Raw genomic sequence first — 71,247 nt, 5'->3', positions numbered from 1 at the left:
ATTTAAGCAATTAAACTAAATTAAGTTGTATTAAAACTGAACCAATCAAGCATGAAATATTTTTTGAAAAAGGGTATGGCTATTTACTTTGCTTTGGGTAATTGGGTCTCAAGACTTGCATCCTTACAAGTTCAATGATCAACTTGAACTAAGTTTACTAACAAAATATTATTTTCCAATTATTTTACCATCATTATATATACATTTAAACTTCATTGCATTTGGGGAGGCAATGGTGGTATCAGGTGGTCTTTGGAAACCGGTGGTACCTTCACCTCCGAGTCTGATGGCTTATTCGGTACATTTTGACTTGAAGCGATCACGAGATAATAAAAAAGACTCAAACCCAAATTCACAAGAGCCACCAATGCAGCTCCTGAAAAATAACCCGGTTTTATGACGTAACAACCGTATTCACCGTTTGTGAATTCCAAATTCTTTTTTGTAGTATTCTTTGCACCCAAAATGAACCCTCCAACGGCTGCAAATGACATGAGCCTATATAATAGCAAATCATTTTAAACATTAAGTGTTCAATATGATACATGGCCAATAAGTCCAATATAAGATTGAAACAAGTACGTACCATGCTAGGAAAATGCAAAGTTTAATCAGTTTGGGTAAATTAGGGCGGGTGCGACAACATGCATAGCCACGCCCCGTGGCTACTCTAACCACGACACGAAGAAGGATCAAAGCCACGGCTGCGGTTATAGCGAGCCCCATGACCGGATTACTTGGGTGCACGCATTTGCCATCCACTATTCGCATCTGAGAACCCTGGTATATGTATGAAAATAGCATAAATAAATAAATGCATTTGCAAGTAGTCTATAAGACACTAAATAGTAATCCTTTATTATATTTTAAGTTGCACACAATTTTAAAAATATATTAATGAAATTTAGTGATTGATCTCAGAACTAGAAATTTAACAATTAATTAATACTTTTAAAATGATTCGGTTCGTTACGATACTGTCATTCGCTATAGTAAACGATATGTGTAAAATGTCTGGTTTAGCATTCAAGAATAATATAACTAAAATTTTGCATTTTAAGATTAAAATTAGTTAAATAGTAAAATAACTGAATAAGTTAAGTTTGCTCACAATAATAACCTATTGCATAAAGAAACGACAATAACTTAAAAAAATTTATATCTAAATTTGGATAACCATATTCTCGGAACGCCCTCTTTTATTAAAACTAAGTATTATTTTTATTAAATTTAACAGTGACTGAAATTGACAAATTAACAAACCTTACAAAAACAAATTTTCGTCTTCCCAATCTTCAGCACAAGGCTTGACTATCAGTATGCAAAATTCAAAATTGCACTTTTAATATATATTACAATATTTGAATTTGAATTAAAAAAAACATTTATTTTACTCCCGTAGGAAAGATTTTCAAACTCGTTGAGTGACATGAGTCATTATATACTTTGATAGTTTGATTCGGGTACAAAAACATGCCAAGAGATGACACTAAAAGAACACCGATGTACATAAAATAATTAACTACCTTAACTCTGGTGGCCTCGGCAGCAAACCCAGCCCCGACAGATATTAATCCTAGTACCAGCACAACACCGGCTATGATCATCGACGTTCTAGCCATCTAGCTTTACTAGTGCAGGAGATTAGCAAGATCATTATTGTGTGTTTATAGCAAACTGGAATCATAAAACACAACGAAATTCCAGGAAGTTTCCTGTGGTAGCTACGCCTATAATTTTAATAGTGCTTTTTTGTATTTTTTTTGTTGTTCATTTTCGTAAAAAATGTTCTTTGTAAAACTGTTGATGGCATTGGATGATGTCTTAATTAGTCATGACAGGTGTTTGGAGTTTATAATATTATAAAAACATTCATTTTTTTAAAAACTAAACGTTGTGGTCATTGTATAATAGCTAGTTGGAGTATTTATAATCACATTCAAATTTTTTAAATTTTGTACGCTAGTACTTGACGTTTTTATAAAACGGAACTGCTGTGGTTAGTGTATAATATATAGCTGGAGCTGTACACTTGTACCGCACGAAGCTACTAGAATTTTATACCAAATTATACTTCATTTTAATTAATACAAATTGTTAATGTCGACGCTTTCCTACATAGATTACCTATGAATGGGGTTGTTGCTCGCTAAAAGGCTGGTCAATGGTTATTGTTACATCACTAGTAGGTGGTTTCGGCTTTTACTCTTTGGAGGGAGCATGCTGTTGAAATTGAAAATATGAAAAACTTGTATATTGATTTTTTTGAGGTTTCTATTTCAGTGTAACATGGAACTAGATGGAACAAAATAAATAGAAGACTTTTTATCTCAAACATAGAAATAATAATCAAATAAAGTTGATTGCTTGATTGTTGCAAAGTAATTGTTGGAAGTTTCCTATCATTGTTAATGTAATCTTCCGAGAATGGAAATTATGCTTCATTTTGCTCCTTGAATATCTTTTATTTGATATTATTTTCTAACACTCCCCCTCAAGTTGAGTAATTGGGTCTCCGATGCTCAACTTGCTAAGACAATCGCTGAATATTCTCCCATTGACAGCCTTTGTTAAAATATCTGCTAATTGGTATTCAGATCGGACGAACGGTAACTTTATAATTTCGGCTTCAAGTTTTTCTTTGATGATGTTTCGATCAACCTCTATGTGTTTTGTGCGATCATGTTGGACATGATTTTTTGAAATTTGTATTGCGGCTTTGTTATCGCACATAATCTTGCTTGCTTCAGTTGGAGGGAACCCGATCTCAGTCAAAAGTTTGTGGATCCATATGACTTCTGCTAGGCCACGTGCAATCCCTCTGAATTCAGTTTCGGCGCTTGATAAAGCAACAACCTTTTGTTTTTTGCTTTTCCACATCACCAAGTTTCCACCAACTAGAGTGAAGTATCCTGATGTAGATCTTCGGTCGTCTTTATCACCTGCCCAGTCTGCATCAGTATATAGCTGGATCTTCATATGCTTGTTTTGCTTAAAGAGAACTCCATGACCAGCTGTCCCCTTGAGGTATTTGATGATCCCCATTACTGCCTCCATGTGGGTAACTTGAGGTTGGTGCATAAACTTGCTAACCACTCCCACTGCATATGCAATATCAGGACGAGTATGTGATAAGTAGATTAGTTTACCTACCAGGCGTTGATATCTTTCTTTGTATGTTAACTCAGCTTCTTCTTCCATATGAAGTTTATGGTTCACCTTCATTGGTGTGTCTGCAGGCTTGCAGTCAATCATTCCCGTCTCAGCAAGAAGGTCAAGTATGTATTTCTTCTGGCATATAAAGATTCCTTGTTTGGACCTTAGTACCTATATTCCAAGACAATACTTAAGTCTTCCCAAGTCTTTCATTTCAAATTCTGTGAATAGGCTTGCCTTCAACTTTCTCATTTCTTTTTCATCATTTCCTGTAATTATCATATCATCAACATATATAATTAAACAAGTCACAAGTTTACCTCTCCGTTTAAGGAACAATGTATGATCGGAGTTGTTTTGTTGGTATCCATATTTCTTCGTTGCTATAGTGAATCTGCCAAACCAGGCTTGAGGGGATTGTTTGAGACCGTAAAGAAATTTTCTTAGTTGACATACTTCTTTTGCTTTGAAATTATTTGCGAACCCGGGTGGAGCTTCCATATAAACTTCTTCTTCTAATTCTCCATGTAGGAATGCATTCTTAACATCAAATTGATGAAGGGGCCAACCTTCATTAGCAGTGATCAAGAAAAGAACTCTAATTCTGTTAAATTTGGCTACTAGGGAGAATGTTTCAGAATAATCCACCTCGTATTTCTGCGTATAGCCTTTAGCTACTAGTCTTGCTTTATATCTTTCAATAGTTCCATCGGGTTTATGCTTGATTGTGAAGACCCAACGACATCCCACTGGTTTCTTCCATAAAGGGAGGTTACATTTTTCCCATGTGTTTGTAACACCGTGAAAATACCCCATCTAATTTTGGGCTAAAGATGCCAATTCTGAAAGATAAAGGACTGAAAAAGAAAAATTTGGGTTTTTAGACCCATCGCGCTACGCGATGGTCTCTTGACTAACTCCATCGCGCTACGCGACAGAGAATCACACAATTCAAGAAAAAGGTAGGCGTCGTGCTACGCGACGAAGAAACTCACTGGTCTCATCGCGCTACGCGATGACCAGGTTAAGTAACCCAGGACACGTGGCCAACCACGTGTCAACACGTGGCAGCTTCTGATTAATTGCGGCGTCGCACTACGCGACGGCCTTGGGGAAAAGGCCATTTCGCTACGCGATGGTCTGCAAAACTCACCTATAAAAGGGCAGCTACGGGTTCAAGCCATTTCATCCCATTTTCACCTTAGTTTTCACATAGTTAACCTTGGTAAGCGTGCAAGGGAGTTCCGAGGTGTCGAGGGCTGTTTTTGCGAAGAGACGAGGAGTCGTTACACTGTTTAACGAGCTGTTGATCGTATAAATGAAGAACAAGCCGAACCGCTGCTGATTTCTTAGCTCTTAAGTTCCATCGAGCCGATTAAGGAAGGATTAAGGTTAAGTTACTTTACCAGTTACTTAAAATACATAAGATATAGCTTAGTTAAGGGTATAGTCATTAAACTGTAATTATTTTCCAAGTAATGTTTTATAAAGCAAAGACGTTGCTTCCACGTGAAGTAACGTTATCAAAACTATTATTTTGACGGACATGTAGTAACTGGAAGGGGGTATCATTAGTAGACTCTTCTTGCCTAAGGAAAGCAATTCGTATAAATCCCAATCAACCGCGGGACCTGTTTGCTTACATGGAGAAGTTTGCCAACGTGATATCCTTTATTAGGCCAAAGCGTGCTATTCCAAACGTCATATGTAAATCCAAAGTATATTTGTTTTAAAACGACTATAATTATACTAAGGTTAGGTAAGACTTAAGAGTCTGCTGATCAGACCTCGAGTCTGCTAAACTGAATCAGACTTCAAGTCTGCTGATCAGACCTCGAGTCTGCTGAACTGAATCAGACTTCAAGTCTGCTGATCAGACCTCGAGTCTACTGAAACTGAAACAGACTTAAAGTCTGCTGAATAATACCAACTAGGTACTTATGCATACCTATTATGCATATAGGTTAATAGCATACTGAAGCCAAGGAGGTTGATATTTCCTACTGATAATATAAGGTGAACACGTTAACCTTTTACTGTCTGAACTGATTTTACTCTTGTAATAGACAGGTTGTTTATTACAAAGAGTCTGATAAATGTTTGCATGAGATATAATTCTAAAATCGTTATAATACAAAATATATAATAAAAAGCAACTCAGACCGAATACACAGGTGTCTGGATCCACGCATAACTGATAATTGGCATACAAAACCAAGTAAGTCATTACCGGTTCTCCAACAGGGTTACATAGTCTAGGAGAAGGTTGTCTCCGAACAGGGGCTATGTACTCGGGGAACCTTTGAATTGTGTGTGTAGGGCAGTGGTACAAATCCCAGGAATGGACAGGCATTCCTGCTGAGATTGTGAACAGAAAACTATTTTTGTATTTAACGACTGTTATAAATGTTTTATCGAGTCAACGTTTCACCAGCATATAGCTGACGTGTTTTTCCCACCCTTGCAGGTAATTAGATGATATACAAGGATTGGAGTCATAGAAGATCGTTCGAGATGGCTCGTTTTTATTTAAATATTATAAATCCTTGTATTATTAATATCACGATATTGTAAACTTGAAACTCGGGTGTTAAATTCCCGAGTAGTTTTGATAATGAAAATTAATATTTTAATATGTAAAGACTTCCGCTAAAATAAACCCGCTACTCTGATATATTTACAAAACAGGTACCAACTGTTGGTCACACTCCTAGGCCCTGGATCGGGGTGTGACAGGTTGGTATCAGAGCCAGGTTTCAGCGAATTAGGTATTAAAATTAGTACCTAGGCTTTAACCATTTAAGTAGGGATAAGTTATGATTGGTAGTCTGCCTATCCCTAAGTTATTATATATACAGATGTCTTACACTAACTACTACGGACAAAAACGTCGGTTCGCAAGGCGATCTAATCCTGCCCCCGATGCTGAGCCGTCTGACCGAGTTAGCACAAATTTTGGTCCTAAGTGGCCAACTGTTTCGGTAAATCCGACTGAACCGGTGCACGTGAACCCGGCTGATCTGAATCCGATGAATCCAAACCAGTTACGCCCTGTTGATCAAATCGATCCTTATTTGGCTACGGAAGCCAACCAATTTATGCTCCGGGAAGTCCAGAAATGCCAATCGAAATATCCAGTGATACTTCTGAAAGTGTTCCAATGACCGGTACTCTGAATTTTTATCCATATGATCTGGAAGTTCAAAGTAGAGTCAAACAAGAAACCAATACTGAATCCTCGAGTTGGATGAACTGTCATTCCAACCAGAGTTTATGGCATTTTGGATCACCCCCACCAGGTACTCAAACTTTAGCCAAACCAAGTCGAAGATCGGTTTATTATTCTGATAATCCTAATTTTCCACCGTATCACGGGCCTGTACCAACCATAGCTGAACAAGCAAACGAAATACGGGGAAGAAGCCCGCTTGATTGAAGAATTTTATACAACCAACCTTCCTGATGAGGAAATGCAAACTTATATAGCTAATCCTCACATGTATCCGAGAGAAAATGCCTATCTTTTTTCCTTCGGCATCCGCACCGGTAGGGTATCCCAATCCACCCAACTCGGTGATGGATGAATTAAGAAACGAAAGGATTAATAAGAAAAAGATGGGTGATAAGATCATAAAAAAAATGTGATAAGATGAAGAAGATGGTTAAGAAATGGACCAAAGATTAGGATTATATAACTACTAATCTTGTATTTCTATCTTTTTGTAATACTATGAATAAAAGTTTGCGTATTGAGTTTTAAATTCATATGATTTACAGAATGTCTGAACAACGAGAAACCCGAGTTAGTCAAGGGAGTCAAGCTGATAAAGCAAAGACCCCTGAAAATAACAATTCCATTCCTGAAGAATATATTGGAGGAATACGTGATATAATAAAAGAAACGGTTTCCCCACTAATCAAGGAAGCTGTAACTCCTCTAATAAAGATGGTACAAGATCACACGGTTAATTCTAAAAGTTTAGCCAAGTCAAAATCAGTTAAACAAACACAACCAAGCCATAGCATATCAGTGCATTCAAAAAGAAAAGAAACTGAAAAGACAAAAGATGAGAAAGAAAAGAAACAAGAAGGTTGTGAAAGTTCCACTGCTGAACACGTTCCGAGTAAAACAAAAAGAGCAAGAGTTAGCACGGGATGTACCTTCAAAGATTTCAAGTGTATAAACCAAAAGAGTTCTATGGGGATAAGGGGCAATAACAACGCTCCGTTGGATTGAGGAAATGGAATCCATTGTGATTATAAGCAAATGCACCGAGGAGGAAAGCATCCAGTACTCTTCTCAAATGTTTAAAGGAGAGGCACTAGAATGGTGGAACACGTTGATTGAAATCAAGGGAAGAAGTAATATGTACAATCTGGAATGGAAGATTTTCAAAGAATTGGTCAAACAAAGGTTCTGCCCGATACATGAAGTTGATCAAATTCAAACCAAGCTTTGGAACCACATGGTCATTGGCACTAATCTCAAGGAATACAACACGAAGTTCCTTGAATACTGTAGACTTGTACCGCATCTGGTTACACCAGAGTACAAATAAGTAACCAGATACATTTATGGGTTGCCAAAGGAAATTCGTGATCATGTAAGATCACATATGCCTGCTAGCATTGAGTCTGCAATTGAATTAGCAGGATATCTGATGGAAAGTATGATTCGAAATAAGGATGAAGAGAAAAAGATGGTGGTAGAAAGAAAGAGAGAGAATGATGGTAGACAGAAGTTTGGAAAAGGTAGAGAAGGGTCAAGTGTGTTTAATCGACCGTTGTGTAAGAATTGTGGTAAAAAGCATGACGGTAGATGTTTGAAACCCACACCCAAAGTTGATGTTTGCAAGTTTGATCCGTATTCAACTTGCAACTTTTGTAAACGACCGGGACACAAGGAGGAGGATTGTAGGAAGAAATTGATCGTCTATTTGGGCACTTTAGTGCGGACTGCACTAAGAAGAAACCGGCAGTTGGAGGCGCCAGTGGTAGTGGTGCCAGAAATGAAGTCAAGAGGGGAAATGCCCGTGCATTCATGCTTAACACTCAGAAGGCGGGAGAATTACCAGACGTGATTACTGGTACGTTTCCTATTAATAATGTTTATGCTAGGGTTTTATTTGACTCAGGAGCCAATCAAAGTTTCATAGATTATAAGTTTTGTAGTCTATTGAATGAACCTCTAGTTAAACTAAAAAATCAATATGAAGTAGAAACGGCTAATGGAAACTTAATCCGAATATCTGAGGTATTAAATAGTTATATTATCTTAGCCGGATATGAAATACCAGTGCAATTGTTACCAATGGAGTTAGCGGGATTTGATGTTATTTTAGGGATGCACTGGTTAGCCGCCAACCAAACCCGAATACTATGTAACGAAAAAGCTATTGAAATTTTAACTCCAAATAAGAAAATGATGCAAATAGCTGGCGATAAAGTTCTGGTAAGATAGGAATCATTTCAAAAATAAAAGCTAGTCATTGTTTGGGAAAAGGTTGCTTAGCATTTATGGCTTATGTAACCAAGGAGCCCGAGTCTAAGAAACTAGAAGAGGTCCCAATCGTCGCTGAATTCAAGGATGTATTTCCTGATGAATTGCCTGGAATTCCGCCCGATCGAGAAGTTGAGTTTAGAATTGATTTAGTTCTGGGAACAGCTCCAATTGCTAAATCTCCTTATAGATTAGCACCAACTGAGATGAAGGAACCGAAAAAGCAGTTGGATGAGTTATTGGAAAAAGGATTCATACGACCGAGTTCTTCACCCTGGGGAGCTCCAATTTTGTTTGTTAAGAAGAAAGACGGATCAATGAGGATGTGTATTGATTATCGAGAATTGAATAAAGTCACAATCAATAATCGATATCTGTTGCCAAGGATTGATGATCTTTTCAATCAATTACAAGGTGCAAGTTGTTTTTCCAAAATTGATCTAAGATCCGGGTATCATCAATGAAAGTTCAAGAAGAAGACATAGCCAAGACAGCATTCAGGACCCGATATGGACATTATGAGTTCACTGTTATGCCTTTTGGACTCACTAATGCTCCGGCAGCTTTTATGGATATGATGAATCGAATCTGCAAACCTTACTTGGATAAGTTTGTTATTGTTTTTATTGATGACATTCTTATCTATTCCAAGACGAAAGAAGAACACCAAGCTCATTTGAAAACCATACTCGAAACGTTAAGGAAAGAGAAGCTTTATGCCAAATTCTCGAAATGTGAATTCTGGTTATCCGAAGTACAGTTTCTTGGACATATTGTTAATGAGAAAGGTATTCAAGTAGATCCGGCAAAGATTGAAGCTATTACCAAATGGGAGAAACCCAAGACTCCGACTCAAGTAAGAAGTTTTCTGGGGTTAGTAGGTTATTATAGAAGGTTTATCCAGAATTTCTCAAAGATAGCAGTTCCATTGACATTATTGACCCGCAAGTCTGTGAAATTTGAATGGGGACCGAAGCAAGAAGAGGCATTTGAAACTCTTAAACAGAAACTAACAAATGCACCTGTCTTAGCCTTGCCTGAAGGACAAGATAACTTCATTGTATATTGTGATGCTTTACATACAGGAATGGGATGTGTTCTGATGCAAGAAAAGAAAGTAATTGCTTATGCTTCATGACAATTAATGGTTCACGAGAAAAATTACACCACCCATGATCTGGAGTTGGGAGCTATAATTTTTGCATTAAAGTTATGGCGACACTATTTATATGGTGTAAAGTTTATTGTTTATACTGATCACAAAAGTCTGAAGCACATATTTGATCAGAAAGAATTGAATATGAGACAGAGACGATGGATGGAGACGTTGAACGATTATGATTATGAAATAGTTTACCATGAAGGTAAAGCTAATGTGGTAGCTGATGCTTTAAGTAAGAAAGAGCACGAAAAGCCAAAAAGAGTACGAGCTTTGAGGTTAGAACTCAAAATTGATCTATTAACTAAAATTAAGGAGGCTCAGAAGATGGCACTAGAAGAAAATAACATAAAGGCTGAAAAAGAAAATGGAACAATAGATCAATTAGTTAAGGGTGACGATGATATACTCAGAATAGGGAATAGAATCTGGGTGCCAATGGTTGGAAATCTACGAGAGAAAATATTAGAAGAAGCTCACAAATTCAAGTATATGATGCATCCGGGTAGCGATAAGATGTATCATAATCTCAGGGATGAGTATTGATGGATCGGAATGAAGAAAGAGATTGCCTTGTATGTGGCTAAGTGTCTAACCTGTTCAAAAGTTAAAGCTGAGCATCAAAAGCCGTTGGGTTTGTTAACACAACCTGAGATTCCGATTTGGAAATGGGATATGATTACTATGGATTTTATTATGAAATTACCCAAGACGTCCCGACAAAATGATGTTGTTTGGGTCATTGTTGATAGACTAACCAAATCAGCCCATTTCATTCCAATTCAAGAAACATATAGCATGGATAAATTGGCGCAACTGTTTGTAGAAAATATTGTATCATTGCATGGTGTGCCGTTGTCAATCATATCCGATAGAGATAGTCGTTTCACTTCTAACTTCTGGAGAAGTTTTCAAAAAGCGATGGGTACGCGTTTAAATTTAAGTACTGCTTATCATCCACAGACAGATGGACAGAGTGAGAGAACAATTCAAACATTGGAAGATATGCTTCGTGCTTGTGTTATAGATCTAGGTGGAAGTTGGGATACTCACTTAGCGTTGATGGAATTTTCGTATAACAATAGCTATCACACAAGCATACAAATGGCTCCATATGAAGCACTATACGGACGGAAATGTAGAACACCTGTATGTTGGTCTGAAATTGGTGATAATCAGTTATCTGGTCCCGAGATTGTTCAAAGAACAACTGACCAAGTAATACAAATTCGAGAAAGATTGAAAGCAGCACGTGACAGACAGAAAAGTTATGCTGATGTAAAACGAAAACCGTTAGAATTCAAAGAAGGAGACAAAGTGTTGCTCAAAGTATCACCTTGGAAATGTGTGGTTCATTTTGGAAAGAAAGGGAAGTTAAGTCCGCGTTTTGTTGGACCATTTAAAATTATTGAAAGAATAGGTCCTGTAGCCTGTCGACTTGAGTTACCCGAAGAAATGAAAGGAATCCATGATGTATTTCATGTATCGAATCTAAGGAAATGTTTAGCTGATGAAACACTTACTATGCCTATAAGAGATGTACAAGTAAATGAGAAACTCAAGTTTGTAAAGGAGCCTATACAAATTGAAGATAGTCAAATCAAGTTTTTAAAGCGCAAAAGATTGAAATTGGTAAAAATAAGATGGAATTCACAACGTGGTCCAGAATTCACTTGGGAACTTGAGTCCGAGATGAAACGAAAATATCCACATCTCTTTGCATAAAATCTCGAGGATGAGATTTTTCTAAAGGTGGGGAGGATGTAACACCGTGAAAATACACCCCATCTAATTTTGGGCTAAAGATGCCAATTCTGAAAGATAAAGGAATGAAAATGAAAATTTTGGGTTTTTAGACCCATCACGCTACGCGATGGTCTCTTGACTAACTCCATCGCGCTACGCGACAGAGAATCACACAATTCAAGAAAAAGGTAGGCGTCGCGTTACGCGACGAGGAAACTCACTGGTCTCATCGCGCTACGCGATGACCAGGTTAAGTAACCCAGGACACGTGGCCAACCACGTGTTAACACGTGGCAGCTTCTGATTAATTGCGGCGTTGCGCTACGCGACGGCCTTGGGGAAAAGGCCATCGCGCTACGCGATGGTCTGCAAAACTCACCTATAAAAGGGCAGCTACGGGTTCAAGCCATTTCATCCCATTTTCACCTTAGTTTTCACATAGTTAACCTTGGTAAGCATGCAAGGGAGTTCCGAGGTGTCGAGGGCTGTTTTTGCGAAGAGACGAGGAGTCGTTACACTGTTTAACGAGCTGTTGATCGTATAAACGAAGAACAAGCCGAACCGCTGCTGAGTTCTTAGCTCTTAAGTTCCGTCGAGCCGATTAAGGTAGGATTAAGGTTAAATTACTTTACCAGTTACTTAAAATACATAAGATATAGCTTAGTTAAGGGTATAGTCGTTAAACTGTAATTATTTTCCAAGTAATGTTTTATAAAGCAAAGACGTTGCTTCCACGTGAAGTAACGTTATCAAAACTATTATTTTGACGGGCATGTAGTAACTGGAAGGGGGGGTATCATTAGTAGACTCTTCTTGCCTAAGGAAAGCAATTCGTACAAATCTCAATCAACCGCGGGACCCGTTTGCTTACCTGGAGAAGTTTGCCAACGTGATATCCCTTATTAGGCCAAAGCGTGCTATTCCAAACGTCATATGTAAATCCAAAGTATATTTTTTTTAAAACGACTATAACTATACTAAGGTTAGGTCAGACTTAAGAGTCTGCTGATCAGACCTCGAGTCTGCTAAACTGAATCAGACTTCAAGTCTGCTGATCAGACCTCGAGTCTGCTGAAACTGAAACAGACTTAAAGTCTGCTGAATATTACCAACTAGGTACTTATGCATACCTATTATGCATATAGGTTAATATCATACTGAAGCCAAGGAGGTTGATATTTCCTACTGATAATATAAGGTGAACACGTTAACCTTTTACTATCTGAACTGATTTTACTCTTGTAATAGACAGGTTGTTTATTACAAAGAGTCTGATAAATGTTTGCATGAGATATAATTCTAAAATCGTTATAATACAAAATATATAATAAAAAGCAACTCAGACCGAATACACAGGTGTCTGGATCCAAGCATAATTGATAATTGGCATACAAAACCAAGTAAGTCATTACCGGTTCTCCAACAGGGTTACATAGTCTAGGAGAAGGTTGTCTCCGAACAGGGGCTATGTACTCGGGGAACCTTTGAATTGTGTGTGTAGGGCAGTGGTACAAATCCCAGGAATGGACAGGCATTCCTGCTGAGATTGTGAACAGAAAACTATTTTTGTATTTAACGACTGTTATAAATGTTTTATCGAGTCAACGTTTCACCAGCATATAGCTGACGTGTTTTTCCCACCCTTGCAGGTAATTAGATGATATACAAGGATTGGAGTCATAGAAGATCGTTCGAGATGGCTCGTTTTTTTTAAATATTATAAATCCTTGTATTATTAATATCACGATATTGTAAACTTGAAACTCGGGTGTTAAATTCCCGAGTAGTTTTGATAATGAAAATTAATATTTTAATATGTAAAGACTTCCGCTAAAATAAACCCGCTACTCTGATATATTTACAAAACAGGTACCAACTGTTGGTCACACTCCTAGGCCCTGGATCGGAGTGTGACAGTGTTATTTTTCATTAGCGCATTCATTTCGGTATCCATTGCATTCTTCCAATTCCTTGATTCTAGGGCTTTTTCCATAGATGTTGGGATTTGTTCAGCATATAGAGAAGCGATAAAAACCTTGGCTTCTTTGGAAAAGTTTCCCTTGGCTAGTTGGCCATAGGATACCTAGAAGATTTAGATTGTTTTTCTGGAGAATATCTTTTTGCTGGGATGCCTCTGTTGACCCTTGGTGGAAGAACATATATCTCGGTCGTTCTTTCTTGCATTGTATCTTGTTGTATTGGTTCTTCCTGCACCACTTCTTCTTGTGGTGTTTCTTCTTCTTGCACTATTAGTTCAATTTCTATCTCATGATTACCAGATCTGTCATTAGTTTGATTTCCATGAGATCTTTTATCTGTTATGTTTTCTAATGTTTGAGAGTCACTTACCTTTAATGGTAGAATGGTAGGTCAGGAGAATTTTGGTCTAGGGCACTGAATTTTGGTCCACCGGATTGTTGTGGAGTGTGTGACTCATTTTGGTTACTGTGATCTTCTGATGATGGTGGCGGTGGGACAGTGTGATTGGCTTCTTCTTCTGATGGATCCCATTTTGGAACCCAATTTAGCCAACTCAGTGTGTCATTCTCCTCTTTCTCCCCCTGACCACTGTGTTGGGAGGTATAGAAAAATTCGGTTTCAAGGAAGTCGCAACTCATGGTAGTGTACATATGACGTCTTTTTGGACTATAGCACCGATATCCTTTTTGGTTAACACCATAGCCCACAAAAACACATTTTTCAGCACAAGGATCGAGTTTGGTTCGATTTATTTTGGGTATGTGAACAAACACGGAGCATCCAAATATTCGTGGTTGTAGTGTAAGTGCGGGTGGGAGTTTGGTATATTCAGAAAGAGTTTGGAGAGGGGTTTTTATGTCAAGTGCTTTGGTTGGAAGTCGATTGAGAAGATAAGTGGCAGTTGCGAGAGCATCAGGCCAAAAAGATTTAGGGGTTTTAGATTCAATTAGGAGGGCCCGAGTTATCTCTAAGAGAATGCGGTTTTTTCGTTCAACCGTCCCATTTTGTTCAGGGGTGTTAGAACAAGATGTTTGGTGAATTATTCCTTTTGCTTGACAAAATTGTGTCATTGCGGTGTTAACAAATTCCCCCCCCCCCCCCCATTATCAGATCGAAGAATTTGGATATTGGTTTTAAACTGTGTTTGTATCATAGCATAAAGATTAGTAAATTTGTCAAAAACTTCAGATTTATGTTTTAAAAAATATATCCACGTCATACGAGTGCAATCATCAACGAAAAGAACAAAAAGACGAAAATTTTGCCCTCCAATAACTTCTGCCGGTCCCCATACATCCGAATGGATAAGAGAAAAAGGTAAATTAACTTTTGTGTTATTCGGTTTAAAAGTATGTTTAACTTTTAGCCAAAACACAAGCTTCATAGTTTATTGGTTCATTTAAAGGAAATAATTTTGGAAATAAAAGATGTAAATAACCAATAGATGGATGTCCCAGTCGTCTATGCCATAACCAAGCTTCTCGATCCGTAGTTCCATGAGCTAGCATCACAGTACCATTTTGAGTCACTTCATCCACATAATATAATCCTTGGCGTTCAGTGCCACGCCCAATGATCACTCCTGTCCTAATGTCTTGTAAAATGCAAAAAGTGGGGTGCATTAATACAGAGCAATTTAATTCCTTCGTTACGTGGCTGACAGATAACAATTTATGTGACAGAGACGGGACATAAAGACAATTTGAAAGTCTTAAAGTCGGGGAAATTTCTATAGTCCCCCCTCCGCTGACAGGAGCTATACCCCCATTTGCGGTTTTAATGTGGTTAATCTTGGGTTTAGATTTTGAAATTATGTTCGATAATTCAAAAGTCATGGTGTCGGTAGCCCCACAATTAAATATCCATGATTTTTCTAAACTTTCACAGTTTTTAGCCATGTTTACTTGCCCAACGGGTTCAGATATACCCTTTTCGGTTATAGACCCCTCCATAATTTTATTTTAATTTTTGTAGGAAACAGATTCTTGAGGGGCTTTATTTGATGAAACTAAATTATGTTTTGTGTTTTCAACTATGAATTGACTAGTATCATAATTAACAGATTCGTTAGGGGGTTTATTTGACATTTCCAAAATTATAGGGTTTAAAAAGGTAGCATTAAAAAATAATGAATCATACAATAACGAAGTGTTTGAGAATGAGATTGGTTTCTCAAACCCATTACCTCCATCCTTGCACACGGCGCCTCCATCTCCAACGGAAGTTAGACCACCACAACCGCCACGATCCATGCCTAAAGCATTCAACTGTTTCTTTTTTGAACTTGATAGTCTCCCATCGTTGTTCAGAGTACTACCACTGTCGGCTATGGCGCTTCCACCATCAATCGCAGAATCAATGTTAAATCCACCGGCGCTAAACCCGCCATGAGGTAACGATTCGTCGTTGTACTGTTCAGAATAGTCAAACACGAAACATTGTTGTAACGATTGGTGGCTTATTGTGTTGTTTTTACTTGTCGTAATAATGGAGTTTGAGTTTCCCTCGGCGGTCGTCATGCTATCCGAGAGGCTCTGTTTTTTGGTGTGATTTTGATTTGTGAGGGTGGGTTTTATGCGACTGGTGATTTGTAAAGCAAGCTCATGATTGTTGGTTTTGTCGGTCATTTTCTTTCTTGTGAGACTTGAAAGAATCAGATCGATGTTGAATAGTATTGAGCAGGTCTGATCCAATGATCTTAAACACTGCTCTGATACCATGTTGAAATTGAAAATATGAAAAACTTGTATATTGATTTTTTTGAGGTTTCTATTACAGTGTAATATGGAACTAGATGGAACAAAATAAATAGAAGACTTTTTATCTCAAACATAGAAATAATAATCAAATAAAGTTGATTGCTTGATTGTTTCCAAGTAATGGTTGGAAGTTTCCTATCATTGTTAATGTAATCTTTCGAGAATGGAAATTATGCTTCATTTTGCTCCTTGAATATCTTTTATTTGATATTATTTTCTAACACATGCTAGTGTTACTCTTAGACATGGACGACTTTGATGGCCTAAAGCTAATTTTAAAATTGAGGTGTTTCCGTGAAAAATAATTAATAATTTTGTCAAAATACTAGTAAGTCGAAATATAGATCAATATTGGATAAGAATTGCATTGTGAGAAATAGAATATAGAAGGTCAAATCCATAATATCTGGACTTTTTTATTTTCATTGAAAAGCATTAAGTTTGTTAAAATATGTAAGAATATAATTGATTGAATATTTTAGGATAATCTTTAAAGACCTTTTGTAAAAATATGTAAGAAAATATGTAAGCATTGATTGAATACTTGATCAATCATTTCCTCTATCATAAAACCGTAAACAAATATGTAAAAGAACCCATTATAAAACTATAAATAATATAATGATGTTTATGTTTAAAGCATATAATTTTGTTAAAGATTTAAATTTTAGTAAACAATATCATGTATATAAAGACCTTACAATGCATATAACTATCTCACTTGAATGCTAACCATAGTGCTTAAACGTTTAGAGAGAGAGAGAGAGAGAGAAGGGTAAAAAATTAGGACCCTCAAGCTAGGGCTTTGGTTGATAAAGCATAAGGGGCGACCCTACTCTTAGAGTGGACTTGGATGGTAGCCACCAATGTGAGAGAGAGAGAGAGCACCGAGTAAGCGGGAAAACCACCACTGATGGGAGCGAGTTTCGAAGGGTAGTTGCTGAATTGCAGATGTGGCACTCGGGTTGTGGTGTTGACACGGATTACGCCCTGTCCATCCTTAAGAAGTGATTGAATCAGTTGTGATCTAAATTGGTAGGATAAATAGTAACTTAGGGATGACAATGGGTCGGTTATGGGTAGGGTTTAGCCATACCCAAACCCATACCCGATTATGAAAGCTTGTCCCACCCGTCGGGTTTTAATCGGGTAATTACCCGTCGGGTTTCGGGTTTTTCCATCAGGTTTCGGATTTTCAATCGGGTTTTGTCAAAATACTATTGGGTATACCCGGCCCAAAACCCATCGGGTTTCAATCTAATTTTGACAAAATATAACTAATTGATTACAAATAATGATTAACATAAAATAAAATGTCTCAAATAATTGCTATAACAAGTTTCAACATATAATATATTTAAAATATTTAAAGTATACTATATATAAAGTATATAAAAAGTTATGTCGGGTACATCGGGTATATAATTGGGTAAACGGGTTAATGTTATCGGGTAATCAGGTATATTACAAATCCCAAACCCACGAAAAATTTCAAAACTAATCCCAAACCCTAATGGGTCGGGTATTACCCGTCCCATTTATGTCGGGTTTCGGGTTTTCCCACGGGTTCGGGTTTCATTGTCATCCCTATAGTAACTGGATAAGTATAATTAGGCATAAATGATAGTTGAGTTTATTTTAATTTTGATTTATCATCTTAATTAAAATGAACTCATTATTTTAAACTTTGGCTTCTCGTTATTAACTTTAGTGAGTTAAACACTTTAAGAAGTACTTCGCATTTAGGTATAATTAAAGTGGGGGAGACGCTTACCCGATCTCAAATCCAAGGTCCATCGTGCTTGAATGTTATGTCACCTAAAGTGGAAAAGAATATGTTACCCTGCTTTACAACTTTATTTGCCTTTTTAGTTTGAAGCTAAATTGTAGATTCAAAGTATCAATTTAGTTCCAACTTAGACTTTATATATTTGGATAAGGTTACTATTGCTTTTACTCTTTAAATTTCATCAAATTTTTAAGTTACATGGGTGATGCATGATTCAATTTTTGCACTACTAACATACTTTACATTCATATATATTATATTAGCATATGTGTAATTATAAGGAATATTGGTTTTAAATAATCCCAACTATACCTTATTGGTAAATAACAGTCACAACTTCAAACTTGCCCGATGACTGTTACAACTAAAGGGTATTTGTTTTTAACAGACCGTGACTAATGAATGTTAACTCCGTTAGTCTGATGCTTATGTAGCACGCTTAGTTGTCAAAAACTAGATTACGTGACATGCTTTGTTGTCAAATTATTACTCATATTGTAGCTTACATGGCTAATTACAATATCAGATCATCAAACCAAAACCAAAAACCCAAATCTTCAACCAACCCACCTACCTTTCAACTTCATTCAACATAATTGAACCCACCGGCCACCACCTCCGCTACCCTGCTCACTAAATGACTACCGTTCAAAACCTCTCAAAACCCTAAATACAAGTAATCATAATATCAAGTGTAGGCGTTTCAGGCAAGGACAACAAGGTTTAGAGCGGATCTGGGTTTTGTGAACAAATTCTAACATAGATCAGAATAACGATTTGGGGGGTTTGTGAGTTGTAGGTTGCCGGAGTAGGGGATTGAGGTTTCGAAGAGCTCATAAGTGGGGAATGATGTTCCGTTGAGAATTTGCGAAAGCAACAACTCAACAAAAAAAATAATTGTAGGTGGTGGCTGGAAAAGATGGCGTTCGTAGGGGTGGTCGGAGAAGATGGCCAGAAGCTGCAAGTGGTGGCCAGATAAGATGGCCGAAAGTTGCAGGTATAGAGGTCGACCGACAATTTCTGTATGGATCTCCACCGCCAGTTATAATGGTGGGGGTTGTGGGTTCCGGTGGTGGTTGTAGGGGATGGACATGGTGGTGGTCGTGGGTTCCGGCAATGGTTGTAGGTTTACCGGTGGTCTGGTGGTGGCCGTGGGTTGCAAATAGTGGAGTTGTTTTTTGTTAGGTTTTGTTGCAAATGGTAGGTTATGATGAAGATGATTTGTTTAGTGGTGGGTCCAACAAAGTTGCCTACTCAGCATTAGATGTCAAGTAAGCTGCCACGTAAGCAAATTTTTTACAACTAAGCGTGCCACATAAGCACCAGACTAACGGAGTTAACATCCGTTAGTCGCGGTCTGTTAAAAACAAGTACCACTTTAGTGGGAACCGTCACCAGACAAGTTTAAAGTTGGAACTGTTATTTACCAATATGGTATAGTTGGGATTATTTAAAACCAATATTCCTTATTATAAATATGATTAAGTAAACTAAATAATATATATTATGTATCAATAGAATTTATAATTATCGTATATCTCATTCTCTATACAAAAATAATGTAGGTCGAATGTAAGTGGAGTATGTATACCTTATGAGTCAAATATACCGACTTTGAACTTCTATTAAATTAAAAGAATCAAACTAAATTTGATCGTGCCCCAAAAGAGGGTGTCTTAGTGATTGTAAAGTAGTAATAAAACTGATGATGGTTCAAGTTTTGAAAGCGTCGTTCAAAATCTTTTTAATAGTTTTGAGTATATTGACCTGATTTATTTATATTTTTTAATAAAACTTTTATATAACAAAACCGATTTACTTCAGAACACTTTAAATGAAACTTTTATGTAAAAGAATCACACTTTATGATAAATGAAACTTTTATATAAAAGAATCACACTTTATGATAACATGGGGTATATTTTATAATAATAGTCTATAAATAACTACCTTTCAATTTGTATACTTTGAAATTCGTACACCATATGAAAGTAATCCAAACCAGAGACAAGTAGAAGATGGCGATGGATAAGAACTTTATCCAATTTATGAGATACTCATTTTCCTAGTTTATTTTATTTGCACTTGTCCTTATGGCTACTAGCCTACTATTATATTAAATAACTAAAATATAAAATAATAGTTATAGAATGTTTGTTATTGTTATCATTCTTGGTTTTAATGGGTTTAATTAAGCTGTAAAACATCTGTCGGTGTATCTTAAGGCTAAGGGGTGTGGGGGGCTCTAATGGGGGCTCCAGTGGGGGCTCCAGCCAATAATATTATGACGTGTGGCAGAGAGAGAAACTGGATAAGGGGGGTGTTGGAGCCCCCGTTGGAGCCCCTGGCCCTGGTGTGAAGGGGCTCCAGCAGATTTTTTTTTATTTTTTTATAAATGTATTAAAAAAAACGTATTATTAAAAAAACTCATAAATTATTTAAAAAACACACATTTTTTTTAAAATTCAAATTACAAAAAAAAAAACATACTAAAAATTAAACAAACAATAATACTTAATAATAACACTAATCTAATACAAGATCATCGGGTCACCTCGCCCACAAATGTTCAACCAACTCATGTCGAAGATCCCCGTGTATCTCACGGCTCTTGATATTTGCTATGTTATGAAGTTTTTGTTGATCACTGATTGTGGACGGTTGTGGCGGAATGTCACCTTGGTAGTTTTGGCAGATAGCTTTGCCCTCGTCTTCTAACGTCATGTTGTGTAGGATCAGACACGTGTAGACGACGTCCGTTATCCTCTCCCGAGTCCAATAACGTATCGGGTTCGCCAGAACATAATATTGTTTTTTTATAGCTCCAAAAGCTCTTTCAATATCTTTTCTAGCAGACTCTTGCTTCTTCGTAAAATACTTCCGTTTGTCGGCGATTGGATCTGTAAAAGCTTGAACTAACAAAGCCCATTCGTTGTAAATACCATCGACCAGATAGTACCCGTACTTGAAGAGTTCTCCATTTGCAACAAAAGATTGAAGTGGTTCAACCCCGTCGATAAGGTCGTTGATCAAATGTGACTGATTGATAACATTAAGGTCGTTATTTGACCCAGCAACACCAAAAAAAGCATGCCAAAACCAAAGATCCTGTGACACCGCCGCCTCAAGTATAAGGGTCGGCCCTTCATGATCACCACGGTGGAACTGACCTCGCCAGGCCGTTGGACACATAACCCATCCAACATGCGTACAATCGATGCTACCTAGCATCCCAGGAAAACCATGTTTTTCTGCGTGCACCTCATATATGCGTTGGATGTCATACATTGTAGGTTTACGCAGATATCTCCGAGCGTAAGTTGATATGACTCCTACGTATAATATATATTACAAAATGTAATAAATATTTAATAAAAAGTAAAATTAATGTTTTTTACCTTGGCAGAAAAAATGAAGGGATTCACGTGCAACCCTTTTCGACATCTATAAATACTCATCCAAAGCGTCCGACGAGATGCCGTACGCTAATTGACGGATAGCAGCCATGCATTTTTGAAGAGGGGTAAAACCGGGGAGACCCCTAGCATCCTCCCTTTGTTGAAAAAAGGGATACCGTGCCTCTAAATCACTTGCTATACGCATAAACAATTGTCTGCTCATTCGGAAACGAGTTCGAAAATCCGACTCCTCGTATACCGGTTGAGGGCTAAAATAATGCCTAATCAAAGTATCGTTAGCACCCGATCGATCACGATCACGAGGTGGTGCTCTAACCCTCGGGAGTCGAGGTTGATGGGCTTGATTTTGCAAGAGATCGACCACGGTTGCGGTCAAAACTCCCCCTAAATGAAGAAGCAAATCATCCTCTTCGGAGGAGTCGAAATCCGACAGGTACGACGACATTATTTTTAAAAAAAAAATTGGGAAGATGGGTTGATTTTGGGTTTTATTTTGAAGTTGTGGTGATTGATATGGGTGAAATGGGGTATTTTATAGATGAAATGGGGTATTATTTAGGTAAAAAATATTTTTTTTTTAATTTAAAATGTTCCCAACGGCTATTTTCTCACTTCCCAACGGCTATTTCTCTCTCTTCTCCCGCGACCAGGCTCACGCCCCGGTGGTGTGGGGTTAGCGCCCCGAGGCGCGAGCGGAGGGGCTCTCGCTCCCAGGTTAGCGCCCCCACACCCCTCAGCCTAAAGACACCAAAATGTTCGTTTGCATGTTTCTCCAACAATGATCATGTAGCACAAGAAAGTAGGGATCAGAACCCTACAGGTGGCACACAAGTCGTGAGGATACACTTATCCATCATCTACAATTCTACATACGTGGATTTCTCTTCATCACTCATCAGCTGCTTGACTTGTTTGAAACAAGCTAAGCTAGTATCCTAAAGAAAGTTAATAAGCTAATCATCAAATCAATAGCACGTGATTAAATTCTTCATTTACATCTTATATTATTTAGTTAAAAGTCATCTTGATATTTAAATTTAGGGAAAATTCTTAAAATATCCTATTTTTATTTTTAAGGGGTTTAAAATATGTCCTTTCAAAATTCAAATCCTTTCTTTGTCTCTTTACTGACTCATCTTCGTCTCTATGTTAGAAAATCGAGACGACATGTTTCTTAACCCGCCGCCTCCCGCCATATTAGCTCATAACACGTCGCCTCCCCGCCTTGTTAGCTCAAAACTCATCGTCTCCTCTGCATGTTAGCTCAAAACTCGTCGTCCCATGCCGTGTTAGCTAAAAAAAATTCTACCTTGTCTTTACTAAAACATGGATCCAACACTTAATTAAAAAATATTTGAATATTTTGAATTTTATTGGTTTTAAGTTCTTGTATATTGGATTTTGGATAATACGATTTAGAAAACTCATGCATACCATCAAATCATTTTATGTGTACCTTGTTTAAATATAATTTTTTGAACAACAAGATTTATTAGATTTAATTTTTTAGCTAACACAGCGTGGAGGCGACGAGTTTGGAGCTAATATGGAGGGGAGACGATCTCCTTTGAGCTAACATGGCGGTGAGGCAACGGGTTATGAGTTGATATGGTAGGGAAGCGACGAGTTAAGAAATATGTCGTCTCGATTTTCTAACGTAGAGGCAAAGACGAGTTAGAAAAGAGACAAAGAGAGAATTTGAATTTTAAAGGGATATATTTAAAATTTTTATTTAAAAATAAAACATTTTGAGAATTTTCCCTCAAGAGTTATGTGTTGGTTTCAGAATTTATAGGGTATATCTAATGAATTGTGATGAGATTGAAATATTTTAGTAATACTCTTCAAAGTTTAATCGGATAATCTCTAGAGAAAATAATAACACATTTGTAGTTATGTTATATTTTATGAAAAACAATGTGTGATAAGAATCAGACCAAAAAAAAATAAAAACTTTTTTTATACCTATGGAACCACTCTAACATCTTAGTTCACGGTTGGCGGTTATAAATGTCTGCATTGATTTAGTTACACTACTGAGAAACATCCAACTACGGCTCGCACATACCACTACCCAAGTTCTATCAGTTGGTATTAGCTTACCATTTACCAATTATCATCAAGTTGTCACTAGTGAACCAAGTTAGTGTTGATCTCAATCACCACTAATGATCATTTACATGTAACTTTTCATCGGACAATGTAGATATAAAGTAACTTTCAATGATGTATCGACTATGCTCATTTTCAAACCCTTGGTCCCTGTTCCTTGGACCATCTAGACCTTGCCAGGTGAGTGGTGCCCCTTGGAACCCCATTGTCTAATAGGTTGTGCTTCTCACATTCCTAGGTGCTCATAATTAGATAAGCCTTAGAACAAGCAGACAATTCGTACATCCTAGTTCGCTTTAATATTTATTCATGTGTTTCCCTGCTCTTAAGTGTATAATACATCAATTAACCAAAATATCTTGCAAAATCACCATCAATTTCTTTCTCTCTTAAAAAATTCGTTTTGACAACTCCACATTTAACTCCACTCGGTTACGCACCCTACCTAACTACATTATATATGCACGTTTTTTTTACTCCATGACTTAAAGAGTCGACTAAGATTAAACAAAAATAAATAAATAAAAAAGAAAAGGATTTAATGCAATAATAATAATAATAATATTAATCGCGTGATAGTTACAAATTTACAATAATTGAAAAGAGAAAAAAATCTAATGAATCCTCTTACTTGTGGTCTAGTGGAGGAATGTTTGGGTTCGCAAATTTGATCCCTCACTTGTGTCATTTTGAGTGGATATTGATAATGAAAAATTTGAGTTATGCCTTGTGAGGTTGTCAGTTCGGATCCCGAACCCACTCGGGTCTTTGTCCCACCGTGTGTTACGCTAAAAAGTTCTGCTCTTGTGACGCCACAACGGCTACCAAGTGATAGCACGCAGTATGAATCCTAAGAGAACGCCCAAATCAAACTTTTATTCTTTTCTAAACACAAATAAGAAAAAGCCGTGTTTAAAAATATAAGGAACTCAAAAGCTGCCAGTAGTCTGACTCTCAAATTCTTCTCTCAATCCTCTGTATATATATAGAGACTCCGTTAGTTAGATCATACATACAGACTGAGAGTGGCAGGTAATTGATGGTGGAACCGGTGGAGCTTCCGAGCCGAATTGGAATCCTTCCGTTCCGGAACAAAGTATTATTACCTGGCGCTATTATTCGGATTCAATGCACTTCTCCCACCAGGTACTGTTTTATTTAACCTAATTCTGAAACCTAAGGTCGCTTCAACTAATTGATTGATGATTTCAAGTTGAAACTGAGATAATACGTTCACTTATCTGTGATTTTGTGATTGACTGATTTGAAATTGATTGATTAATTGAAGTTTAAATTGAGATTCAGTTATCCGTGATTCAGTTAATTGATATTGTTTTGTTTTGTTGATGAGTTGTGCTCGATTAACTGAAGTTGAAATTGAGATTATAATAGTTTCAGTTATCTCTGATAATTGATGTTGTTTTATCTGTGACATGAATTCGAGAAGAAAGATGAAAATTGAGATATAAGTTTAGCTGTTCATGATTTTGTGACTCAATTAATTGGTGTTGTTTTATCTGTGTGATTTAAATTGACTGATTGAAGTCGAAAAATTGAGATAATGATTTCAGTTATCTGTGATTTTGTTATTCAATTAACTGATGTTGTTTGAATTCGGTTGATAGAAGTTGAACTTGAGATAATAGTTTCAGTTATCTGTGATTTGAATTCGATTGATTGAAGAGATAATAGATTCAGTTAATTGATGTTGTTTTATCTGTGATATCAATCCGATTGATTGAAGTCGAAATTGAGATGATAGTTTTAGTTCTGCATGATTTTGTGATTCGGTTAATTGATGTTGTTTTATCTGTGATTTGAATTCGATTGATTAAAGTTGAAGTTTGAGATGATAATTTTAGTTATTAATGATTTTGTTATTGAATTAATTGATGCTGTGGTTAATTTAGTGTGAAATTGGTGGAACAAGAGCTGTGGCAGAGGGAGGAGAAAGGACTGATAGGTATTGTGCCGGTTAGAGATGCTGCAGAAACAATGACAGTTGGTTCGGTTGTGACACAAGGTGAATTGATTATGAGTTTTTGTTAAAGAAAATATATTAGTTAGAGTTTGTTGTTTTATTATTACTCTTATACTATATTTAGAAGGTATCATTTGATTAGGTTTCCTTTGTAATTATTCTGTGTACTATAAATAGTAATATAGAAGATAACAGAGTTGAGGATCAGTGACCTAACAACTAACTTTTGGTCCTGTTGAATTTTAGGGGCTGATTCAGGTGATAAAGTCTCCAAGAATCAATCATCAGAATCTAACAAATCTGATGGGAAAAGTCAACAAGACTCCTTATATTGGCATACAAGGTATGCTTTGGCTATTTTATGACTATAGTATATGATGAATTGTCGGATATTATTACGTTTAATGCCTCATTTGATCTTAAAGAGGAGTTGCTGCGCGCGCATTACATTTATCAAGAGGAGTTGAGAAACCGAGTGGGAGGGTAACATACATAGTTGTTCTAGAAGGTTTGAGCAGGTTTAATGTTCAGGAGCTCAACACAAGAGGAGCATACACTACTGCAAGAATTTCTCCTATTGACATGACAAAATCCGGTATTATATACAATCCCACATTATTATATTTTGGAATTTCATGCAGGCTTTAAGCGTTTTAAGTTTACATAATTGGTAATTGTGGATTTAAGTTTCAAATTAAGCATGAAAATGGTTTGTGAACAGTTTTCTAATCTTGATTAGAGATGGAGCAAATAGAACAAGATGCAGACTACATAGCATTGTCTCGTCAGTTCAAACTAACTGCTATGGAGCTTATTACTGTTCTTGAGCAGGTATAAGTAATAAATGGTAGTTTAATATCTTTTTCTTTAAAAATAATGTTATAACAGTTGCATAACATTTTGATTTAGAAACAAAAAACTGGAGGCAGAACTAAAGCTCTTCTTGAAACTGTTCCTGTGCACAAACTGGCTGATATATTTGTTGCTAGTTTTGAGATTAGCTTTGAAGAGCAACTGTCTATGTTAGATTCTGTTGACTTAAAAGTAAGGCTTTCAAAAGCCACGGAGTTAGTTGAGCGGCATTTACAGGTATATTAATTTTTATTACCTTATGTAACTAACTAACTAACTAACTAACTAACTAGTAGTTCTATGATGACACAATTATTACTTGTATCAGTCTATTCGCGTGGCAGAAAAGATTACACAAAAGGTTGAAGGACAGTTATCTAAATCACAAAAGGAGTATCTTCTTCGCCAGCAGGTAGTTTTCTTATTATTAACTGCTTTTAGTAGACTTGTTTTTTGTAATTCTTGAATATATACAGATGAGGGCTATTAAAGAAGAGCTTGGTGACAATGATGATGAAGATGATGATGTGGCTGCACTCGAAAGAAAGATGCAAGATGCTGGAATGCCTCCAAATATCTGGAAGCATGCACAGAGGGAATTAAGGTAGTGCTTCTAATCTTGGCAATTAATATATCTAATTTTTTGATGAAATATGTTTTTTTCTTTATCAGGAGGCTGAAAAAGATGCAACCTCAGCAACCTGGTTACAATAGCTCTCGGGCTTACCTTGAGCTTCTTGCTGATTTGCCATGGCAGACAACCAGTGAAGAAGTTGAGTTAGACCTAAAAGCTGCGAAAGAGCGGCTTGACAGTGACCACTATGGCTTAGTCAAAGTTAAACAAAGGATTATTGAATATTTGGCGGTTCGCAAGGTTAACCATCTATCTACTTCATTTTTATTTTAGTAGTACTGCTGATGTGGTCATTGGAGTGAGAGGTGGAAATTTCAGTCATTTACCTAAAAAGGTTCAATTTGGGCTGTAGTTTATCTCCAAAGGGTCAAACGGATAAACTTTTGAAACTTAGCTAGAATTGAAAAGGGTGTCAAATGAGTCGTGCAGGTCACCCAGAGTGTTCTTAAATGCCTAAAACCTCCTAAATCGCTTTACTTAATTATTTTTTAAATATATTTATTTCATACATTAATATTTTGTACAATCAAGAAAGTGGACAATTAACTTTGATGGATTGGCCCAATCCAACAAAGACTCGTTTGGACTAGCATTAAATTATCCTCTTTTTTGATCCCATGAGCCCGCCCGTTTTGACACCTGTGATCGGAAGTAACTAACTTAGTCATCCAATTGCAGCTGAAACCAGATGCCAGAAGCCCTGTATTATGCTTTGTGGGTCCGCCAGGTGTTGGGAAAACATCTTTGGCATCATCAATTGCTGCTGCACTAGGTAGAAAATTCATAAGGATATCTCTTGGTGGTGTAAAGGATGAGGCTGACATTAGAGGGCATAGGAGGACATACATTGGAAGCATGCCAGGGCGCCTTATTGACGGATTAAAGGTGGATTTGAATTCTGAATTTGTCGTTTTCTTTTTTCATTTTTAAACTTTTACTTATTGATGGGCACATATTGTTATATGATAACTAGTCATCTCTCTTCCAGGCATATTATTTTAACTTTTTAGTTGATTTGACTTTTAGAAAGTAGCTGTTTGCAATCCCGTTATGTTGCTGGACGAGATTGATAAGACGGGATCCGATGTTCGCGGTGACCCTGCATCAGCACTGCTTGAGGTTCTTGACCCCCAACAAAACAAAACATTCAGTGATCAGTATCCTTACCTAAGATTCTTATAGCACATGTCCGTGCTTCTGTTATTGTGGCATATGCATAATGGGATTCCTTTTGGCTTGACTAATTTCTTTGCAGATGTGGCAAATGGGCTGGGGGTCAAATGGGTTTCAGTTAAAACGGGTCTTTTGGCATGGGTCAAGTTGTATTTATCCATCATACTTGTAGAAAAGTAACATAATATCAATAATGCTTTCAAATAGTTACAAGTTATAACAATCCATTTCCATACAGAATTCCTTAATTATACTTTAAAGCTATTTAAATGTTCCGTTTGATCTATCAAAAGTGATATTTGTGGCCACTGCAAATAGGGCACAGCCAATTCCTCCTCCACTCTTAGACAGAATGGAAGTCATTGAGCTTCCAGGGTACACCTCTGAAGAGAAGCTTAGAATTGCAATGCGCCATCTAATCCCACGAGTCCTCAATCAGCACGGCTTGAATTCCGATTTCCTTCAATTTCCCGAGGTATGCAGTTACTTAAATTTGCTTTTTATCCAGTTAAGAGTTTATATATTCATGTTATTTTTTTGTAGGCAATGGTGAAACTTGTTATTGAGCAGTACACTCGAGAAGCTGGTGTAAGGAACCTGGAGAGAAAGCTAGCGGCTTTAGCTCGTGCAGCAGCGGTAGCAGTGGCAGAGCAGGAGCATAATGCCCTTCCACTTAACCACCCGATTTCTTCACCATTGTTGGAGAGCAGAATCTCTGCTGAGGGAGGAGGGGGTGAAGTAGAGATGGAAGTCATACCAATGGGTGTCAACAATCATGAACTTTCAAATGTGTTCAGGATCATGTCTCCGTTGATTGTTGATCAAGAAATGCTGGAAAAAGTACTAGGAGTAAGTTCAAAAATTGTTTGAACCCGTTACCTATTTTGACCTGTTTCAACCTATTTATTTTTTTCAAATGAGTGCAGCCTCCAAAGTATGATGATAAAGAAGCTGCAGAGAGGGTTGTGACTCCTGGGGTTTCTGTTGGGCTCGTTTGGACCGCGTTTGGTGGAGAAGTCCAATTTGTGGAGGCTACAGCAACTCCGGGGAAAGGGGATCTACACCTCACCGGGCAACTGGGTGATGTCATCAAAGAGTCAGCCCAGATAGCACTCACATGGGTATCTTATCTTTCTTAGTTTTGTAACTTTTAATATAACGTGGGTCCCAAAAAGGGTTAAATTAACTGTAAAATCTGGAAATTGCAGGTAAGAGCTAGGGCGAGTGAGCTTAATTTGGCAAGTGCAGAAGAGAGTAATCTTCTAGAAGGAAGGGATGTTCATATACATTTTCCAGCCGGGGCGGTGCCGAAAGATGGACCATCAGCGGGGGTGACACTTGTCACCTCACTGGTTTCTCTTTTCAGTAGCAGACGTGTCAGATCAGATACGGCAATGACAGGAGAGATGACATTGCGCGGTTTAGTTTTACCCGTAGGGGGTATCAAAGATAAGGTTAATTTTACTTGTTTTGACTCATTACCAACCAGCCCGTTTTTTCACATTTATATAAGCGAGTTGATTCCGGTTTTGCTGTTTTTTAACAGGTGCTGGCTGCACACCGGTATGGGCTTAAGAGAGTTATTCTGCCAGAGAGAAATTTGAAAGATTTGGCAGAAGTGCCTTCAGCAGTTCTTGCAAGCCTTGAGGTAAACAATTAACTATCGACAAATATTTTGATTTTTTTTCTATAAAGAATCTGCTCTTTTCTCTCCTTACGGACTTCGGTCAAACAACATGCGAAACATGTATGTTTTGACTATTTAAACCACTTCAACTATCTGTTGCACACTTGAGGTTGTTATGGTTTGACTTATGAGATCAAACAGAGTGCGATGATGCTTTGAAAAGTCAGTCACTCTGTTAACGAGTAATTATGTTAACGGTTTGACTACTTAAGTCAATCTATTTATTATAAACTCAATACGGGCGCAGTTTGACTTCCGAAGTTGAATATAATGGTATCTGAATTATTTTTGACATTTACAGATACTGCTTGCCAAGAGAATGGAGGATGTGCTTGAACAAGCTTTTGAAGGCGGATGCCCCTTGAAACATCATTCGAAGCTGTAAAAACTTGATCTAACATTGAACACTGAGGAAGCAAATATGTTTATCGTTGGACTCATCAAATGCTACACATGGAAGCCAGCAGTCCCACATGATGATTATTAATTATTCTTCACCTTTTCTTTTTTTGTAAAATGTATCATCTCCTTGAATGTGTAACAATAATATTCTTTCTGTAAAACGTATCATCTCCTTAATCTGTAAGAATAATTTTACTTTTTAATCAGAGTTTTTCAGAAGGATTAAAAGAATACAAGTAATGACGCTCTAATTTCTCATATCAACGATGACTACCGTACCCAGTGAATTTCACAAACAACAAAAGCTATCGGTAGGGTTTTTAGAGGGTGGGATGTAGGTAAAACTTACCTCTAAGGGCTACTGCCAGCGAGCCCCCTGGCTCCAGAAGAAATAGCATACTTTAAACATATATACATCAACACGTGAAGATAATAACATGCAAAGTCTACATATCCAAGCCCCTAATTAACACACAAATGTATCATCCTCCAAATGAATACGTCTCTACGAATAAACTTGTCACAACACTATAAATGTATTATGTAGTAGTAAGTCCTGCCTAATTTCTCATAGCAAGTTACCAACCATTTGCCAATTTTACAAACTTGTCACCACACCATAGATATAGTAGCTTTTTTTTGGAAATCTCTCAATGTAACATGTAACGCACGCCACATTTGGTTCACAATTAACTAATAAATTATGTATTAATTGTTAACTTCAAGTGAATCAAGAACACAAACTTTTATTAAGAAAACAACGAACAGAAAAAACGTAATAATACTGATACAATAAACTTACTTTATGACTTGGTTATAAAATAACCTTGACGCTTAAGGTACCAACTCCTAAACATACGAACTCAAAAACAATAAAAAGGATAAACCAGAAACTTAAAACAACAAATGAATAAAATAATCACTTAAATTCCTCTTGTGATGCTTAATCTCGCTATCAAAACCTCAAAAACATACATGTAGCTTAAAAAGGGTTAACTTTATATCAATAGACTACAATAACTTCTAGTGTTAATAGAAAATGATGCCTTTAATCTTTCCAAATATGTTATTTTCTTACATCCAAAATTGATACCACATAAAACAAACGAAGACTATATTTTGAAACAGAAGTGAACAAAACAAAAACATATCCATACATAATTTTGTAAAGCATAGATTTTCCAGAGTCACAAATGATGGTATCAAATCACACAATTCATATGTATAAAGCCAAATCCACACCTCTTAAACCTCTCTACACAATCATTTATTTAAAACTCCATTTAATTACTACTAGACTCGCACGATAACACACTCCCTAATAACAATTATAATTATATATAGCCCGAAAGAATATCCCTGCACGACATCACTTTGCTTCATGTTTCCTCTTCCAACAACAAAACTAAATCCATGTATTGTGCCTCCTTACAAATCTCTGATGGGGTTATCAGACAAATCTCAGCCCTTGATTCACCATGTTCAATCTCATCCCATGTCCTCCAAAAAGCCGTTATTTTCATTTTTGCTGTCGTATCTTTTAAGGGAAGTAGATAGATATTATAGTGATGAAAATCAAGTTGCTGATTGTATAACCCTTCACAAGATTTAAAGCGTCTCTTAACCCTTGTAGTGGGACCCGTACCCCTGTTGTGTTTGCTGCTGCTGTTGTTGCTGAGCTGGCATGTTCATCGGTTGGGAGTTGTAATGCGTGAATGGCTGGGAGTATAGAGGATTCATCACACCCTGTATGCAAAAAAATATCAATTTAAATACGACACATTTAGCAACTTATTGTATACAAACTAAATATTCGGAAACGGGACCTGTGTCTGAAGGGAAGAGGTGGGGTCAGCACCGAAGTGGGCCTGTGAAGAATCATCTTGTGATGGATCTTTAAATCCGACTTGTGTAAACAAGCCTTGTGAACCATGGCCCATGTAGTCCTGTAATAACACACACAACATGTTCATACCAGATTTACCCGTTTTCAAATATATTGATGGATTAAATTTGTGCCCAGAAAATGCCTCGAAAGGGTATTTTAGACATTTGACCAAACAGTCAAACATGCCATTTGACAATACTTTGCAACATCTAAACAACCCATAATTAAAAAACCGCATTATTCAACCCCCACCGTATTTTGCAACGCCTAACCAATATATTAGCAACGGGTGACAATTAGACATTAAAAGTCACTGTACAAACCTGAGACATGAAATCATTTCCAGCACCATAACGAGAAAATCCAGCTTGGGAATTCTGATTCAGAAAACTACCAGGAAACCCGGCTTGGGTGGCCGGAGTAACATAGTCCACACCATAACCGCCTTGAGAAGCCTGAAACAAAAATCGTCAATCATTACATTCATAAACTTGTTAGAAAAAAGTATATAACTTAGCCTTCGAAAACACTTACCTGTGTGGAAAGATCAGCAATGTTATATGGAACATGTGATCCTTGGCTTTTAAAATCATCACCCAAGAAATCCTGCTTTGTCAATGTAAAACAAGATTAGCGCATTAAAAAACATGTTTGACCTGACATACCCATTTTGCCACCTATAAATGTAAATGTGTGGAAGTCATCTTTCCGTTAAAAATAATAATACCTGTGACATGCCACCAACAGAAAACCCATCACGAAAAGCCTGACTCGGGCCTTGAGTCATCTGTTACACGCAACAGAAGTTTCAAAGAACAAACCCTAAATCCAGAGAAGTCAAAAGGGCAAAAAGGTAAAAGTGCTAACATTAGAAACATATCCAGGCTGAGATAATGGACCACCGGGTGACGGCTGGCTATTTGGATTTTCCATAGGGAAGTTAAAACTAGACCCCATTCCTGCACCTATCGGCTGCTGTGAGCCTTGTTGATGAGGAACATGACCCGCATGCCCCCTGCCGCCACCAAAGCCCCGGTTTCCTGGTGGTGGAACATGAGGAACACCGCCAAATGGACTGTGTATTGCACCACGAGTTGGAATAGCATAAGGCTGTGGGCCACCATGATAAGATGGAATAGGCACGCGTGGCATTGGATATCCAGCGGGATGCAGACCAGGTTTATGAGCCCCATTAGGTGGGCCAGGTGGCATGTAAGAACCTGTAAATGATCCAGAAAAAAAATTGTAAAAATATGCAGAAACAAAATTAAAATTCAAAAATCAGTTGTTTGGACGCTAGAATACCTCTAGAACGACTGTTTCTTCTATCAGCACCAGGGTTTGTTGATCCAAAGGTGTCGTTCGGTACAATACCAGGCCCGCCACCAAAGAAAAACCTTCGGTCATTGTACATCTACATCAAAATGAACCACAAACATTTGTCACCTTTCCTCGACCGTATTCTAGAAAATAATATAAATAATAATAATACCTTTTTTGGTTTCTGAAATTGAACCATACTCTGCTTCAAGTTGTTCAAAGGTCCTTCCACTAAACATTCATGCTCCTATTAAAAACATAAAAAGAGTTACATATACGACATATATAAACAAAAATAAAGATTATACATGGAATACCTTATAGTGTGTGAGTAACCCATTCCACAATGGTTGTTTGCTAAGAACTTTAGGGTTACCAAGAATAACAATACCATAACGAGCACGAGTAAGTGCAACATTAAGCCTGCGTGGATCATTTAAAAATCCAATACCCTAACCAAACAAACACAAATCATTTAGTTAAACATAATGTAACCATGTAATAATTAAAAGATACAACATCATGTAGTAACTAGTGACCAACCTGATGTTCATTACTTCTCACACATGACAAAATAATGTAATCCTTTTCCCTCCCTTGGAACGAATCCACACTCGCAACCTGAAAAGAACTAGTTAAAAAATCTGATGTTCACTAATGCTTTAAAAAATAAACAGAATGTGAATTTACCTCAATGTCCTTGTAAAGTTGTTGTCTAAGTGCACCATTTCTTGACATGTAGTTAACAATGTATGCACGTTGACCTTCATATGGTGTTATAACCCCAATCTACACAACAATCAAAATAATATATAGCATTAGTCTGTTGTAATTCCCTGATAGTCAAAGAATATGATCATATATACCATTCTGAATAATATACAACTTATTAGTCTATAACTCCCAGAAAGTCAAAGAATATAGTCATATATACCTGACTAGGAACTACACCACTTCTTAAGAAAGTGGTCACTATTTTCTCAACATTTGCAGCCTCGGTCCTGTTAAGATATGATGTCCCACTAGCACTAATTTCTTCTTGTCCCATCTACAATAAAAGATGATATACGGTTATATGCTATGCAACTCTAACCAATCATTACGTTAATAAATGGATTGATTAAATGGGCAAACCTGAACATAAAAGAACATGGGACGGTTTGGCACGGGCCAAGGAAAGTCAATGCCGGTTGACTGCCTTTCGTTTATTGTCACTCCATTTTGGAGCGTCCCTTCATAGAAGTTATTAGACGGGAATTCTGAAAGTGACGGATGCATACGATATTGTACTTGTAATCTGATAGGTTTCACACCAAGAAGCACAAGTCGCTCAAATAAAGACTGAGCTAACCCAGCCCGTGCGGCTTTCTTGCACATAATGACCGGACCAAGTTGACAATGGTCACCAACAAGAACAACCTAGCACAAACAACACCAATTACAACATAATAGCATACAACCACCATAAAGAGCTTCATTGTATAATTTCTGTAAATACATTACCTGTTTTGCTCCAAGAACAAGGGGAATAAGACACTCAGGCTCGGTTGATTGAGTAGATTCATCGATTAGCACCTACATAAAGTTAAAAAAAAACTTGCAATTACAAAAAATAACCTTAAAAGTTAATTAAAAGCATAGTTATCATGGGTTCCAAGTCAACCTGACGAAATCTAAAATTTGCCAACCGAGGATCTCCAGCTCCGACACATGTGCAGCAGATGACATCAGCACTCTGAGAAATCTCCCGTTCTGTAGCCCGTTTTAGTGCTTTATATTTCTTTTCATCACTGCTTGATAACTCCCCTGTATAATTCAGAAGGTTACAAAAAGAAATGTAATGATCATATTACTTGTCCATATATAGCAAAGATGAAATAAGATAATCAGTTGATTCTTACCTTGTTCATCTTTCAATTGCTGAAGCTTGTGAAGTTCACTCTTTTCAGACGTATCAAGATGTCGAACCTTTTAACAAAAACAAATTCAAGTTGTTAAGAAACAAGAAGCATGCAAAGGTAATGAATGCATATAATTTGAAGCATTATCAGACAAACAAACCTGATAATGAAGTGTCAAGTGCTCAACAGGTGAACTTACGGCTTCCCTTGATTTTGCACACAGCCTTACAACCTGATTATACATACTTAGTATTAACAATAAGATTTCAAACACCAAAAATAAGTGATTTAAGTTATACCTTTAAGCCGGTGGCACTTATCTTCTCTGCAAGTTGGTCTACAGCGACATTGCTCGGAGCGCACACCAAAACCTATATTTAAGTTCGAGTAATCATCATCACAGTCATCAACATCAAAATATCATCATGCAAAGGTTAATACCTGTCCTTGACCTTGTTTAGCCATATGATAAACAAGGGCAGCAGAAGTAACTGTTTTACCAGTCCCAGGTGGCCCTTGAATCAAACTTATTGGCCTCTGAAGAACACTTTTTACAGCAAAAACCTATCAATAATGCAGCAAACCCTTAATTATGTACAAATAACAAAATTAGTATATACATGTGTTTGCGTGCAACAAAGAGACCATACTTGAGATGCATTGAGCTCTGGAAGACCAGGTGCACCAAAACGACGAGGCAATGCATTGCGAACCATTTGCATCTCGACCTCATGGCCTAACAGATGATGGTATATATATCTGCATAAAAATATCCAAATTAAAAATACTCGAAAAGACTCATTAAATGCATGCAGAAGTTTACATGTAACCCAATGATATGTAATTTATAACCTACCCACTGACACTTGTCTCATCAACAGCAAAATTTTTCATAGCCCCCTGCATTCGGTCAAAACTTGTGCTTTTCCACACAAAGTCAACACTAAAGCCATGATTCAAGTCAACAGGAACACCCTACAGATAAAACCATAATAAGTCAATGTCACCAACAAAAACAATTATAAGTTTATAACACATCATAGATCAGGACAGAATAATAATGATATATAACTAACTACCTGACTTGCACGAAGCTCGAGTGCTACCTCCTCTTGTGCCGTTAGCTTTATCTGAAACAAAAAAAGTACCCATAAGTTCTCATAGAAAATGCACGCCAACTAATTGCCATCAGGCACATACCACATGTCCAACTGATTGCCAGGCTGGATGTGCGGGGTCCCCAGAGTATCGAAGTCTCAATTCATCACCAGGTACAAGACGTAACTCGTTGTCTTCCTACAGTTTTAGCAATACTTGGATTTATATCAAACTTATAAGCTAATAAAATTTTACAAAAAATATAAACTAATTGTGTGATTGGGAATAAAGAGAATGACGCACCTTTGGAAAAACAAAATACGCAACACGTTTCTTGTTGAGACCAATATCCCACCGAATTGTGAGATTGTCTTTACTTTGGGACTCTTTCATCATCTGCAAAGCAAAATAACAAACATTTCAAAACTCGTTAACAAAGTTGTACCGTAATAAAACCCAATAAAAGTAGAACTTACTTTATCATAATCGGCTTCAAGCTTGATAAGCGGAGCAAAAACATTTTGGTACTACAAATTAAAAAGCAAAACATACACCATTACTATTTGATCATCAACTCTAAAGACGAATGCATTAAATTGTTTTTTGAAAGCATTTTCATAATTCAAGTAAACTAGCTCAAGAAATCAGAACCTGATAAGCATCTTCATACTTTATGGCTACAGGTTGAGGCTCATCATCTACACCGGGCTTCTCAAGATCTTCCAAAGTTGCATCAGGGTTCGTCTTCCATAGTTCTTCAACCTTGTTGATTTGCTGAGCACTGATCTGGCGGGCCCGCAGCTGTTCTGTTTCAGATGGAACCTGCACAAATGACAAAACATACTTAGAAATCCTTGGTTCTAAACTATGTATCTCCATTATGGCATTATACAAACACAAGCATATAAATTAAGTAAAGTTATAGAGTAAATTGGTAACCTTAACAAGCCACTGCAAGAAACACCTGTCATCAATAAGTGGACACCATTGACTCAGATCCCAATTCATGTCTTTCAGGGAATTTAGATTCAGGCAGGGTTCCCTACAAAGAAGAACCACCACACTCTCTGTCTTCGCTGAAATAAATCCCAGAATGAAAACATTTCGACATCCACAATTGTAACATTCGAGAATCGTCTCTCCCAAAGGACTGTCTTTATGAAGACATACTTCTTTGTGCTTCGCTCTAACCTGCAAACAAGCATATAGTTCAATACCAACTCAAAAACACATTGAGAAGTCAAAATTTGTGAATTTAATAGAAGTTTGTAACAGCTTATAGTGAATAAAAGAACAAATCAACATGATACAGAACAAATAATGAAACACCGAAAGTTAACAATGATTAACAATGTGAGAACCAACACATGCATCAAAGCTAAATAGACCAATAATGATTCCAAAAATACATTGGGCAGTGACAATTTGTTAAATAAGAAGTCTGCAATAGATTATATTGCACACAGAAACAAATCAACTTATGCATGATCGAAGTTAAAAAAGCACATTGAGCAGTAACAATTTGTTATATAGGAATTCTGTAATAGATAATACTGCATACAGCCATGCAGGACCAGATCAATTTATGCATCAAAGTTAAAAAGGTGCATTAAGCAGTGACAGTTTGTTATATATGAGATCTATAATAGATTATACTGCATACAAGAAACTAATCAATTTATCTATCAAAGTTAAAAATATAGAATGAACAGCGACAATCTGTTAAATAGGAAGTCTGTAGCCAATTATATTTGTGTACAAGAACAAACTAATCGATGCGTACAAGAACACATTAAGCAGAAACAATTTGTTAAATAGCAATTCTGTAATAAATTACATTGCATCAAAGTTAAAAAGCAGATTGAGCAGTGACAGTTTGTTAACTAAGAATTCTGTAACGGATTATACTGCATACAGATACAGCAATTCATCAAAGTCAAAAAACACATTGAGCCGTGGCAATTTGCTAAATAGGAATCCTGTAATAGATTATAATGCATACAATAACAAATCAATTTATGCATCAAAGCTAAAAAACATCGACAATCCGTAACATATCATATCACATACAGCAGAATCAACACAGTAACAATTCGTTAACATAAGGTTTACCAAATGATTAACAATGTGAGAACCCGAAGTATTCCCTCTCGAATTACAGAACCACTTCCTGCACGACGGCACATTACACCTCACCACGCACGCCGGATTCTGCACACCGCAATACCTACACGCGTGCTCCATAAAATCTCCCTTGGAATACTCGTAACCGTCATCATCTCCCGTCTCCTCGAAATTCAATCCGCTCATCCCCGCAGCTAGAGCATCAACCGCGGACGCCTGATTATTATTATTTCCTCTAGCGGCTTTGGCAGAAACAGGAGAGGCGTTGGTATCGGAATGATGATCGAGGACGGAGGCGTTAGTGTTGTCGACGGAGATGGAGTCTAAGGGCGTAGGCCAGGCGGAGGACGACGGAGAGGATCTAACGGCGGCGTTAGGTTGCGAGAGCTGGTGAAACTCGGGGTAATCGAAATCGTCATCGTCTTGAGTGTTGAATTCGAGGAATGTGTAGGCGTCGTCGTGGCCGGTGTCCGGCTGAGACGCCGTGTCGTAGAGATTGGGCGGTTGTGAATCCATTGGATTGATTGAAGGAGGAGTTAGGGTTTGGAAGGTGTTGATTTTGTTTTGTTACTAATTAGGGTTCTGGGGAGAGAGAGGGGTGATTTGTTTGGTTGTTGGTGATGTTCGTATGGGTGAGTGAGGGCGTGGTGAGTTGACTCGTATCAGGGTAAAGTTGTACGTGAGATGCGCGTGACAGGTCAATGGAATTAGTGTTTGTATATTTGTTCCTTGTCTCCCAAGTCTTGTTTTAGACTATGTGAAACTTACGAAACAAAATAGACTAGAATTAGGAAACATAAACAATTTCTATAATTCTAATTATAATAAACTAGAACACGGCGGGGCAGCTGTTAAAATACTAACGTTGAAATCGGGTAATGGTAAAATCCGAGCGTTACAAAAGTGAGTCGACACGAATATGGGCATTATTGGTTAGGCTCGTTACATTATAGACACCGTTGGTAAAACCTGAACGTTAAAACTCAAATAAATAAATTGGCCAAGTTAACATATAAAAATATTAGCATACAAAAAATTAAAATATTCGATGTTTATTTGGTTAGTAAACCCGGGCGGTCATAAAATCCAGTTGTTATCGGTCCTGGGCATTGAGTCAGTAACTCAACACGAATTCGGTTGGTTTCCGTTACGGTACAGGAGCTAAAAAACGGAAAACATATAAAAATTGAGGTGGACCAATGAGGTAGCGTCGGTTTGTAAACTCGGGCGTTGGTAAAATCATAGCGTTGTCGGTCTCAGAAGTTGAGGCTATGAGTCTACGCAAAATTAAAACTTGGGTTGCTGTCATGTTCGTTACTGCACCAAAATTAAAACAACGGAAAACACACAAAATTGACGTTCGGTCGACTTCCATTACGTTCGTTATTATACTTGAAATAAAAAAATTAAAAAAAACTATCACTTGAGATATTTCGTGCCACGCTTCTACTTTTTGTATGGGTCATTCAGATCCTTTAAGTCAATATTGCACCTGATTTTAGAGCAAATTGGTGTAAGTTTAATTTGTTAAATACGTAAGTCTTCTCCTTGTATTTTTTTGATGCTAGTTTGCCGTGTGAATATAATACCGTTATTAAAAAAAAGATTTTAATTTCACAGTAAATATATTTTATGACTAAGTGGTCAACAAAACCCCTTGTTTTGGGGATGAGTTGACGTGCATTTAATCAATATTGGTTAGATTACATTATCGACACTAAACCAATAAAATAAAGTAGTGTTAGGTATTTTAGTGTAATATAATCGACTTCTTAACCGATGTGAATTTTAATATACGTTAAGTCATAAGTTATGAGTTGTGAAATGCACACTTGTTTGAGTTTGTTAAGATAGTAGAGGCAAAGACTCAACTAATGGTTCCAAGTGGGTAATGCCCGTTGGCATCGGGGGAGGGGGGTGAATGGGGGGTTCAGTGGTAGTGTCTTGATAGTAGGGCCAAGGGAATCACAGTTTCCATCCTTGTATTAAAATTCATAGAAAAATGAATTTTCGGATTTAGCCACACATTAAATCATAAATCAAAATGAGTGCATTTTGATGAAATTGAAATTTAAAAGTGGAAACTTTTCCAACCCTAATCTACATATACAATTTCCCATGAATTTGGTTGAACACGTTGATTTAAGGGGGGTTTTTGAGATTCCTTGTTTTACCTCATAACTTTTCATTGAGTTAATAAGTTATGAAAGTGTAATTTATAAAACTTTTCCTTACAATATAAGCAATCCCAAACACCTTATTACCTTTCAAAAAATTAATAAATTATAAGTTGGTGAAAATAAACAATCCCAAGCACCCCCTAGTCAAAAACATATATATTATGTGAAATGGTGAAGTTGATACCATAGAAGATTTTGGAAAGATGAGTAATGGATGAGGTCAATGATGGTTTTCTTTTTCTAATAAAATATTATAACGATAACCGGTTTGGCTGAACACCCAACAACATACCAAAATACCAAATTTATGACCAAAAATCCAAATCATTTGAGATCTTTACACACTATGATATCTAATATTGAACAAACTGAATAAAAGAACCACAACAACCAAACGTTCAAAACCTGCATTTAATTTCATACATGTTTATGTCATCATTCGCAACATTTTTGGCCAACCCAAGATTGAATTTCATACAGGTGCCCTTTTGCCACGATAACGGTCCAAGAACTGTAAGAAAAACAAGCAAATAACTTAATTGGTCTTTCAGTTAAATACCAAGACGTTGAATGATAATAAGGGTGGGAGAAACATACAGATCTAATAAAAGGCTGTTGAAAGATCCAACCAATAACAGGTATCTTCTGAACAAAAACCGAAAGCGTGGGCCAGAAACCACTGCAAAAAGGTGCATAGTAAGCAACCAAATGTAAATCTTATAGCAGTATAAATGTAACCGATCATGATATCACATCTAACGAACCTGAATAGTATAATGAAACCATAAGCCTCTGCAGCCATTCCTATTACAGGCCATCCAATTATCACAAAGAAGAAGCCAATACCAAATGAAATAGTACCCTGTGCAAGATTTCAACCCACAATTAATAATAACAATAATAACAAAGAAAAGACACAAATAATAACAAGGCGTTGAAAACCTTAAAGTTGTTGCGTCTCATGAAAAACTGCAAAGAGGACTTGACACCAATTGTCATTATCACTCCCGAGATGAACAATATCTGATTCATTACCACAATAAATTGATCATTATAACAAAATTATAATAATAAGCAAAAAACTGAGATAGCAATGAAAGACACCAACATTTCCAATGGCAAGTAATCCCTTGTCAAAGAAGAAAATGATCCCCAGAAATGAGAAGAAAACACCAAATCCAGTCAATCCCAGCCCAATCTCTGTTTCATTAAAAACAGAATACTTCTACATTTAATACATGTAGTATAAAGCTTAATTATATGCTACCGATATAAAACACGAATAACATGTTCTTACAGTTCTTGAATTCCAATCAGACTTTTTAATACATGTAATATAAGCTTAATTATATGCTACTGATATAAAACACGAATAACATGCTCTTGCAGATCTTGAATTCCAATCAGATTTCAGTGATCATCAAGTCTAACTTTGTACAAGAATTTGCAAGTGCCATAATATTTTTGTACTTACAGTTGGCTTAAATCAGCTTGTGTAACAACTTTCTATGCTTCATAACTTTTCTTTTGTGGTAACACAAGAAAATAAAACTCGGATGCTATCATCATCAGGTACTGTACTTAGGGCTGTAAATGAAATTTCTCCGTATTCGTTCATTAAAGAAATGAACTTGTCCGTGAACGGTTCACAAACACAAATGAACACAAACAATGTTCAGTCTGGCTACCAGTTTGTGTTGGCATTTTTTAACATTCATATGTTAATGCATATAACTTAATGTGTTAACTCTTAATCACATAGTACAAATATAATTTGGTTTTATAGTTAATAACTTTGCTTAATTCTATATGATAAGCTTAGAATAGTCATTAACAAGAAACCTTTAATGAGCAACCATAAACACACAATCATCAATGAACATAAAGGGACGCAAACGAATGCCTTATCGAACGTTCACGAACACGGATGAATAAACCTGGCCTATGTTCGTGTTTGTTCATTTAGTTAATCAGACAAAATCCGCTGTTCATATCCGTTCATTTATTAATCGAACGAACATAAACAACCTTCTTGCCAAACGTTCGGTTCGTTTACAGCCCTAACTCTACTTGTGTGGTTTAATGTCTGTAGGTAAGTAATCTATTTGATAAGTAAAACAAAAACACTGTATCGCAGCCTCAATAGATATACATAAAGGCTAAACAAATTAGACCAAATTTTATAGATTGTAAATATGTATTTTATATAAAGCAAGTTGTAAAAGTCCACTAGTTCACATCATCAAATTATTATGTAATGCGAAGTTGAGAACAATATAGAAAAAGTAGTAAATCAGTTAAAACTCACTTTTCCAGTCGTCCATCTCGAAGCCAACCATTTCGCCTAATCAAACGAAATCCTCCAAACGCCAAACGCCAATCAAATCACCCTCAACAAACTGAACCAAAAATTAAACAAAAATCACAAAACTCATCAGATATCAATACAGAAACACTAAAATAACCTAAACTGAAGCAATATCATCCCTAAACCCTATAAACTCAGGTCCACAAAAACCTAGGGTTCGAAATCCAAAATTCAGATCAGCAATCAAATCATCAATCAAATCAGCAATGAAATAAGTAAATTAAACATAAAAAGATGGCGATTATAATCAATTTAACACCAGATCTTCAACATTTTAGGTCAAAACTTGGTAATTATAAGTGATAATGAATAACCTGTGGAAATTAGGTGAGGTAATTAGAGAGATCTAGCTATGGCGGATTAGTGCGTGTTTTTTGTGTGTGTTTTTGGTGTGTATTTGTTTATGGTTGAATATCATCGTGTTCTACCGAGTGAAGGAATCATCGGTTAAGGTGATGTGGTGGTTTTGGTATTAAGGTGTATTGGCAATTTGAGTCCCCATACTTTTGTGTTTTCGAGAAGGGGTCGGTAGTTGATACAATTTTATTTATTACGGGTATGAGTTGGAGTGTTTTCGGACCGTGTTGAGACCAAAAAGACGAAAATGCAAGAGCATCTGGACTCAAGGCCATGCTGGTCAGGTTTTGGTACATTTTGTGTTTTTCTAATGATTTTTGCAGTTAGACAGGTTTGGGACCTGGAAATTCAAACATCCGAAATTCAAAAATCCTACTCTCTAGTCACTTTGTTGGTAAGAAATGGAATTTTTTTTATATAGATAGGCTGAGTTGATAAAGAAGTTGCAAGTATGAGTTCTAGACACAAGTATGGCTTATTATCAATAGTGGTATACCCATAAATTTTTATCTATGGAGTCGTCTCTTTTGTTGGTTACATATCTCACATCCTTATGGTTAGATGCTTCGTGTCCGGGTCACAGGACTGGGTGGGTGAACATAGTACCATATTACATCATCTCAACCCAACTTATATAATTTTATTTCATATCATACCATGTTGTACCATACCTTTACCATATCATATCATATTCGCATAATTGCTTACACCCACAAGACACGACACGATATTAACATTGTTAAAAGACTATTGATAAATTCTGTTCTACTTTAGGATTATCACTTGTAACATAACTATACACTTAATAATTATATGTAGTGATTAGTTTATTATGTTCATATACAATAAAATCATTTCATACTTTTCAAAATAATCGTCTTTCTTCACTTTTGCTACTTGCCTCAGCCTTGGGAGTCAAGCATGAAACATCTGCAAATCACAAGACCAGTCATGTTTTTTTAACTATACATTACATTACATTAAAAAATGATTTGTTTTGCGATAAGTGTGAGAAGACTTTAGAATAAAGTACGCCACGTAAATAGAATACCATACGGTTTTAGAAAACTACTAATATCAACTACTATATCCTAGAACCAAGCATCTGGATTTATTCTTATGCTTCTCACAAAACTATTGTCATTTACATTTACTCTACCTACACATAACATATCATGCTTTTATAATACTATATTACACATCACGCCATATCATAAACCATAATCACATTTATTTTCAAACAGTACTCTGATGTAGTTTTAATCGAACATTATACTGCTTAAGTCTTAAAATCGCATAGAATATATTATTATGTAAATTAAAAATTAAAATATTACATCTATCTATCTACTCTAATAAAAGACTATCACTTTTACCACTTGTCAATCTTATAGCACTCCTCACATTTTTTTTCAACCAATTTTAATATATGGTCCTTATCTTTTAAGTCATTTCAATACACGAATTCAATATTTTTATTAAATGTAAATCATAACCGTTTCATTTGTTAACATTAATGTTGAAATAAGACAATAAGGATTTATAAAAATCGAAGTTGCAGGTTTGTTAGAATAAAATTTTAAAGTCACGGGTAATTGCAAATAAAGAAAATAAATGTGCATCATTGTCGAAGAATTTGGATCTGTATGTTACACACTTAAACTACAAATTGTTTTTAAACTGAGATTCGAGCAGCAGTGCATAATTTTTTTATATAAGACTGGTTTCAAATTTGGATTTAATTAATTTTCTCATATGCATTTTAACTCAAGAAAATGTGCATTTTCTTAATTTTCTCCAAATATTTTGTATAAATATTACAAACATTGAGATTACCTATTATCTATATATATATATATATATATATATCTTGGTGTTCAGCATTAAATCATTGAAGTTGAATATTATAACTATAATCCATATGTATAACGATTTAATATATGAACTATCTGTCATTTTGTAAGGGTACATATGAAATTAATCATTTATTTATATGGTTTTTTTGTGCAGTATAAAATGTTTTAGCAATAAGAAGATCAATATTTAGTTTTTATATTTTTTTTCTATAACTCAGACCAAAATGCTTCATAAACATATATTTTATGACTTGAGTTATACTTTTTTTATACATTTAAATATAGTTAATTTAATATGTCTTGTACGACAAGTTACTTAATTAAAGCATTCAAAATTTTAAACCAAAAAATATGTTTCAATCCCATTCCATTATTTTTGCTTTCCAAAATCATTAGGATATTGAAATCTAGAATATCGTTTTCATTAATTATTTACATAATTTCAATATTATATTAACTTATTAATTTTATTTTTATACAGATACAACGAATTGGGTTTACGTTAGTGTTACATGTTGGTTAGTACATAATTAAAGTGTTTATTATGGTTTATATTCAAAATAATAAAACTATATATAGAATTTTAAAAAAAATTACAGTCATAACATTTATTATTAAAATATGTTATAAAGTTTCATTAGGGTTCACACTTATTATAATGTAACTTAATAAAAATATTTATTAATTTTATTTTTTATTATTTTTAACTTAATCACGCTCCTCATTACATTTCAATGAATAATCCATTTTCACATTAATTTAAAAAAAATTGTTAATCCAGTTAAAAGTCATTTACCATGCTTCCATAAAATCCCAAATCTTTGCCTTTTTTTTCTATAAGTTGTTAATATATGGTTTTGGATATGCAAATTTAAGAACATGAAAATAGTTTGTTAGAAAATATGTATGGTTTAAATCCTTTCAATTCATTTTCTAAGTTTGATATATCTAAGATAGTGTCATTTTATGAGATGTGTCCGAATGATTTTAGTAATGAAGAAAGATGGTGTATTTCGAGTGATGATCTTACGACCTTTTATCACACTTTAAAGGAAGATTATAAATTGCAGAAATGGGTGTAATGTGTGACCTTGCTCGTGTAATGGTCGAAACGGGAAAGCACACCACTTTTTCTTTAGTTTATTGAATATTAAAGCTAGCGTTGGTTTTACCGGTTGGTTGCAACCGTTGAAAGATGTTTTTCCAAAATGAAACTTATCAAGACGGATTTGTGCTACCGAATGAGTGATGAGTATTTGAACAATGCTTTAATTTATGCGGTTGAAAGAGAAACGTTTGATAAAGTAAAAGAAGAGGATTTAAGGTCTCGATTCAAGCTTTCAAAAACCGAATAGGAGAAATTTGCACCCTATGTGTTCAAATGTATTTATTATCGTGTTTCTATACATCAAGGACGACTATGAGGCAGGGTAGGGTGGTCGACCGATCCCTGCCCGACCTCCGATAGGCCTGAATTTTTTTTAATTATATATATATATATATATATATATTGAAAAAATGTGTATTTTAATGTTTAAACTCTATTACTCACTAATTTAAGGGTCAATTTTTTTTCTTCTTCGGTCTAAAAAATTTTCACGATTCTCAGACACGACCCTGGTTTACATTGTGTGAAATACGATAAAAAACTTTTTTTTGAACGTTACCCCTGAAATTGATATCTAGATCCGCCACTGATCATACCTATATAATACAATATTAAACATCATGTCATAACACAAACCACAATCACATCTATTTTCAAACAATACTTTGATGTAATTTTAATCAAACATTATGTCGCTTAACTCTTAAAAATCGCCTAGAAATATATTATTATGTAAATTTAAAATTAAAATAATTGTATTTTTGGCATGAATGAGAATTTAACTTCTTAATCCCTATAGTTCAACATAATCATGAAAAAAAAAGACTATATAAACAAACAAAACTAAGTAATATTATTTATAGAAAAAGACACCTATGAATTGATTCTGCCTATGTATCTACACCTATTTACATGACATTTTAAATAAAATTATTTAGACGACCACATCTATTTCAAGCTACCAATCTTACCTCTATAATACAATGGGACAGCTGTCCCTTCACAATCACCCAGAAATCACTTATTAAGGATTTATTATTAGAATATTAGAAACAATTAGCTGTAACCTATACTTCCTATTCTCTCTTACCACGGGTTTTTAACAATTAGGGGTTTTCAAGCTTCCTGTACAACAAATCTATAATACCAATTCCATTCGATCTGTTCATCATAGCAGGCGGTTCCGTCTGATGCACCATAAACAATTCCAATCACCATCCAATAATGAGTTCTCGATTTATATAGTACGCTCTATCTCTGTTAACCCTAAAATTTTGATTTCGATAAGGTGTTACGTGATAAGGTGTTACGTATGAACAATAACATATTAATTCAGATAGGATTATGAATTCTATATATTCGACTTCGATTGATTCGTGTTTTACAATTTTTTAAATTTTATGGTTCCATTTTTAATTGATGACATTATGAACCTTAATTATGATTATATCATTTTTAAATTTGGGGGTTTCATGACATTATTTTCATTACTTTTGGGTGATTCTCAAGATACGGCATCCGTGTTTGTTCTAAAAAAGGGTTGTCTTAATCTGCACACAAGTTGCTCGATGAATTGCCTCAATGAGATTTTAATTTATGGGTGTCAATATATAATATGGAGCATCACAGCATATTAGGTATTTAGCAGAATGAGTGACATTTTCACACTTGCAAAAGTACTAATTTGTAATGTTAAATTTGTGGAGTTGGATATGTTAAAATGTTACTCATGAAACTGTTTGATGAAATGGCTGATATATTTTTGTTATTTACCAGAACCTCATATGATTTTTTTGAAGTTTCTAGATACTATTTAAGTGAATAAAAGCTGTTTCTTTGACTCAGTCTTTATGTTCTTTTAAGGAAAATGGAACTGTAAAACATTTGGTTTGTTGCTACACTTTACGGTAATCTCTAAATGGTTATGTAGATGACTTTTATTATAGCATAGGGTAAAGATTTTTAAATGCAATGATGCTTATTAAGGCTGCTTTACTTTTGTCACTATAGCTTATACTAATTGCGGTATTTGAGTTCAGTTAAGCTGTGTTGTGAGCTACTTTTATGTGTTTCTGATGCCGCCTAGAAGGAAGGTTACTAAGCAGCCTGCATCGTCTCAGTTGAATAATTCACAGCGTAATGTTGACAGTGCAGTGCCAGAAGATAACACATTCCATGACCAAGAAGGTATCTTCTTTTGCTGTATATAGTTTTTATTATAATAATGTAATTTCGGGTTATGAAAAATGTAGAAAGAATAAATGGTTAGTTAACTGACTTAACTCTTTACCATAATTCAGTTGAGCACCAGAGTGCTGCACTCAGGATGCTTCGTGATGTGGAAATTGAAAGTTTACGATCGTTCATGCTTTAGGTTTTAGGGGAGCCATCGGACACTCATATTTTTTGGCATTGATGAATCTATGCAAACTCCTGGGGTATATGTTTGATACTTGTCTTTTCATTGAATAATGAGAATCATTATTAAAAATATTACTTCTTTTGATTATTAGTAATTTAATATCAGGAGTTGTTATAATTGCAGGTAAGTAGCGGGAGGATGTTGGTTGGTATGACGCCTAAAACTTTAAGGCTTCCGAAACAGTGTGAGATGCTTCTGTCTGTTCATGATTCGCCACTTGGTGTTTACAAGGAAAACAACATGGTATTAGTATTTTTGTATTTTATATTATTATATTATATTATATTATATTATATATTATTATTATTATTATTATTTCAACACTTATTTTAATTTTTTAATAACTTGCAAATAGGTAATTAATTATAAAACAATTTAAATTTGGGTCCAAGATTATAACGACAGGGACTTGGTTGTTAATTTAGGTCAAAATCTAATTTTGAACACATTAACTTTTTTAATAAACAAATACAAATTAAAATACCTTTAAATGGGGTTTAAAGAATAAATATTTGGCATATTTAACACTTTTTTTCTCCAGCGTTAATCTAATTTGTTTAAACATTCCTCTATTATTGCTCTGTTTTTCAAATTTTCTGCTTTTGATATTTTCCATGTCATTTTTATTTATTCATTTTGAAGATAATGACTATTTGAATTTGATTTTCTTATCATTTTACTCCTATTTTTACTCTTTTGAAGTTACACTTCCCATTTTTCAGGAACCTAATATGTATACGCAGCTATAAATCAAAGACTACTGGACGCCCCCCTCGTCATTCTACACTTTTTGGTTATTGTAACTACCAACCAACATGTCAGCATCTACCAATGAAAAGCAACTCCTTGCCAATACTAGGTAAATTTTAATTCATTATTTATATTCAAGTATTAACTGTTGATACGTAACTGTTTCTTTTTTCATACACAGCAACACTTTGAAAGATGATATTCAAATTACCATGCTCAACAAACTTGATGTGTCAACAAAGGTTTTCAATGTCAAGGTCCGTATTATCCGGTTGTGGAAAAATATGAGCTATATGTTACAGGGTCAAGTTCACACTGTTGAGATGGTTTTAGTGGATGAAGAGGTAATTTAATGTGTATTGGTTAGACACATATTTTTAATGCTTGCTACTTGAATATTAACGTCTTGTATTTTTATGTTTAAATGATAGGGAAACAAGATGCTGGGTAGCATCATTAACGAACATTGGCAAAATTTTAAAAACTTGATTGAACTCAACTCTACTATCTTAATTACTAAGGCATCTCTTGCTGAAAATCATGCTGCCAACAAGTTTATGGGGAATCCTAACAAAGTATCTTTTAATCATGAAACTAACATTGTTGAACTTAATGATTTCTTAGGAGAACCGTATGGCTTTACTTTTGCAAGTTTTGAAGATATGAACAACAATCTGTTTCCACCATTTCATACAGTTGGTTAGTAACCGAGTGAATTAATTTTACTTCATTTTTTCCAGAAATTATATTTTAATCTATACTATTTATACATATATCACTTCATTTTTTATCTAGAAATTTATTTTAATCTAAACTATTTATACAGATATCATTGGATACATTACAAGCTCAGAAAAGCCCACTACTTTTCTAGGAAAAGGAGGGGAATCGACACTTAAAGTTATTGTCCACCTTGAAGATTTGAAGTTAGTTTTTTTCAATAATTATGTTAGGTTTTTAATCATCATTTTTTTAATATTAAAATTTTGAATTGATATACAGCCGTAAGCTATTAATGTCACGTTCTTTGGGGATTATGCTAATCAGATGACGGATTATATTTCAAATAATCCGGACAAAACAAACGTTGTAATTATCTTGCAATTTGGTAGATTCAAGTTTTGGGGAGGTAAGTTTTAAAATGTTGTTTACTAAGCGTGTTTATTTTAAATTTTTTCAATCTTTTTTTATTATTTTATAACAAAAACATGTTAAACGTTTTTGTAGAAAAAACATGGGCTTCAAACAACTATGTTTATTCAAAGCTTTTCATCGATGAAGACATTCAAGCCATAATATCATTTAAGCAAAGGTTTGTTATAACTTTATATGCTGTTACATATTATGTTTAAATTTAATGTTTTCAATACATGTTATAACTTTATATTACTATAATATTATAATTGTTGTATTTATATATTTAGGCTGATTGAGCAAACAAGTGGACTAACGGGTTCAAGTCAGAAATCTATTGGCACATCTGTCAATTGCTCTGTTGAAGATGATTTCCTTATCAAGACTGAATTCAATAACATTGCAGAAGTCCATATGAAAACGGTTTGCTGCTATTAGTATTATACAAATTCAATTGTATTTAAAAAGCTAATAGTACATATCACAACATCATTTGTCTATGATTACAGGTTAGATTAGTTGTCATTCTTGGCACCATTAAGTATGTACCGCCAACCCAATAGTGGTACTACTTATCTTGCAGCACTTGTCCAAAGGGGGTTAGAAAGAGCGATACAAAATGCAACAATGATAAATGCAAAGATAAAGAGTTCTCTCTAATCAATAGGTATATAAATAAACATTTATCCAATTATGGTTTTGTTATATTTTTTATACAACCTTTTTAAACCGGTTTCGATGAATAATATATGCGAATATTCACCTAAATACTAGAAAGCACTTTTGTTCAATTGTTTTAAAACTGTCTTTAAAAGATTTCTTTCTCCACCGTCAAAATTTATTTTATTTTAATGCCTTTTAGAAATTTTTTAGTAAACTACAATGCAAAGAGGACTGTTACCATGACTAATTCCGGTTGCTGTCCCGACCCGGCAGGCCTATTCAGTAACCAACGTCATGAATGTAACCTTTCAATTTTTATATTTTTTATTTTGAAGGTTTAGAATTCTTATACGAGTACAAGATCCTACGGGCATCATAGATTTGACATTATGGGATAGAGAAGCAGTTAAAATTTTGAAAGTTTCTGCTAATGATTTGGTCGAAAGTATTATAAAGGTATACTTATAATAAGATAAATGAATAATTCATGGAAACAAGTATTTTATACTTTCACTTTTCAATATATATATATATATATATATATATATATATTTTGCAGGGTGAAACATCCGAACAATTCCCTGATGTTTTGAACAATTTATTGGAGAAGAAGTACGCTTTCAAGATTGATATCAAGAAATATAATGTGGATAGACAAGAAATGGGTTTTGGAATCTCTAAATATTCTGATGATTCAAAGATAATTGACACTCTTGAGAATAAGTTTAATCTAGAGCAGGTCTGTATAAATTTTCATATGATTAAGTGGTATTAATATTTTTTATTTTTATGTAAATTAAACATGGCTGCTTTCTCAACAGAATGACTTGTCCGACTCCATGCATGTGACAACCGGAGATATCATTTCTCAAGATATTGTCAATATGAAGGTGCTCTTTCATTTTTTTTCACATTATATGTAGATATTTATTCCTTATAAATTTTCATTAACTTACTTCCTTTACTGTTTTCTTATTTAAGGATTCTATGTCGTCCACCGGTGATAATACAACACCGTTGTCATGTGGCAACTTTGCTTTTGTGTCCTCAAGTAGTCTAAAGCGTAATTTGGTTAATGTGTACGCCGATGATGAGATAGAGCCAAGTAATTCTGCAACAAAAGCTGTGGTGAAGCCTTTGAAAGGCGATAAAGAACATGAGAAGTTTGGAAACCTACTAATTCCAAAAAAAGAAAAATAATCGGTGGCTTAAGTTTTAAGAATTGTCATTTTGTTTTGAATGCTTTTTAATATGTTTGGAACAATTTGTTTGTTTTGGATGCTTTTTAATATGTTTGGAACAATCTGTTTGTTTTTCGGGATTGATCGTTAAGAATTTTGAATTTGCTATGATGCTATTTTGAAGTTGATGAATTAATTTCTATAATGTTTTAATTGTTACATTATTATAATAGTGTTGATGTTATGTCTAAATCTAGATATTCCTTTACTGCTTGTACCACATAAACTTTTAAGTTGTGGTTACATATTTGGTTGTTTAATTGTATTAGTCAAACCTCAAAAGCATGTACCAATTTCTATTACAATTCATGGCTACAGGTGCTGCTGCTTGCCTAGCTTTGTTGTCATAACATTTTATTTTTTAAATATGTATGGACTCGTCAATGTTAAACATTAGCAAGGCTTCCTAACATATCGAAAATAGATAAAAGTCGACCACTTACCCAACCACAAAACACCGTAACAAACCTACGAGAAAAGTTAAATGTCAGTTGGGCCTTTATATACCCGTACGTTTGAAAGTAGACATGTCAAATTCATTAATGAATCCGAAAATGGATTGCAACTTCTAAGCTCAAAAGAATGCAATGGCTTTCTACCATCGAAAATAGAGAAAAGTGACTGTTTGTTAGTTGAGTGGATAAATATAAAACAGCCCCAGAAATGCTCCGCCTTATACAGCTAGCTTGGGCTGCATAACAGCCTATAAACTGATACTATCTAACATCCAAAGGTATTACAGTTTAGGAAAAAAACAATGTTAACACGAGCTAACAAAACCAATACAAGTAGCAAATAAACTAATATGATATTAAGTAGACCAATATGAATGTAGACATCACTATGCAATTATTTATGCATTAGTTTTACAATACAGAAGCCAAATAGAACTATATATATATATAAATTTAAAACAAAACCACAATATCAAAACCTTAAAGTCAACGGTATGTATGCTTCAATTAACAAGATATGCGTACTTATTAATCTGTACAGGCGCATAGTTACATGTAACGCGCTTCCCGGGCCCGACTTCGGGTAACAGTGCGCTGGGAGGCGCACTACCGGTGACCGGTTACCTATTGAACACTTCTCGCAACCGGGATTATTATTTTTATATTTTATATTATTATTATTATTATTTCAACACTTATTTTGGCCCGATTTCGCGTAACAGGGCGCCGGTAGGAGCACTACCGGCTACCGGTTACGTACTTAACGTACGCGTCCCGCAATCGTTTGGCATTACACAAGTACTGGCCCCCGGATACCCATTTGGCGCCTACCTTACGGTATTACTATTTTTATATTTTATATTATTATTATGTCAACACTTACTTTAATTTGGCCCGATTTTGCATAAAAGTGTGCTGGTAGGCACACTATCGGCGACCTGTTACGTATTGAACGCGTCGCGTTCCACAAGTACCTGCGCCCGGTTACCCATTAGACATGTACCTTCCGGTATTAGTATTGTTATATTTTATGTTATTATTATTATTATTATTTTTTGAACACTTATTTTTATGTTTTTAATAACTTGCAATTAATTAATTAATTAATTATAAAACAATTTAAATTGGGTCCTAGATTAGAACGGGGACTTGGTTGTTAATTTAGTTCAAAATCTAATTTTGAACACATTAATATTTTAATAAACAAATACAATCTGTTTAAACATTCCTCTATCATCGCTCTGTTTTCAAATATTTTGGCAGCCAGGTACATATTTTCTATTCTTTACAATTCTGTGATAGGTTTTACAAACCAATCAATTATATGATCGTTTTAAGGCAATTAACCAAACGATTTTGTTGAATCTATCACATACGATCTGAGTTCTCCGTATCAGCTTATTTTTTTTTGCTACATCTCCATTAGTGGTGACGGGTGACATAATAATTACTTACATTAAACCGACCTGATAGGTATGTTGGTCGATTAAAACCTTTGAGGTTTTTTGTTCTTAGTAGTATTGATTTGCATCTTTTTTTATGTTTTTTTTCTTTAGATATCAACATAGACAAAACTTATTGTAAACAACAAAGAAAAAGAAGAAGGCTTATTTTGGATTACAAAAGGAAGAGGGGAAAGTTTGTAACAGAAAGTTCTTCTCATGCAGCTTTGCATAGAACACAACAAACAAGATGTAAGTTTTTTTTAATAAATCAATATTTGCAAATTTTTAGTAAATTTATCTAAATGTCAAACAAATGCCTTATAACATTTAATGTTGTATATTTGTGATTATATTTCAGATGATACATCACATCAGTACAGTTTAATATCATCAAATTCAAATAGGCATGCTTCGTTTGATAAAGAAAATATCAACTCACATGAATTTTTAACACATCCTCAAAAAAATTCAATTTCATCCTCTCCAATTATAAACATTACAAGTCCACTGAGTAACATCACCAATGGTAAGATTCTATAAATTCCTCATTATATTTTACATAATACATAAATTTATCAGAATGATATAGTATACTATCTTGATTAGATTCCTAAATCAGCTAATAATATTACTTGTAGTTATTTACAATACCAGCAATACACCAACAACCGCAACACAAATAATGTCAACATTCTCATTATTGTCTAATGTGGGGACATCATCAAATACATCGACGCTCACTAGGAAGGGCTCTTTTACGAAAATACCTTCAGGAAAACGAAAGCTAACACGGAATACAATATGCACAAGTGACATACCTAGCTTTGATTTGACAGAAGAAGGGTTTGTTGATCAAGAATTTGGTAAAGACATTTTCAAAGGAATCTCAAAAGGTTATATATGAATTGAAATATCCTATTTATTTTATTAACTAGCTTAGTCATTACTTGCCACTACTTATTTAAAATATTTGAAATAACATAATATGATTTAAACAGATTACTCGGATCATGGTGATCAAAGTGTTATATGTGAGATGTGTCATGCAAAATTATGGAAAGACGAAGCCAAAAGGGGACAAAGAACAAATGGTGAGAAGATCAGTTATTTCATGTGTTGTTGCTACGGTAAGGTCCAGCTTCCAAAATTAAAGGAACTGCCGGCAGATTATATCAGTCTTTTTACTTCATCTGATGCTAAGAGCAAATTCTTTTTGAAGAATATCCGTCGTTACAATTCAATGTTCAGCTTTACATCAATGGGTGGTAAGATTGACAAGTCAATTAATAAAGGTAACGCTCCGTTTATTTTCAGACTTAGCGGCCAAAATTATCATAACATTGGAAGTCTTCTACCAACAACAGGTTCTAAACCAAAGTTCGCTCAACTATACATATATGACACTGATAATGAAGTCTCTAATCGACAAACCATTTTTGAGTATGTCTTCATACATGACTTTTAATTTTTATAGAAAATTATAGCACGCTGTCATTTATCACAACCCTGATTTTACATATACTAATAATCATTTTTCTTAATTTTTCCAGTCAATCCGATAATGGCAACTCATCAACTTCAAATGTGATTGATCTTCAAATTATACAGCAATTAAAGCACATGCTAGATTCGCATAATCAGTTGGTTAAATGCTATCGAATGGCAAGAGATTGTTTTTCGGAAAATCCGGCTGTTGACTTAAAGCTACGACTTATTGGTAGAAGGCAAAATGATGCAAGGACTTATAACTTACCAACAGCTTCGGAAGTTGCTGCTTTAATTGTTGGAGACATTGGTGATTGTATAGATAACCGTGACATAATTTTCAAAACTCAAGAAGGTGGTTTACAAACTGTAAATGAACATCATCCTTCGTACCTCGCCCTTCAATATCCATTGATATATCCATATGGTGAAGATAATTACACAGTCGACATTCTTCACCGAGGTGTTGCTCAAGATTCAGAAGCCAAAAGAAAAAAAACAACCATGAGAGAATTTTTTGCTTACCGAATTCAAGACAGAGTAAATGAATTTTCTATGACTCTTAATTCTAGGAGTTTGTTTCAACAGCAATTAGTTGATGGTTATATGATGATCGAAAGTGAACGGCTGTATTACATTCGAAGAGAGCAGAAGGCTCTTAGATGTGAGACGTTTGAGAATTTAAGCAATATTAAAAGCAAAGGAAATAAAGATGCTTCAAAAGTTGGACAAAGTGTTATATTACCGTCATCTTTTACCGGTGGGGCTCGATACATGATGCAGAACTATTTAGACGCCATGTCTCTATGTAAGTGGTTTGGATACCCTGATTTTTCATAACTTTTACATGTAATCCAAATTGACCTGAAGTTAAAAGGTTTCTTAAAGATACGACGCTTAAGGCCGAAGACAGGCCCGATATATTATGCAGATTGTTTAAAATCAAGTTAGATGCATTGATTAAAGACTTGAAAGAAAAGGCATTGCTCGGAAAAGTTCAAGCAGGTACGATATAGTTTTTTATTAAAATATTTTTATTTCCATTAATATATATATATATATATAATGTTATATTATGTTTATTTAACAGTAAGCATAATTAACGTTTCCTAAATTATATGTAGTTGTTTACTCGGTAGAGTTCCAAAAAAGAGGGTTGCCTCATGCGCATATATGCTTATTTATGCATCCCAATAACAAGTTTCCAACAGTTGAACATATTGACCTGCTTATTTCCGCTGAGATTCCGGACAAGAATCAAGACCCTGAACTGTATTCACTTGTAAGCGATTTTATGATCCATGGTCCATGTGGTGCTGATAATATGAAATGTTCTTGTATGGTCAATAAGAAGTGCTCAAAAAAATTTCCAAAGAAGTTTCGTGATGAAACTTGTGTTGACACAAAGGGTTTTCCTATATACAGAAGAAGAGATTCGGGAAACTTTGTTGTCAAGTCTGATGTTCACTTAGATAACCGAAGTGTTGTTCCGTATAACCATAAGCTTTTAAGAAAATATCAGGGACATATTAATGTGGAATGGTGCAATCAAAGTGGATCAATTAAGTATTTATTTAAATATATTAACAAGGGTCCGGACCAAACAACTGTTTCTGTTGTACAAAATAGTAAAGAAGATGATTCAGATGAAGGAGTGGATGAAATAAAAGAGTACTATGATTGTAGATATCTTTCAGCATGTGAAGCAGCCTGGAGGATTTTTTCATTTGATATTCATTATAGATACCCTTCAGTTATGAGACTTCCGTTCCATCTTCCTGATAAGCAACAAGTTTTTTATGGTCCGGACGATGATGTTAAAGATATCCTTGATAAACGTTTAGTGGCTTCAACAATGTTCACATCTTGGATGGAGTGTAATTGAATTTATGATGAGGCAAAAGATCTTAATTATATTGAATTTCCCTCTAAATTTGTGTGGAAAAAACATGGAAAATGTTGGGAACGAAGAAAAGTTGGGTTCTCCATTGGTAGAATTCATTCAGTGTCTCTAGCACTTGGTGAAGCATATTTTCTAAGAATTCTACTAAACAAAGTAAAAGGTCCAACATCATTTGAGGACATCCGCACTGTAAATGGTGCAGTATTCCCTACGTTTAGAGATGCATGCTATGAGCGTGGCCTATTAGATGATGATATGGAGTATATTGAAGCAATTAAAGAAGCAAGTAATTCTGGTTCTAGTGGTTATTTAAGAAATTTATTTGCCACGATGTTAACGTCTCACTGTCTATCTAGACCCGATTTTGTTTGGGAAAAAAGTTGGGAAATTTTGTCAGATGGTATTCTTTACAATCAGCAGCGTGCTTTAAATTCTACAGGTTAGTTAAGTTTATTAAACAATTTAATTTCCTTATAATTTTATATAAAAGGATATATATATAGATGTAACACTAAAGTTGGAATTTTCTGTTTTTCTTCTACAGATTTATTACTTACCGAAGATCAAATAAAGAACTTGACATTGTATGAGATTGAAAAGCTATTACTTCGGAATGGTTCGACACTAAGATGTAACATCCTAAAATTTTTATATGATAAATAAAAGAAAGTTATGTTTAGTAATTTCACGTTTTAGTTATTTAATGTCGAGAAAGGAACGGGTCATGGGCTTAGATTACGTAAGATGGGTTAAATGAGAATGGGCCTTGGGTCCGTGGGCTCGAGAGATATAAATACCCATCCCGAGCCCAAAATACCATTTCACTAACTCCCTTTCACTCCCGCACCCAAACACTCTCAATTCTAGAGAGAGAAGCTAGAGAGAGAAAGTTCTCAAATCACAAATCCGAGTCCACAATCTTGTTCCTAATCGTTTTTGGTAAGTCCCTCTCGAAAATCATCCGTTTTCATAACCATTTTCGGCCTCAAACCGAGCAAAAACTCCCATTTTCGTAACTTGAGTTTTCGGGTCAAAAACCGTCTTGTTTTGGTGTCAAAATGCAGGTCTTTGTGTTTAAAATCACTAGGAATTGATAGCCCTTTCAATCCCGAACATTTCCATGTCAAAAACTTCGATTTTGGGTCAAAAACTTCGATTTTGGGTCAAAAATCTGGAAAATCTGGAAAACCCGTAGGTTTCTCCGTCGCCCAGCTTGAAGGCGTCGAATCAGACTTATTCGATCGAATGAGTCAACCGAATCAGTCCATTCGATCGAATAGGGAAGCAACCGAACGGTCTCCATCTTATTCGACCGAATGAGCTTCATATCCGACCGAACGAGTTCCTATTCGATCGAACAAGTGCCATGTCCGACCGAACGAGTTTTCCCAACTGGTTCGATCGAGTGTGTGTCTAGTTCGATCGAGTGTGCCTCAGATTCGATCGAATATGTCCCTATTCGACCGAATCAAGCCAGAACCAAGCCGAACGAGTTTTCCCAACTGGTTCGATCGAGTGTGTGTCTAGTTCGATCGAGTGTGTCTCAGATTCGATCGAATATGTCCCTATTCGATCGAATCAAGCCAGAACCAAGTTGTTTCCAAGATTCGCCTGAAGTGAAGTTCGTTTATGAAATAAATTAAAGACCTAATGGAAAATGTGTTAAGGCGGTTATCGAAAATGAGTAGTGGTAATAGTAGTAGTAGTAATTGATATGTGTAAATATTATACAGTTAGCCGAGCCCAGTTAAAGAAAGGAATTACGATCAACGGCGAGCGTAACAGGATCCAGGTGAGTTCCTAGCCCCATTCCTTGTTATGTTTTCGGGGCTGTGTGCATACTTGATGTGTTGTTAATACATTTATCCAAAGTGATAAGTGTATGCCATAGGTGATATATGTGATATGTATGAATGATTGCTTGATGGTTCGTGAACGATCTTCGGATATTGCACGTACTGTCAGGTTGTAACGTTATAAATATGGCAAGTATGATATGTATGTTTATGTGTATGAACGTAAGAAAGTTAATAAAAGAAGGAAATGACGGTTGTATGGTTGTATGGTTACGAAAGGGGTACCGAGCCCTAATAATACTCGAGGTATGATGTATGGTAACGAAGAGGGAATCGAACCCTACTAATATTCGAAAACATGGGACCAGACCCTAATAATATCTGTGATGTTAGGGACCAGACCCTAATAATATCTGTGATGTTAGGGACCAGACCCTCATAATATCTGTGATGATAGGGACCAGACCCTTATAATATCTGTGATGTTAGGGACCAGACCCTTATAATATCTGTGATGTTAGGGACCAGACCCTTATAATATCTGTGAGGTTATAGGGCGAAAGGCTCTTTAAAACGTATGATTATGAATGTAAAGAAAGTATGTAAGTAAGAAAGAAAGTATGTAAGTAAGAAAGAAAGTATGTAAGTAAGAATGAAGGTATGAGTACTTATGTGTGTATGAAAGAAAGTTATGAGGTTAAGTACGTATGTATGTAACAAGGTATTGTATGGTAGTGTATGATTAACTAGAACTCACTCAGCGTAGCTGACTTTTAGTATGCACGCAGGTGAGTAGGATGAGACAGCTGGCTTGAGTGGAGGACACATGGCAGAAGACTAAAGCCTGGCATCTGAAGATCTGATATGCTTTTATAAGTTATGTTTTGATGTTGAAAGACAAGAGGAATGTTTTAAGATATGATTATGAATTGATATGTAATGTTTTATGAAAGTTTTATATTCCGCGTAAAGTTTTTAATTAACTCTGATATTTAGAACTGTGTTTATGAGTAAATCCAACACGAAAGTAGGGTTACCGGTAACGGGGCCTTACAAGTTGGTATCAGAGCAAAGTTCGAGAGATTTAAGCATCCTACATGCTTAGACTCGAACAGAGAATGGGATTTAAGTAAGAAAAGAAAGAAGATGCCAGTCCAAGAATGCCATGTGTCGCTCAAGCAAGATCAGTGAAGGTAAGGTGTATGATTAAATGATATATATTAATGAGAAAGGAAAGATATGTGAACGTCAGGGATAGGAATAATTGATTGTTTGATTTGACAAACTGCTTAAGTAGAACCAGCACAAATAGACTCATAAAGGGAAGTGTATAGGACACGGAAAGTAACGTGATCGGCTAATCACAACTGGCCACTGTTATTACCTGTTAGCCTTACTATCCTTGTACTAAATAGTTCCTTGAGTGATGATGTTTGTGTTTTCTCATATAGGATACTGATGGCTGGAGCTGGAGAATTTGTTGAAGCTGGGGGTCGCACTGGACGTCGTGGCAGGCCTCGTCATGTCCGGCAACCCTCGGTAGAAGAAGCTTCCCACACTGAAGATGAAGGAAGCGCAGCTGGAGGAGACCAGAACAACAACGAGGAAGTTCAACTTAGCCCTGCAGTTCAAGCAGCCATTGTTCAGGCTGTAGTTGCTGCTGTGAAGAACCTGAATCCCGAAGGATCTGCTGGAAGCCGTGAACGAACTGCTGAAGGAGCGGGTGGTGATGGTAGAAGGGTTGGGGAAGGTGAAAGAGGGGCCTCGAGTGGGGATAAGTCTGTGAAAGTCGATGATAGGAGAGGAGGACAAGGTGGTGCAGCTATAAGTCCTTCAAAGGTTGTGACCCGCCTAAGCTGACTGGTTTAGGAGACGCAATCGCTACTCTCCAGTGGATAACCGCTATGGACAAGGTTATCCGCATTAGCGAATGCCGTCCCGACCAAGCCGTGGGCTATGCTACTCAGTCATTCATAGATGAGGCTATGTATTGGTGGGAGAGTGTGGAGCAGAGGAAGACCCGTGAAGAGATCAAAGGGATGAAGTGGGAAGATTTGAAAGAGTTGGTAATGAAGAAGTTCTGTGCAGATGCCGAGGTTGAAAGAACGGAGATGAAGTTCCAGAATTTAAAAGCCGGTATGATGACGCATCGTGAGTATACCACGGAGTTCAACCGACTATCTAGGTTGGTGCCTGACATGGTTGACACTGAGGTCAAGAGAATCAAGTGTTATGTGAGGGGGTTGCCACAAAAGGTCCGCATGTTAGTCAGGGCGATTCAACCTGCTACTTTTGATTCGGCTGTTGGACTCGCGGAAATGGTCTATGCTGACGTGGCCGCGGATGATAGGGTGGAAAGGGACGAAGAGAAAGAGAAGAAAGGGGTCACTCCTGCTAAACGACCCGGTACTCAGTTATGGAACTCCAGGGATAAGAAACAGAAAGTGTGGGAGAAGAGATCGTGTAAGACCTGCGGAAAGAGGCATGGTGGTGAGTGCAAGTGGGGTAAAAGTTCTAATGTTTGTCTCAAATGTGGAAAGGCTCATGGTGGAGAATGCAGAATGGGGTCGAATGCCTGTTATAAGTGTGGGAAGGTAGGGCATTATGCCAATGAGTGCAGTGCGAAGCCAGCATGTTACAAATGTGGCAAGACAGGCCATATGTCAAGGGAGTGCACTGAAGGTGTAGCTGGAGGTAGTGGAAAGAAGGATGCCGATCAAGCTAGGCCCAGAACTAGAGCCTACATGCTGACCCAGGAACAAGCCAGGCAGATTCCGGATGTCGTCACAGGTACGTTTCTAGTGAACGATGTTTCCGCTTCTGTATTATTTGATTCTGGTGCGAATAGAAGTTTTGTAGCTACGACGTTTAGTAAACTAGCTAAAATGAAAGGCTGCCGAGTGTCTGAAACTTTTGTAGTAGAAACCGCAAGTGACACTTCGGTGAAAATAACAAAAATGGTGAAGAATTGTAAGATAGAGTTAGAGGGACATGAGTTCCCTGTTACTTTGTATGTTATGGCCTTAGGAGGGTTCGATATAGTCTTGGGTATGGATTGGTTGTCTGAGTTTGAGGCTCAGATAGTATGTAAAAGTAAGATGATAAGGTTAAAGTCATTGGATGGTAGTGCGGTGACGGTTTATGGTGATAAGGAGAGTTATGGACTTAATGTCATTTCGATGATAAAAGCCGAGGGTTTGTTAGGGCGAGGGTGCGGTGCCTACCTGGCGTATGTTGTCAACGCTACGGCCGAGACGAAAGAAATGAAGGATGTTCCTATTGTGCGCGACTACCCAGAAGTATTCCCTGAGGATCTTCCGGGGCTGCCACCGGAGCGAGAAATAGAATTTCAGATAGATTTAATACCAGGAGCCCAGCCCGTCGCGAAAGCGCCTTACCGTCTAGCACCGTCCGAGATGAAGGAATTAATGTCCCAACTGCAAGAACTCCTCGACAAGGGTTTTATCAGACCGAGTGTTTCTCCATGGGGCGCACCGGTTTTGTTTGTGAAGAAAAAAGATGGAAGTATGAGAATGTGCATAGACTATCGTGAGTTGAATAAGCTTACGGTAAAGAATAGATACCCCTTGCCTAGGATTGACGATCTGTTTGACCAACTGCAAGGTTCGAGTTGGTTCTCACGAATAGATCTCAGATCAGGCTATCATCAGCTGAAGGTGAAAGAGGTAGACATCCCTAAAACAGCGTTCCGAACGCGGTATGGACACTACGAGTTCCTTGTAATGTCATTCGGTCTAACAAATGCTCCTGCAGCATTTATGGACATGATGAATAGGGTGTGTCGACCGATGTTGGATAAGTCGGTTATCGTCTTCATCGATGACATATTGATTTATTCAAAGAGTGAGTCTGACCATGCCGAGCATCTGAGAGAGGTATTGGAAGTTCTGAAGAAAGAAAGGTTGTACGCCAAGTTTTCGAAGTGCGCGTTCTGGTTAAGAGAAGTGCAATTTTTAGGTCATGTGGTTAATCCGGAGGGGATTACCGTGGACCCAGCTAAGATTGAAGCGATAACGAATTGGAAGACTCCGCAGAATCCGACTGATATACGAAGCTTCCTAGGGTTAGCTGGCTACTATAGGAGATTCATCGAAGGTTTCTCCAAGATAGCCGCACCGCTGACCGGTATGACCCGAAAGTCGATAGTATTCAGTTGGGGAAAATTTCAAGAAGAAGCCTTTGAAGAGTTAAAGAGAAGACTCACGCAAGCTCCAATCCTTACTTTACCCGATGGTGATGAGGATTTTGTTGTTTGTGCTGATGCCTCGCATCAAGGGTTAGGTTGCGTGTTGATGCAACGAGGGAAGGTGATAGCCTACGCGTCTAGACAGTTGAAGGTCCATGAGAGTACTTATCCGACGCATGATTTGGAGTTAGCAGCTGTAGTGCATGCTCTTAAGATATGGAGGCATTACCTGTACGGTACTAAGTGCACTATCTATACAGATCATAAGAGTTTAAAGTACTTCTTCGAGCAGAAAGAATTGAACATGAGGCAGAGAAGATGGTTAGAATTGATAAAGGATTACGACTGTGAGATTAAGTATTACCCCGGTAAAGCTAACGTGGTCGCTGATGCGCTAAGTCGTAAGAATGAGGAAGTCCTTGCAACCGTGAAGTCATACAAGTTGATCATGAACTCAAGTATTTTTGAAGAAATCATCAAAGTGCAGTCAGAAGTGTTAGTAGACGAAGGGTTAGTAAAGAAAGAAAGGATTTATGGCCAGCAAGATGAGTTGATGGAAAACACTCATGGAGTTAAGACTAGGTTCGACCGTATGTGGATCCCACGACATGGTGATCTTAGAAGTCGAATCTTAGATGAAGCTCATAAGTCAAGGTACTCAATCCATCCTGGAGCTACAAAGATGTACCAAGACTTGAAAAGAGATTACTGGTGGCCAGGAATGAAGAATGATGTAGTAGATTATGTCGGTAAGTGCTTAACTTGCTTACAAGTCAAGGCCGAGCACCAAAAGCCTTATGGGAAGATGCAACCGCTAGAGATACCTGAGTGGAAATGGGAACACATCACTATGGACTTCATAACTAAGCTACCTCGTACAGCTAAGCAACATGATACCATCTGGGTGATTGTGGACCGTTTGACCAAGAGTGCTCACTTTCTGCCCATACGAGAGGCCATCTCGTCAGAAACGTTAGCAAGCTTGTTCATTAAAGAAATTGTAACCAAGCATGGAGTACCGTTATCGATCGTGTCTGATAGGGATACACGGTTTACTTCGAGGTTCTGGAAGAAATTTCATGAAGCTATGGGGACGAGGTTGAACATCAGTACGGCGTATCATCCTCAAACCGATGGACAGTCTGAAAGGACGATCCAAACCCTTGAGGATATGCTACGTGCTTGCGTTTTAGATTTTGGTGGAAGTTGGGATGATCATCTGCATCTGGCAGAGTTCTCCTATAACAACAGTTACCATTCGAGTATTGGTATGCCACCGTTTGAGATGCTGTACGGTAGACGATGTAGAACCCCGGTGTGTTGGGGTGAGATTGGTCAGAAGGAAATGGGAAGTATAGAAGTGGTTCAAGAAACGTCTTCAAAGTTCGATCAGATCAAAGCAAGAATGAAAGCCGCTCAAGACAGACAAAAGTCTTATGCGGATAAGCGGCGACGACCAATTGAGTTTAACGTTGGCGACTATGTGATGCTTAAGGTCTCGCCTTGGAAGGGGATTATCCGTTTTAGGAAAAGAGGAAAGTTGAGTCCGAGGTACATTGGACCGTTCAAGATTGTAAAACGTGTGGGTGAAGTAGCTTACAAACTGGATTTACCCGATGAGTTAGAAGGAATTCATTCAACCTTCCATGTTTCTCATCTGAGGAAGTGTCTAGCTGATGACACGTCTCACGTGCCCTTAATGGACATCGAGGTTGATGAACAATTGAACTACATCGAGCAACCGATAAAGATCGTTGATCGCAAGGAGAAGCAGCTTCGTCACAAGATTATACCCTTGGTCAAAGTGATATGGAAACACCACAAGGGATCAGATGCTACTTGGGAAGTCGAGGATGAGATGCGCAAGTTTTACCCTAGTTTATTTATGTAATAGTTAGGTTTCGGGGACGAAACCTCTTTAAGGGAGGAAGACTTGTAACATCCTAAAATTTTTATATGATAAATAAAAGAAAGTTATGTTTAGTAATTTCACGTTTTAGTTATTTAATGTCGAGAAAGGAACGGGTCATGGGCTTAGATTACGTAAGATGGGTTAAATGAGAATGGGCCTTGGGTCCGTGGGCTCGAGAGATATAAATACCCATCCCGAGCCCAAAATACCATTTCACTAACTCCCTTTCACTCCCGCACCCAAACACTCTCAATTCTAGAGAGAGAAGCTAGAGAGAGAAAGTTCTCAAATCACAAATCCGAGTCCACAATCTTGTTCCTAATCGTTTTTGGTAAGTCCCTCTCGAAAATCATCCGTTTTCATAACCATTTTCGGCCTCAAATCGAGCAAAAACTCCCATTTTCGTAACTTGAGTTTTCGGGTCAAAAACCGTCTTGTTTTGGTGTCAAAATGCAACTTTTGATGTTTAAAATCAATGGGAATCGATAGCCCTTTCAATCCCGAACATTTCCATGTCAAAAACTTCGATTTTGGGTCAAAAATCTGGAAAATCCGGAAAACCCGTAGGTTTCTCCGTCGCCCAGCTTGAAGGCGTCGAATCAGTCCATTCGATCGAATGAGTCAATCGAATCAGTCCATTCGATCGAATGAGTCAATCGAATCAGTCCATTCGATCGAATGAGTCGATCGAATCAGTCCATTCGATCGAATAGGGAAGCAACCGAATGGTCTCCATCTTATTCGACCGAATAAGCTGCATATTCGACCGAACGAGTTCCTATTCGATCGAACAAGTGCCATGTCCGACCGAACGAGTTTTCCCAACTGGTTCGATCGAGTGTGTGTCTAGTTCGATCGAGTGTGCCTCAGATTCGATCGAATATGTCCCTATTCGATCGAATCAAGCCAGAACCAAGTTGTTTCCAAGATTCGCCTGAAGTGAAGTTCGTTTATGAAATAAATTAAAAACCTAATGGAAAATGTGTTAGGGCGGTTATCGAAAATGAGTAGTAGTAATAGTAGTAGTAGTAATTGATATGTGTAAATATTATACAGTTAGCCGAGCCCAGTTAAAGAAAGGAATTACAATCAACGGCGAGCGTAACAGGATCCAGGTGAGTTTCTAGCCCCATTCCTTGTTATGTTTTCGGGGCTGTGTGCATACTTGATGTGTTGTTAATACATTTATCCAAAGTGATAAGTGTATGCCATAGGTGATATATGTGATATGTATGAATGATTGCTTGATGGTTCGTGAACGATCTTCGGATATTGCACGTACTGTCAGGTTGTAACGTTATAAATATGGCAAGTATGATATGTATGTTTATGTGTATGAACGTAAGAAAGTTAATAAAAGAAGGAAATGACGGTTGTATGGTTGTATGGTTACGAAAGGGGTACCGAGCCCTAATAATACTCGAGGTATGATGTATGGTTGTATGGTAACGAAGAGGGAATCGAACCCTACTAATATTCGAAAACATGGGACCAGACCCTAATAATATCTGTGATGTTAGGGACCAGACCCTAATAATATCTGTGATGTTAGGGACCAGACCCTCATAATATCTGTGATGATAGGGACCAGACCCTTATAATATCTGTGATGTTAGGGACCAGACCCTAATAATATCTGTGATGTTAGGGACCAGACCCTCATAATATCTGTGATGATAGGGACCAGACCCTTATAATATCTGTGATGTTAGGGACCAGACCCTTATAATATCGGTGATGTTAGGGACCAGACCCTTATAATATCTGTGAGGTTATAGGGCGAAAGGCTCTTTAAAACGTATGATTATGAATGTAAAGAAAGTATGTAAGTAAGAAAGAAAGTATGTAAGTAAGAAAGAAAGTATGTAAGTAAGAATGAAGGTATGAGTACTTATGTGTGTATGAAAGAAAGTTATGAGGTTAAGTACGTATGTATGTAACAAGGTATTGTATGGTAGTGTATGATTAACTAGAACTCACTCAGCGTAGCTGACTTTTAGTATGCACGCAGGTGAGTAGGATGAGACAGCTGGCTTGAGTGGAGGACACATGGCAGAAGACTAAAGCCTGGCATCTGAAGATCCGATATGTTTTATAAGTTACGTTTTGATTTTGAAAGACAAGAGGAATGTTTAAAGACATGATTATGAATTGATATGTAATGTTTTATGAAAGTTTTATATTCCGCGTAAAGTTTTTAATTAACTCTGATATTTAGAACTGTGTTTATGAGTAAATCCAACACGAAAGTAGGGTTACCGGTAACGGGGCCTTACATAAATCCGACGCGAAAGTAGGGCTACCGGGTTCGGGGCCTTACAAGTTGGTATCAGAGCATAAGTTCGAGAGATTTAAGCATCCTACATGCTTAGACTCGAACAGAGAATGAGAATTAAAATGAGAAAGAAAGAAGATGCCAGTTCAAGATAGCTATGTGTCACTCAAGCAAGCTCAGTAAAGGTAAAGTGTATGGTAAATGGTGTATGTTAATGTTGGCTTATTTGCTAAATGAAGAATGAGTGCAGGTTAGGGATAGGATTAATTGATCTTAACTGATTAACTGTTTAAGAGTATAAACAAGCGCAAGTGAAATCATGAAGGGAAGTATGTAGAACCTGAGGAGTAACGCAAATAGTTAATTACACTTGATCAACGTCATTAACTACTTACTTTACAAATCATGTGCTAAATAATTCCTAGAGTGATGACGTTTGTGTTTTCCCTTTTAGAATACTAATGGCTGGAGCTGGAGGAATTGTTGGAACTGGGGGTTGCACTGGACGTCGTGGCAGGCCTCGTCTTGTCCGGCAACCCTCGGTAGAAGAAGCTTCCAACACCGGAGACGAAGGAGGCGCAGCTGGAGGAAACTCGAGCAACAACGCAGAGGTTCAACTTAGCCCTGCAGTTCAAGCAGCCATCGTTCAAGCTGTAGTTGCTGCTGTGAAGAACCTGAATCCCGAAAGATCTGCTGGAAGCCGCGAACGAACTGCTGAAGGGGCGGGTGGTGATGGTAGGAAGGATGGGGAAGGAGAAAGAGAGGCCTCGAGTGAGGATAAGTCTGTGAAGGTCGATGACAGGAAAAGAGGCCAAGATGGGTGCAACTATAAGTCCTTCAAAGGATGCGACCCGCCAAAGCTGACTGGGCTGGGAGACGCAATCGCTACTCTCCAGTGGATAACCACAATGGACAAGAAAATCCGAATTAGCGAATGCCGTCCCGACCAAGCAGTGGGTTATGCCACTCAGTCATTTGAAGATGAGGCCATGTACTGGTGGGAAACTGTGGAACAAAGGAAGACCCGAGAGGAGATTAAGGCCATGAGGTGGGATGACCTTAAGGAGTTAGTGATGAAAAGGTTCTGTGCTGATGCTGAGGTTGAGAGGGCCGAGATGAAATTTCTGAATCTGAAAGCGGACAAGATGACACATCGTGAGTACACCACTGAATTCAACCGCATGTCTAGGCTGGTTCCTGACATGGTGAACACCTAGGCGAAACGGATCAAGTGCTACGTTAGAGGACTTCCCCAGAAGGTCCGCATGTTAGTCAGGGCCAACAAACCTGTTACCTTTGAGTCTGCGGTCGAGTTGGCGGAGATGGTCTATGTTGATTTGGCGGCGGATGATGTGGAAGTGGAAGATGAGGAAGAAGGGAAAGGAACTAAAAGAGCTAGGGATGTCGTGGAGCGTGCAGGGAGAAAGACACAGAAGATGGCAGGAAAGGAAGCATGTAAGGTGTGCGGGAAGATGCACTTGGGGGAATGCAAGGCTGGTCCAAATCAGTGCTACCGATGTGGGAGGAAGGGGCACATCTCCCGTGAATGCACCGAGGACCAGAAGTGTTACAAGTGTGGTAAGTCAGGTCACATAGCTAGGGAGTGTGGAAAAGCCGTGGCAGTGGGGGAAGGAAGAGGAGACGCGTGAAAGGATGGTCTATTAGCTGCTGAGGAGGTTGCAGGAGAATAAGTGGCATGTCACAGTTGTTTTATGTTAATAGTTAAAAAGTGTTTTTTGTTATAGTTGAACCCATGTTTGTTTAGCAAGCTTGAATGATTTCCTTTTATGTTATGAAGTACTTGTGACTTCTTGTGATTTTGTATGAACGACCTATGAATTTATCTTGAATGCGTGTTGGTTATGATAAATAGTTGTGTGAGGGTAAAGCGTCGCCTTAAGAGTTAGCGTTGTTATATAAAACAAGGTTCCTCGGGAAGGTGAGACGAGACATGGCACATTGAGGGCCTCATGGACAAGCTACCTTAATAGCTAAAACACATGATCACCGCTCGATGACTACAAGTCAGGAGTAAGAAGGATAACCCAGAAAGCAAAGGTGATTCAATAAAGTGTGCGATTATAAAGAAAAAGGTATTCCTTTTACAAAGGTATTCCTTTTGGAGAAATAAGCTAGGTTTCGGGGACGAAACCTCTTTAAGGAGGGGAGACTTGTAACATCCCGAAATTTCTAAGTAATATTTAATATATTATTTTGTCGGGTGAAACAAACGAGTTAGTGGAACAGCATAATATGAAGACTTAGTAGGATAATTAGATGGGTTTGGATATGGACCAAAAGGAAATATGGGCCTTCGGGTCCATGGGCTTGAGGGAGTATAAATACCCCCTTAAACCCCAATCCTTTCCATTCCATCCATTTATCCATATCTTTACACACACCCAAAACACACACACCACATACACCGCCGGCGGCCGAGGAGAGGAACGAAAAAGATCCGAGAAAGGGTGAGCGATTAGTTGTGATTAAACAAGTTAAACGAGATCCAAACAAGCTCAAAAAGGTATGATTCTTGATCTTTGAAGTTTAAAGATCCAAGCTTTATAGTGTATAAACGACCGAAAACGGTTGGGGAACGTAGTGGGTGATGTTGAACCATAACAAGGGTATTAAAATCGCCAAAATGCTTTATAGAAACCAAACAGCGGCTGGACTGGGCAACTTCGCCTTCAAAGCGATAACTTCGCCTAAGGCCAAGTTCGCCTAATTGATAACTTCGCTTACGGCCAAGTTCGCCTAACTGGTAACTTCGCCTGAGGCCAAGTTCGCCTAATTGATAACTTCGCTTACGGCCAAGTTCGCCTAACTGATAACTTCGCCTAAAGCTAAGTTCGCCTGATGACAACTTCGCCTAAAGCTAAGTTCGCCTGATGACAACTTCGCCTAAAGCCAAGTTCGCCTAAGGTTTAACTTCGCCTAAAGTCAAGTTCGATTAGAAAATAGATTAAAAACGATAAGTAAAAGTAAGCTAATACTAGGCCACCAGATT

General features: G+C 36.7%; 6 protein-coding genes across 7 annotated transcripts; 3 read left to right on the top strand and 3 right to left on the bottom strand.

The window, feature by feature from the left end:
• Positions 1 to 129: 129 nt before the first annotated feature.
• Positions 130 to 756, bottom strand: LOC143535422 (uncharacterized). The gene is made up of 2 exons (XM_077029681.1): positions 587 to 756; positions 130 to 498 (listed from the first exon to the last, which is right to left on the bottom strand). The coding sequence occupies exons 1-2, from the start codon at positions 724 to 726 to the stop codon at positions 213 to 215; spliced, it is 426 nt and encodes a 141-aa protein (XP_076885796.1). The 5' UTR covers positions 727 to 756; the 3' UTR covers positions 130 to 212.
• Positions 757 to 24,598: 23,842 nt separating this feature from the next.
• LOC143535441 (lon protease homolog 2, peroxisomal-like) lies at positions 24,599 to 30,402 on the top strand. Of its 2 annotated transcripts, XM_077029692.1 has the most exons (17): positions 24,599 to 24,766; positions 25,531 to 25,643; positions 25,848 to 25,944; positions 26,027 to 26,196; positions 26,341 to 26,432; positions 26,511 to 26,690; positions 26,782 to 26,865; positions 26,930 to 27,057; positions 27,126 to 27,327; positions 27,766 to 27,972; positions 28,114 to 28,244; positions 28,522 to 28,735; positions 28,804 to 29,109; positions 29,187 to 29,381; positions 29,469 to 29,714; positions 29,807 to 29,908; positions 30,249 to 30,402. In XM_077029692.1, exons 1-17 carry the CDS (start codon positions 24,660 to 24,662, stop codon positions 30,330 to 30,332), a joined length of 2,658 nt encoding a protein of 885 aa, XP_076885807.1. In that variant the 5' UTR covers positions 24,599 to 24,659; the 3' UTR covers positions 30,333 to 30,402. The 2 variants fall into 2 exon arrangements, with proteins under 2 accessions (XP_076885807.1, XP_076885808.1); XM_077029693.1 differs by lacking the exons at positions 24,599 to 24,766; positions 25,531 to 25,643; positions 25,848 to 25,944 and having other exon boundaries at positions 26,031 to 26,196; positions 26,323 to 26,432.
• Positions 30,403 to 31,717: 1,315 nt separating this feature from the next.
• On the bottom strand, positions 31,718 to 39,217 carry LOC143535443 (regulator of nonsense transcripts 1 homolog). The gene is made up of 28 exons (XM_077029694.1): positions 38,669 to 39,217; positions 37,496 to 37,747; positions 37,208 to 37,378; positions 37,033 to 37,083; positions 36,860 to 36,952; positions 36,659 to 36,754; positions 36,538 to 36,588; positions 36,315 to 36,433; positions 36,109 to 36,217; positions 35,900 to 36,022; positions 35,758 to 35,829; positions 35,619 to 35,690; positions 35,459 to 35,525; positions 35,221 to 35,363; positions 35,061 to 35,132; positions 34,692 to 34,976; positions 34,492 to 34,605; positions 34,248 to 34,346; positions 34,101 to 34,178; positions 33,875 to 34,009; positions 33,730 to 33,804; positions 33,543 to 33,651; positions 33,105 to 33,457; positions 32,965 to 33,024; positions 32,772 to 32,843; positions 32,561 to 32,692; positions 32,176 to 32,295; positions 31,718 to 32,095 (listed from the first exon to the last, which is right to left on the bottom strand). The coding sequence occupies exons 1-28, from the start codon at positions 39,194 to 39,196 to the stop codon at positions 31,970 to 31,972; spliced, it is 3,777 nt and encodes a 1,258-aa protein (XP_076885809.1). The 5' UTR covers positions 39,197 to 39,217; the 3' UTR covers positions 31,718 to 31,969.
• Positions 39,218 to 41,128: 1,911 nt separating this feature from the next.
• Positions 41,129 to 43,593, bottom strand: LOC143535420 (vesicle transport protein GOT1-like). The gene is made up of 7 exons (XM_077029680.1): positions 43,543 to 43,593; positions 43,169 to 43,259; positions 41,969 to 42,060; positions 41,803 to 41,883; positions 41,625 to 41,722; positions 41,458 to 41,539; positions 41,129 to 41,371 (listed from the first exon to the last, which is right to left on the bottom strand). The coding sequence occupies exons 2-7, from the start codon at positions 43,197 to 43,199 to the stop codon at positions 41,333 to 41,335; spliced, it is 423 nt and encodes a 140-aa protein (XP_076885795.1). The 5' UTR covers positions 43,200 to 43,259; positions 43,543 to 43,593; the 3' UTR covers positions 41,129 to 41,332.
• A 5,379-nt stretch (positions 43,594 to 48,972) lies between these two features.
• LOC143535409 (uncharacterized) lies at positions 48,973 to 52,293 on the top strand. Its single transcript, XM_077029672.1, has 11 exons — positions 48,973 to 48,987; positions 49,095 to 49,228; positions 49,903 to 50,065; positions 50,153 to 50,420; positions 50,548 to 50,651; positions 50,769 to 50,850; positions 50,949 to 51,033; positions 51,146 to 51,278; positions 51,365 to 51,396; positions 51,854 to 51,974; positions 52,078 to 52,293. Exons 1-11 carry the CDS (start codon positions 48,973 to 48,975, stop codon positions 52,291 to 52,293), a joined length of 1,353 nt encoding a protein of 450 aa, XP_076885787.1.
• Positions 52,294 to 53,067: 774 nt separating this feature from the next.
• LOC143535408 (uncharacterized) lies at positions 53,068 to 58,029 on the top strand. Its single transcript, XM_077029671.1, has 8 exons — positions 53,068 to 53,077; positions 54,771 to 54,908; positions 55,018 to 55,185; positions 55,298 to 55,552; positions 55,658 to 56,099; positions 56,210 to 56,952; positions 57,015 to 57,149; positions 57,269 to 58,029. The coding sequence occupies exons 1-8, from the start codon at positions 53,068 to 53,070 to the stop codon at positions 58,027 to 58,029; spliced, it is 2,652 nt and encodes an 883-aa protein (XP_076885786.1).
• Positions 58,030 to 71,247: the final 13,218 nt, after the last annotated feature.

The sequence above is a fragment of the Bidens hawaiensis genome, unplaced genomic scaffold (genome assembly GCF_021521415.1).
Source record: "Bidens hawaiensis isolate Kalapana, Puna unplaced genomic scaffold, B.hawaiensis_p1.1 tig00010472_1, whole genome shotgun sequence".
Taxonomy (NCBI): Eukaryota; Viridiplantae; Streptophyta; class Magnoliopsida; order Asterales; family Asteraceae; genus Bidens; species Bidens hawaiensis.
This window is presented reverse-complemented; position numbering and strand designations above follow the sequence as displayed.

Excerpts from the sequence above, each read along its gene's own strand:
- LOC143535422 (XM_077029681.1), bottom strand. The coding sequence starts at position 726 with ATGGGGCTCGCTATAACCGCAGCCGTGGCTTTGATCCTTCTTCGTGTC. Across the intron at positions 499-586 it reads CTTTGCATTTTCCTAGCATG|GCTCATGTCATTTGCAGCCG; the intron begins GTACGTACTTGT and ends GCTATTATATAG.
- LOC143535441 (XM_077029692.1), top strand. The coding sequence starts at position 24,660 with ATGGTGGAACCGGTGGAGCTTCCGAGCCGAATTGGAATCCTTCCGTTC. Across the intron at positions 26,691-26,781 it reads TAGTTGAGCGGCATTTACAG|TCTATTCGCGTGGCAGAAAA; the intron begins GTATATTAATTT and ends TACTTGTATCAG. Across the intron at positions 27,328-27,765 it reads AATATTTGGCGGTTCGCAAG|CTGAAACCAGATGCCAGAAG; the intron begins GTTAACCATCTA and ends ATCCAATTGCAG.
- LOC143535443 (XM_077029694.1), bottom strand. The coding sequence starts at position 39,196 with ATGGATTCACAACCGCCCAATCTCTACGACACGGCGTCTCAGCCGGAC. Across the intron at positions 32,844-32,964 it reads CTGTTGGTGGCATGTCACAG|GATTTCTTGGGTGATGATTT; the intron begins GTATTATTATTT and ends TTGACAAAGCAG. Across the intron at positions 32,693-32,771 it reads TTGCTGATCTTTCCACACAG|GCTTCTCAAGGCGGTTATGG; the intron begins GTAAGTGTTTTC and ends TTTTTGTTTCAG.
- LOC143535420 (XM_077029680.1), bottom strand. The coding sequence starts at position 43,199 with ATGGTTGGCTTCGAGATGGACGACTGGAAAA. Across the intron at positions 42,061-43,168 it reads CGAGATGGACGACTGGAAAA|AGATTGGGCTGGGATTGACT; the intron begins GTGAGTTTTAAC and ends TTAATGAAACAG. Across the intron at positions 41,540-41,624 it reads GGTTTCATTATACTATTCAG|TGGTTTCTGGCCCACGCTTT; the intron begins GTTCGTTAGATG and ends ACCTTTTTGCAG.
- LOC143535409 (XM_077029672.1), top strand. Across the intron at positions 50,421-50,547 it reads TCCACCATTTCATACAGTTG|ATATCATTGGATACATTACA; the intron begins GTTAGTAACCGA and ends CTATTTATACAG. Across the intron at positions 50,851-50,948 it reads TAGATTCAAGTTTTGGGGAG|AAAAAACATGGGCTTCAAAC; the intron begins GTAAGTTTTAAA and ends ACGTTTTTGTAG.
- LOC143535408 (XM_077029671.1), top strand. Across the intron at positions 56,953-57,014 it reads TTTAGACGCCATGTCTCTAT|TTAAAAGGTTTCTTAAAGAT; the intron begins GTAAGTGGTTTG and ends ATTGACCTGAAG. Across the intron at positions 57,150-57,268 it reads GCTCGGAAAAGTTCAAGCAG|TTGTTTACTCGGTAGAGTTC; the intron begins GTACGATATAGT and ends AATTATATGTAG.